Below are 72,089 nucleotides of genomic sequence, written 5' to 3'. Positions count from 1 at the left end.
CAGTTCCCAACTTAGAAGGATGTAAGCTACCTGTTCTGCCACTACAGTGCAGACCACAAACCTTCTTAATGTAAAACAACTGGTCTGAAGTCCAAGTGCTTAAACCAAAAGGCTTAGAATGATAGCTACACTTAATCAGGTTACTACCAAGCAATAATAAATACAATTGAATACTTTTAAGAAGGCCTGGATTAGTGCTCAAGTTATACAAACAAAGCTAGATTCAGCAGGCCTGGATCTAGTCTATGCTACAGCAAACAAGGCGCACCAATTTCAGTAAGAAACAGTTCAAATATGCAGGCACTATAAGCCTTTAACCAGAAATTCCCAGCTCAGAAGGGCAGAGTCCAGCCTCTCCTCCCACAAGAGTGCAGACCACAAACCTTAATGTAAAATAATTGGCCTGAAGCCCAAGTGCTTAAACCAGAACTAATACACTTTTAGAATAACAGACACTGAGCCTTCAATCAGCAGTTCCCAACTTAGAAGGATGTAAGCTACCTGTCCTGCCACAACAGTGCAGATCACAAACCTTCTTAATGTAAAACAACTGGTCTGAACCCCAAGTGCTTAAACCAAAAGGCTTAGATTGATTGTTACACCAAGCAGTAATAAATATAATTGTGTACTTTTAAGATGATGCAAAAGCAAAATAAAGTAATAAAGTAGGAAGAAACACAAATACAGTGAAAGCAGATGAATAAAGTGCAATTTTTTTTTTTTTTTGAGTGAGCAAATGAGATCGGCACAGGAGGAGTATCCAAATGCAAATTTACAAGAGGGGCGGGCAGTTTCAAAGCAACCAAGATTAACACCAAAACAAAAACAGGGAGGGTGTGTGAGAAACTAACTGAAAAAACAGAGCCACAACGTCCAGCTAGATAGTATTCAATACAACACAAATAAATCAATTTAAATGCTGCATTATTTGAAAAAAGTGCAGATAAAGATTTACTTAAATTCACTTATACATCCAGTTGATTGCAGGTAGGTCTTAGCCAGACAAAGCTCAGAGTTTAAGCTGAAAATAATCCAAAATGTACCACTTACATAAGGCAGAAACCGAATATCAATGAAGTGAAACTTCCCCCACTTATCACTAGTGTAGCAGTTAGCATTGTTGCCTCACAGCAAGAGGTTTTCCATTCGATTTTTGGCTGGAGCGCCTTCTGTATGGAGTCTGCATGTCCTCCCCATGGCTGAGTGACGTTAAAGACATGCATGTAGGTGCAAGTGTGAATGGGTGTGCCTTCGTTGAAGGTTGGGCATCGGGCTGGCAACTCAGCACCGTATAAATCCACTGCCAATCATGAGCAGACCAAAGTTCTGCTGTGGCGACCCCTAACCGAGAAAAGCTGGAAGTCTTTTTTTTTAGTTTAGGTGGGGAGAGGAGATATAATATGTTAGTGACTGTAAGCAGTTTGTTATATATAAGAAAAATATATGATACAAAAACAACTCATATTTTGTTATACTTTAATACCAAGTGGTAAGAAGACAGAGCAGAGACTATCTTTTTAAAAGGGAAAGCACTGATCCGCAGTTAGGAAATATTTCTTTATTGAAAGGGCATGGAAGTCTGGAACAGCATGTTTAAATAAATTCAGAAATCCCAAAAAACACCACCAGCAGATGAAAGTCGTATTCTAACAAATATATCACAGCAGGAACCACATGTAAATATCAGAAGTGGAGTTGATTGAAAATAAGACCACATGTAAAAATCAGAAATGGAGTGGTAAATTCCATTTCTGGTTTTTCCATGTAGGTCCTGCTGTGATATATTTGTTGGAATATGACTTTCCATCTGGTGTTGGTGGTGTTTTTTTTGGGGGATTTCTAAATTTTCACTGTTTTTGTTATTGTTGGGAATTCCATTATTTTCTTTAGTTTTTAATGTTAAAATGAGTAATTGATTGCAAACTTGAGGTTGGCTTTAATAAGGCTTGTGATGGGGCAGATGACAGAAGAGTAGAAGGGAGAGGAAAAAAATGAGAGGTGGAAAGAGGGGGTAGTTTTCTAGGGGTAGCTGTCAGCTAGATGTACTTATTGACTGATGGGCTCCTTCCACTGAGAGTTTACATATATTCATATACTGGTATTATGTAGCTACCTGAAAGACACAGTTGCTAACCATGAAGAACTTTTTCTTAAGTCACATGTTCACTGTATCTACAGAAGCCATACATTAACCAACAGCTGCTTAGACTCTCTACAACCAACTTGCCAGTAGTAGTCTTTTTCCTCCATAAAGGTTCTTTTGGACTGCATGTACCATAAAAAAATGTCTTTGCCTGTGCATAGTTTTATATATTGGAAGCCAAGCACACACAGCTGTCTTCCATGGCATCTACAGATACACACAGTTACATAGTAAATTTATATCTTATTTAAACTATTCAAAGTTATACAGCTGAAAGTATCAATGATCTTTATCTATGCTAGTTCAAAATTGTCCCCAGTTCCTTACACCCATTAATGACCATTCTGATCTAGCTAATCATTGGCTTATTGCCTTAGTAAATCTTGATTTGAAGTTGTCTGCTGTAGTTGGTATTATCTGGCCAGTTATACTGCATATAATTTCTGCTTCTCAATCACAGTTTCGTACATTTAGCCAGATTACTGAGCAGACCATCTCTTAACGTTTAGCAGTTACATTTATTGCAAAAAGGGCAAGGCACTATATTTGCCATGGTAACTGATGCATTAAAAGTATGTGATTTGTTTTTTTCTTTTTTCTTATCTGGAAATTACTCAAGCCAGTGTTACCATCTAACTTTATTTCTACTATGTAAAGGTTATATTCTAATTTATCTAAACTTTGTATATTAATGGGTTATATTTGTAAGAAGTAAGTGCCATAAACGGTACCTATCAAAGTGTTCCTTTCTTATTACTTGTTTAACTTGCATGCTGACCTGTCAGTTCAATAACTTCTGACTAAAGCTTGTATCTCTTACCAACAAGCTGCTGGAATCTGTATAATACAACATGCTTTTTACGATAATATTAATATTTATTTTTATTCTACAGCAAAATGATCTATCCAAAAATTAAGAGACTATTTTTGCAAAACAGTCTAATTATTAACTTCATTTGAGTACATTTACTTTGTTGCCACTTCATGATGTTAACACCATAGTTAATTGTTTAGAACTTTTAGGTGCTATAATTATGCATGCCAGACTATTCCTAAGTCCATATTTAAGACAATTTACAACGGAATTAGTAAAATTTATATGTCTTCCTTTATCTATATGTTCTGCCTTTTAGTTGCTCCTACATTTTTCAGGTGTCCTTAAGTTTCCAATTTTATCATTATAATTTTTAGTAGCCAAACCAACCAAACTTTTTTCAAGTATCTAAAAATACTTCTACTAACAAGGAATAGAAATAATCTTGAAACAATTATATGCCATTGCGTTTTTTAAATAAAAAAATAACTGCACTCAAAACACCTAACCTATTTATTGATTTAATGTTAATCTTTCGTAATCTTACTATCCTTTACAATTTCTCTAAACATTTTCTTTTATTCCATTCTTAATGACTTAATTTAGCAGCACACAATTCTAGAGAACTTGAATGTCAGTTTTAATAATGAGAAGCTCATCTTATTATTTGCCTTGGTCAAATTCATTATTACCGCTCTCTTGGTCTACTATGACAGAGATAGCCGGTAGTGTAGCTAGGGTGAGGTGAAAGAGACAGATATCCAAGCATAAAGTGTTATGGGGCCTGATTGGCCAGTCCCAATTGCGCTTCATTATATACAGGCATTTAGAAATAAATGCCGATATTGCCTTTCCTGTCAAAACTGAAGTGATATAGTACTCCTTGTTTGGTGAAGAACTGTCATAAGTGATTAATACAAATGTAATAAGCTGTTGCTACAGTTTTAAAAAGAAAAGAGCATTTTTTTCTCTTCAAGTCTTAGGAAGAGTGTATTTTTTGGAGGAGCACCAATTGCCAAAACAGCTAGCTACACCTCTGTCAGTAATTGTCCTTCAGCATTAGTAAGTATTGAGGGCATATGCATTTTCATTTAGTTTTAAGAAACATGTTTTTTTTCTGAGTGTCAAATGTCTTGCAAACTGTTATTTCAAAGGTATTCAATATAATGATAATCATATGTTGAAGGTGTGTTTTCAAGGTTCCTGTAGTCAGTCTAAAATGGCTTCATTACTTATTTTGAATCTATAATTGCACAATCTTTCACAAAACCAGCGAGCTATATGAAAATACTCTCAGTGTTTGGTCACTCTGTATACGTTATAGTGTCTATCCACTATAGTTTTTCAAGTATTTCCTAGATTTTCTCCAGTGTGAAATGTATATCATCATCTGTATGTTGAAGTGTTTTGCTGCATATGGTCATTAAGCACTGTTGTTGCTTCATTCATTTTTTATTATGAAAAACAAGAAATTGCTTAAAACATACAATATCATGCATAGATTATAAATAGAGAGAGAGAGAGAGAATATTTAATCCATAGTAAATGAGTCTGTCCAAGTGTTGTGTTATATGCAATTAGCCCTCTCCATCCCACTCTGTCTGTCTGTTACAAGTACCTTTATTCCTGTCTATAGCCGTCAAGTACTTTTATTCCTGTCTATAGCCATATCTACCATATCCTCTGGAAATACATTCTACAAATCTATGAGTGGCACTGTTACCTCTGTGAAGCAATAGCTCCTAATGTTACTGTTAACAATTCCCCATCTAGCCTTCATTCAGTCATTACCTTATTCCTGGATGATACATAAAACCACATTGTGAGCATTCCCAATCCTCTGAGTTTTTCCTTATTCTCTATGTCCTTTATTACTTTAAATATATTGGTAACCTTGCACTGTACACTTGCTACCACACAATCACACAGTCTCAGAAACACAGAAGAGTATCAGTTCAAACTGATGTTCCTGAACTGTTGTGGGCCCCGTACCTCTCAACTGTACAAATTTTGGAAGAATGTCCAGATTTTTACCTCATAATTATGGTCTGTTTCTCATAAAATTGTGCTTTTCTGTCAAATCATTGGTAACTCATTGAGGATTGAATTCAGAAAATAATATATATATATATATATATATATATATATATATATATATATATATATATATATATATGAGATTCAGACTTCACACCCTTCAGAAAATTCATCCTAATGCAAAACTTGTTATTCTATCATCTTTTTAACTTTGTTACAGATATATTTAAACATTGTCCACATTTGGAGCCTTTGTCCCCCCATTATTTATGGCTGTGCCCAGATTTCTTGCTCTAAGAGGTTGAAAGGTAATGTGGGTTCTAGACCAGGGTGCATTATTCCCAGAGAGGCCATATCTGAGCTCCATATGAGAAGATGACATTATTAGCTTTAGAGTCTAAGCTCCTGTCAGTGCATAATGGCTTTCTGTTGTCCTTTACCACTGACTTCTATTGTCATACAGCATGATTCAGCTTAGGTGATTAAAACCTCTACACATGTTGTTCCTCCCTTTCCTCTCATGAAACCAGTACATATAAGTATGTATGAACCATGTATAAATCATATCTTTTTTTGCTAGCAAAGTATATAAATTTACACTTTCTTGCATGGAATGCCAACTACTGCCTAACAATCCATCTTGCAATTTATGCTAGGTCACACTGAATACTGTCTCTGTCATCTTTATCTACAGTTTAAATATGGTGTCATCAGCAAAGAGACTGACTGTCATTTGCTAATCCCAGTGTGGTGGCTAATGCAGACAAGCAGCAACCCCCTTGGCATCCAAGTAGTCACAGACCTTCATCAATTGATGTATTATGCTTCCTGTCAGCTAAACAGTTTCTTGCCGTCTTTACCACTGCCTGACTTCTGTCATTCGCACCTTCTTACACAAATATAAAATCCTTCCAGAAGTCCAGATATATTACATACCCTGGGTTCTCCTTATCAATGTTGTCAGTATCAATATCAGTTCAAATTGCTAAGACCTCTGCTGACTGAACCTACACTTCTGCCCTTATATCATTTCTGCTCAGGAATTGCACCAGCCTTCCTAAGTAATTCTTTCAAACATCACAAAGAATCAGATTTTGATGGCAAATAAAGACCTCCCCTGCCCTACCTTGTGTGAATATTTACATAGTAAACTGCAGGTTCTTTTAACTAAAGCAGTATTTGTCACTGGCACCCTTCCCTTTTAATGACCCAAACTCAAAAATGATACCTCAAAGGCATTGCAACCTGCTATATTAAAACATTATATATATATATATATATATATATATATATATATATATGTGTGTGTGTGTGTGTGTGTGTGTGTGTGTGTGTGTGTGTGTGTATGTATATATATATATATATATATATATATATATATATATATATAGCTTCATACAAATATAATCACAATAATATCCACTTTCAAGGCATTGTAGCAGAATTCAGAAGAAAAGACACATACACACACTTATACACATACACACACACAACACACACACACGCACGCACGCACGCATGCACACACACACACACACACACACAAATAAATCAGTAACCAAATGATACAGAAAGTTTAGCAAATGGCTTGCAACCTTGGTTCTGTACCACAGATATCAGACATACATAACAATTTCCCAGTTCCGAAATGCAACTACTGAAAATTAGGTACCTTATAGAAAAATCAATCCAAATTGTATCCAAATAGTAAAAACAACTTTAATAATAATGTGCAACAGCCACAGCTTAGCACTTTCATCCCTGTAAGATCCAGGACTTCATCAGCATGGGCCATGTCCAAGTCACAATTTAAAGGGGCTTCAACCAGTCATCAGCCACCTAATAAAACATTAACACACAAAATACCCTACTTGCATGTGTCAGGCTTATAAAACACCAGAACAGAAATGAAATATCAATGAAACTACGTAGAACTAAAGTATAAAATATGAAAAATATATAAAAGTTTTATTATATAGTACAATTCCAACAGTGAAACCAACTCTGTTAATGTACATAAAGTACTTATAGCATATCTCTTTATAAAAAATAAAATTGTGAATAATAAAAAAATTGTCAACAATAAAACATCAGTCTATTAATCTGTTATGCACCAATAAATATAAATATGAATGTGATTAAAAATGGATTAAAAGAGCTTAGCATTCATACTCAAATAAAGGTGGCAGAAAGAAGGCATAATAGAAACTTTTTTTCATATTTTTATACCCCTCCTAACTTGAGAGGGGTATAAAAGCTGACTATCTACTGCTTTCAGTTCTTATGGCTGTAGACTTTAGCATTCCTGGTACTAGCCCCAGAGCTGGGACCACCTCAACAATATGTGGTTTAAGAAGGGGATGGAGAAATGTGAAGATAAGCTTCCAGGAGCATCATAAAAATCAGTTTTGAATGTGGAGGAGGATTTTTGGGATGCCAAGGCTCAATGAAGCTACTAACATTAATCACATTACTGCATGTAACACCTGTCAACTCCAGCTCCACTCTCTAGTGTTGACTTCTTAATAGCAAACTGTCTTGTAAGCTGACCAAATATATTTTTATGTTTAAGACACTACAACCTTCTATTCTGCCCTCTTTCTGCAACCTTTATTTGAGTATGAATGCTACGCTCTCCTAATCCATTTTTTACAGATCTTGTAAAGCAGGCCTTATTTGAAATGTCATTATCTTGTCGTTTTTTACAAATGATAAGGCCTTATAAATGGGACACATGGATTTAATTTATGCCGCTTTGCTCAGCTGGGAATAATCATCTGTTATTAGCTGAACCCATTTTAATCATGGCATTACTCATTAGAGATCATTGGCTTTTCAGTGGCATCCAGAGCTAAGTTAATCTTGTCAGAAAAGCATGACTGTAGGGGTGTCGTCTGGCTTGTTTCCTGTAAAACACTATTGTTAACATGTTAGTGACAGAGCAGAGGAGGCTGTGAGCTGTTAACAAGCTACTTCATGTGTTATAGGGTTTGAGTCCCTCACCTTTCATTTGCTTACTGTGTGACCTTCAACAAGTCACTAAACCAGACAGTGTTTGAGGCAATTGGAAATTTGGGCTAAGCTTCTTAAAGGTCTCCTGGACTGCATGCCCAAAACTACTTATGAACCTACAACTGAAAATTAATCTTTCCCAGTGTTGATTTTAACATGGTGTGATCATAATAACTTAGATTAGTTATTGTGAGTCCATAGTATTTTTGTCATAACCTTATGATGCCAATAAACAGTTTAAGATATGCCCAGCCCAACGTTCTTATTGTGTCTCCTTGACTTCCTGATGCTCCTTATAAATGAGTCAAGTTGAGAGTTTGTTAGTTTCCACCCTCTGTCTTGTTCTAACTCTGCTGAAAGGTAATGAAACCTTCTGTCTTCCAATCTTCAGCAGCTTTATTTTCATCTTTGTTTTTTTTTTTTTTTTTTTTTTTTTAAAGATTACTTTGGGTTATTACCTCTTCTTTCCATTCCCTAAGAATTCTGGATGAACTTCTGCAGGCACTTCAGTCTCCCCAACCCCCTGTATATTAGACACTTCTATTATATACATTTGGGAAATCTCACTTATATGACTTTTAAAAAGTGGTATTCATTTAGCAGTCCTGTTTGTCACCAGCCATTTTGCCTTACCTCCCATTATTATATTCAGTTTCCTTATTCTTCTCATTGTCCATATTTATTCACTTATGTTTTTGTGGTCTGCTTCTCTTTCTCATTGTTGCTTCTTTCTCAAATCCTTGCCCATAGTCTACACACTGCATAGGTTCATAGGTTCATACTAGGCTATCTGCCCTAGGGCATTTATAAGCCTAGCCAGAGTGTATTTGGCTTTCGCCACCCATTTTAAATTAATTTTGCTATGCCCTTTTTCAAGGTTAGTATACTGTGCCTCTGTCTAACAGTGACAGAGAAGTGATACCCGGGGTAAACCTACGATCTCCCATCCACTCATCAAGATTCCTCTTGAAGAGAGTCAATGAGGGACTCTGCCTAACCTGGACTGGGGTTTTATTCCAGAAAGAAGGGAGCCTCTGGGTTATGAATCTGTCCCTCCAGCATGTCCTATTTATTTCAGTGCTGAGGTTCAAGTCTCTCGGCGTGGCTCGATGGGATTTGGATTTTCTGAGGTGCAGCATGTCCATTAATTCCGGGTTGGACATGGCTTTATACGTCAGGCACAGATCGCCTCTGAGCAGGCGGTATGCCACTGAGTAGCGCTGAAGTTTCTTCAACCGGGCAGCATATGGCATCTGTTTGAGCCCTCTTGATGAGGAACTTTTGGGATCTTTCCAGTTGCTGCAGGTGTCTGGTAAGGTACATCCCAAAAGGGGCATTGTACTCAATTATGGGCCTGATGAGGGATGAGTAAAGAGGCACGATGACCTCCCCTGATCTAGATGTGAATCCCTTCATGATTAGGTGGGCTGCATAAAATGTTTTTCTAACCACTTTGGCCATGTGGTTTTCAAATGAGAGATTGCTATCAACTTGGGTCCCCAGGTCCCTAATTACTTCTTCCATACATAATGGATTACCACCTATGTGGTAATTTGTGGGCACTTTGTTTTTTCCAAAGGGGATGACTATACACTTTTTAATGTTTAGCTTGAGGCCATGGCTCTGGCACCAGTTGTCTGTTTCTATGAGGCCCTTTTGTAGGATGCTTGTGTCAGCTGGAGAGTCGATTATGGCACCTAGTTTGCAGTCATCTGCGAACTTGGTCAGCCACAGTCCTTCCGTGTTGGCCTGTACCTCTGAGAAATATATACCGAACAAGAGAGGTCCCAGGACTGAGCCTTGTGGGACACCACTTTTAACTGGTTTGGAGTCTGACATGGCTCCAGCAATTCTAACCATGTGGGTTCTGTCCTTGAGCCAATTTGCAACCCATCTAGTGACATAGGGGTTTATATTTAAGCTGGTGAGCTTATCTATAATGCCCGAGTGGGGTATTGTATCGAAGGCTTTTGCGAGGTCCAGGTAGGCTGTGTGGATGACCTTCCCCACGTCAATGGCCTTGGTGGCTGTTTCAAAGAAATCAACCAGGTTTAAGAGGCAGGATCTGCCCTTAACAAAGCCAAACTGAGTAGGATCCAGTGTCTGTAGGTCCTCAGTATCTTTATTTATGAGGTCCATGATGATCCTTTCCATAGCTTTGCAGACCAAGCTAGTCAGGCTTATGGGGTGATAGTTTCCAGGATCCGTTGAGGCACCACCTTTGTGGAGAGGGACCACTGTTGCTGTACACCACTCTTTGGGTACATATCCTGTAGTAAGGCTGAGATTGAACAGTAGTTTTATGTTTGGGTTTAGCTCTTCTTGGAGTTCATGTAGGGCAGCCGGGACACCATCTGGTCCCATTGATGCTGTGTTTTTTGCTTTGGAGAGGGCGGCTCTTACCTGAGCATCTGAGATTTCAGTGGGGCAGCACTCTGCTGGGATAGATATTTGCCCTTTTGGTGGGGGCGGGGTTGCACTGAACCTGTCAGCTAGGATGTTGGCAATGTCTGTGGGTTCGGTGTATTTTTTGTCATTTTGGACTAATTCTTAACATATCTGGGAATTCCCACCCAGGTTCCTAACATAACTAAAGAAAGCCTTGTGATTATCCTTAGTGTCCTGTGCAATTTTTCTCTCGAAGCTGGCCTTAGACGATTTTATGAGTGCCCGTAGTTTTTTGATAATACTGATCAGAGATGCCTTCCCTTTTTGGGATTTTGCTCTATCATGTACTAGCTTCCTCCTTCTATTGTATAGTTTGTTTATGGCTGGGGTCCACCAGACAGGACGCCTGCCTTTGGAGGATTGGGTCTTGGTTTTATTTGGGATTGCATGATCCATGCATTCCTGAAGGTGTTCATAGAATGCGTTGATAAAGGATTCTGCGGTCTGGGCCATATTTTCCACAGGCCCGGGGGCTTTGAAGGATTCCACCTCAGTTTTGAGGAGTGTGAAATTTGCTTTAGAGAAGTTTTTCACTGTGGTTTTCTGGGCAGGGGGTGGGGTCGGGATGTGAATATCCAGTGAGATTAGTTTATGGTCTGATCTTACCAGTGAGGGATACACTTCTGGTCTGGAGCATAGAGCCCCCATGTTGGTGATGATCAGGTCCAGTATGTTTTCCCCTCTTGTGGGAGTGGTAACAAGTTGTTCCATAGCATTTGAGTTTATAAATTCTAGGAACCTTTGGGCTAGGGTGTTGGAGCTAGAGTAATGCTCCCAGTCTATGTTTGGGTAGTTGACGTCGCCCAATATAATGGTGTTTGGAGAGGACTTCATATTTTCCAGTGTTCTCTGGAAGGCTGAGTGGGGTTCCTGGGTTTGGGAGGGTGGTCTGTAGCAGGCTATAAACTGGAAGGCAGTTTTACCCACTGTTAGTTGCACATGGATAGTCTCTGATGCTTTGTGCTGTGCCACCAACCTGGAGGTGTGGGTATCTTTGACGAGTATTGATACTCCCCCTCCTTTTGTGGTTTGGTCCAAGTTTTGGGGCCAAAAAGCATGGTATGAGGTATAACCTGGTAGTGCTGGGGTGCTCTCGAGAGCCTTGAACCAGGTTTCTGTTACTGCACAGATATTGATGTTCTCCATGCTAAGGAGAGTTTTGAGTGAGTGCATCTTGAGGTTTAGATGCTACTCAAGGTCAGGGTCATACCGGCCTGAGCTACATGCTCAGAGAGCTCCTCTATGTCTCTTTTCATGTAGTCCAGGGAGGTACGTCTCAGGTCATTCACACCAGCATGGACAATGACTGAGTCATATTTGTACTTGCTCTGGAGTGACCTAAGTGCTTGTTTTATGTGGTGGATCCTAGCGCCCGACAGGCAGCTCACCGTGACCTTCTCCTTCTTCAGCCTGGTGAGCGGGACATCAGTGTGCCTGACGATAGAGTCACCTATTACAAGTGTATCAGGTGTGTTGTTTAGACTTAAGGGCTGTGACTGTTCGGCACACTGGCTTTGTGAGCTATGTGTTGCACGTGTTTTGTTTTGGGGTAGCGGTTGCTTGGGTGTCTGCTTTGGAGGTCTCTGCTGCTTAGGCAGATTTTTATTTAGAACCTCCGAGTATGTTTTTGTGTGTTTATGTGTTTGGTTTGCTGTCATGGTAGGTCTATGTGAGACTGGAATTGTAGTGAGTGTGGTTTCCTTCTCCTCCTGACTGGTTACGCCAGTACTGAGTTGAGAGAGCTTAGCCTCCACTTTGGCTATATGGTTGTATCTCTCACATGTGTTGGAATTTGTTGGGAGGAGGAGAGGGTTGTCTGTGTACATGAGGCAGTTGTAACATTGCCTCAAGATTCCCAGATTCACCAGCTGGACTGGAGAGGAGATTGACAACTGACCTTTGGACATGCTAAAATAGTATTGGGAATTCCTTTATAATTGAAAAAAGGGCCAATGGGGAACAAGGTACTCAAGGGGAGTTTGTGAGGGTGTAGTGCTTTTAATTTTTTAGTGCTAACTTATATAATTGCTTTAGTGAGCAAGTGACAGGCTTTAGAGTAGGAATAGGGTGTTTATTATGAGAACTAGATCAGTTCTAAGGGAAAAAGTGAAGCGCAGACTTTGTGGAGCCAAGAATGGTTTAAACCCAATTAATCGGAGCTGCCCGATGCTGCGCTATGCGCAAAATCATGCAAAGCCGTGCCAAACCGGGTTTTATACAGGGGGAATTGAAAGAGCTAGAAATTGGCCCAAAACGGCCAATAGACTACCAGATTCTTGTGCTGGGAACACTCTTCCAGGGATAGATAGCCTGCTCTAAGCTCCCCACTGCCACTGTGAACAAAGAAGCCTCCCTTTATCCAAGAAAGGAAATGGGCAACACAGGAACTTTCCAAAAGTCCAGAATACAGCAAAGCCTGCATTTGGACTACTCTAGGTCAGGAAAGACGGGAAACAAGGATCATTTTTTTTTTTTTTCTTTTTTGCAACAAACAGCAGGAAAATGCAATAAATATGTAACGCAGGCTAGCGCACTTGAGTGTGTAGCCTCAACAGGTAAATGCAACAAACAGGACAAACTTTAAAAGTACAGGTGCAAAAACAACTTTAAACAGTTTAAAACAGTTCAAGAAGCAGAAATACTTGCAGTTTAGCTAGATTGGACAGTCGCCCAGGTAGTAGCAGGAAAAAAAGCACGTTTATCATGCATGCATGACCAATTGCCAAAGTTTGGCCATCCTCTCATTTTATATCCATTCCTTAAACTCATCTCTAACCTTCCCTTTCTGGTCTCAGCATAGGATACCCCCATGAAATTCCCCAATGCTGTCTCTGCATCTGTTCTTTGGTTTCTTTCCTTTTTCCACACTATGAACCACACAGTAGCATGGCTACTGTTGTTTAATGACAACATCATCTGAAAATCCCTGGCCTTCTTATTATATCCTTTTTTGATACAGCCCACACCAGTTGTCATGATCCAATACTTCAGTTAATTCTGACATCTTCTCTAACCTAATGCTCAGAATCTCAGATTCTCCTCTGAACAAACTCAGAATGCTCCATGAATATAACCCTTCTTCTCCACCATAGCCCTTTATTCTCTCTCCTGCTCTTCCATCATCCTTCTTAATTGATGTGTTAAGGATTGAAAATTTGTATTGCCTAAGAAGCACTTCCTGTGACTTTGTCTCTGTTAACCACCAGGGAGTTTACCCCAAGTTTGAATTATTGTATGCCGTTGCTCCTTTATAAAGCACTCCAAATATGGAGCCTTCCTCCCCAATGAGTGAGGGACTCCCCTGTACATGTTTACTTTAACAGATCCCTGAAGGCCTACTTTTTCACTGGAATGCAATATTTTTATGAATTATTTGTTATTTATTAGCATACAGTATAAAGAACCTTCAGTACATATGTGTATTTATTTATTTATTTATTTGTTGATTTATTTTTGTTGTAATCGTACTTGTAATGGTACTTGGGCTCAAATATCTTAATATACTTGTACTTTAATAAGTATGACTCTGAATTTGAATATGAGCATTAACCCATATGTTACCAGATGGGTAGCTAACTGGCTCACTGACAGAACCCACTCAGTCAAAATAGGAGAAGCCACCTCTAGTAGTAGACCTGTAACAAGCGGCATACACCACGGATCGGTCTTGGGGCCTCTGCTGTTTGGGATGTAGTTTTCTGAGGTGCAAGCTAAAGCCAGTGGTCTGTGGCAGACCAAGTTTGTAGATGACTGCAAGCTCGGCACTGCCATAAATTCCATTAGTGATGTGAACATCCTCCAAGAGATCCTTAACCACATTAATGAGTGGTGCCCGAAACATGGCCTCAAACTGAATGCCAAGAAATGCATCATTATCCCCTTTGGAGAAAATGGTGCCCCCATTAATTATCACATTAATAACAATGTACTAAGTGCGCAATCAGTCGTGATGGACTTGGGCACCCAGGTTGATAGCAACCTGACTTTTGACCACCATATTTCCTTTGTTGTATGAATGGCTTTCTACATGGCCCACCTCATAAGTAAGGGTATTTTATCCAGGAACAAGGAGGTCATAACATCCCTGTACTTCACCCTTATCAGACCCATTATTGAGTACAATGCCACCTTCAGCATGTACCTTGCCAAGCACATGCAGCAGTTGGAGGTTCCTGAGAAGGAAAATCCAGGGTCTCAAACACCTGACCTATACAGATAGGCTAAAAGTCCTGTCCCTCTACTCAGTCTCTTACAGACTGTTTAGATGTGACCTGTGTCTGGCATACAAGGCCGTCTCAGACTCAGCCTTTATGGAGTTGCTGCATATCCATAAATCAAACCCCACTCACTCAACCCTCATGCAAGGTCTCAACCTGGTCTGTGACATTAATAGAACTTATTGGCAGGATAGATTTGTGTTCCAACAACTCCCCCATCTGTAGAATAGACTTCCTCTACATATCAAGCAGAGTCCTCACTAGCCCTCTTTAAGAGGAACCTGGACGACTGAGTGGGAAACAGAAAATATAACTGTGGGATCCCACCTGTGTCCCTGCTGGACAGGGAAAACAGGTGCTGACTTTGTGAGAACATGGGTGAAATTCTTGGCTGGGCTTATAAGGGCCTCTGGGCCAATAGCCTAGTATTGTCCTATGAAGCTATGAATCTATAAAAGCTCCCTTCATGTTGTAGTTTTTGCCTTCTGTCTGACTTCACATTTGATGCCTGTCCTTACAAAGATCCATTCTTCCCCTCTTTGTCATTCATAAACTTATATTTTGGCACATCCCTAACTCCTCCCCTTCTTTTCAGAGGTTAATGTTTCTGTAATTCTCACTGTGTCTTAGTTCTCCTCTTGCATTGCTGCTTGTAGCTCTCCCAGTTTTCTTGTCACATTCCTTGCATTGCATAGTAGTACCACGCAGCCATAGTCCAAGTCACTCTTGTTTGATTCTCTGAGTTCTGTGTCTGTTTTTGCCCCATCAACTTTTCTTAGTACCCACTACCTTCTTTCCATTGCTGGTTTTTTGAACACACCTCTCTGTTCTAGGCTAAGATGAAGCCTGTTCTTGACACTAAACTGCCATCTCTGCCAGGCCTTCTTCTGTCCCATAGCTGTCAAACTCTTAGCACAAAAAATCTGGACAAAGCCAAAAATAATGGGAGAAAGTCCCAAAAATAGGGACAAGTTTTAAATATTGCTCTTATAAACTTAGAAAGCTGCTAGAATAAAAGGTCGTGTTGCCATGCATTTTCTGAAGGGTATGAAGTCTGAAACTCAAATGCCTGTCATTATTTACTGAATTCAGTCCTCACTGATTTGCCACAAAAGTCCAGAAAATCACAAATTCTATAAGGAACAGACCAAAAGTAAGTGGCAAAAATATGGACATTCTGCAAAAACCTGGACAGTTGAGAGGTATTATCTATCATCTTAACAGTCTCAATCCATTCTTCTTTGCACACCTCCACAACCATATGCTGAGACCTTTACTACCGTATGCTTTGCCTGGAATAATCTATTTGTGGGACTGCAGTGATTTATATCCAGAATATCAAACTGTAGTTCATTGGGATATCCTTGCCCATCTACTGTGGCAGGCTGTGTCCTGTTTAAGTCTGATTTTTTCCACTTCATTGTGGTCCTGGACTGTAAGTGTTTTGCTTTTTTGTAAATTCATCTTTATCAGAAGAGTTGTAAAACAAAATGCAGAAAACACTGTTAAGATATAATGGAATAAATGTGCATTCATTCTTTTTTAGTTGTAGCAAAATAGGCCATGGCAAATAATAATTAATCTGGGTATCTTGAGACAATGCTACAATTGTCTCATGTACACAGACAACCCTCTCCTACTCCCAACAAACACAAATACATGTGAGAGATGCAACTATATAGCCAAACTGGAGGCTGAACTCTCTCAACTCAGGGCTGGCATGACCAGACAGGAGGAGATGGTAACCACACACACAACAAACCCAGTCCCACATAGACCTACCACAACTGCAAACCAAACACATAAAAACACAAAGACATACTCGGAGGCTCTAATAAAAAACTTACCAAAACAACAGAGGCTCCCAAAGCAGACATCCAAAAATCCACCACCTCAAAACAAAACACATGCAACACATACTTCAATAAATCAGTGTGTCAATCAATCACAGCCCTTAAGGCCAAACACCATGCCTGATACACTAGTAATAGGTGACTCTATAGTCAGACACACTGATGTCCTGCTTACCAGGCTGAACAAGGAGAGGGTGACTGTGAGCTGCCTATCGGGAACTAGGATCCGCCACATAACACACGCACTCAGGTCACTCCAAAGCAAGTACAAATATGACTCCGTCATTGCCCATGCTGGCGTGAATGACCTGAGACGTACCTCCCTGGACTACATGAAAAGAGACATAGAGGAGCTCTCTGATTATGTAGCCCAGGCTGGTATGACCATGACCCTGAGCAGCATCTTGCCCTCACCAAGAATGATGCCACAATACAAAGACAAGATGATCAGCCTTAATAATTGGCTCAAGTACTGGTGTCATTCTAAGGGGATCCAATGTCTGTCTGCCTGGGATGACATGTTGGACAAGCCACGCTGCTTCGCAAGGGACGGCTTGCACCTGTCACCACTGGGCTTCCGGATATTGGCTAAGGCTCTTGCCACCCCATAGTGCCTTTTTTAGGCAAGGCTCAAAAGACAAACCCACCTCCTTAGAAAACAAAAATGGAAAAAAACTAAGGGTAATGCTGCTCAGTGCCAGAAGTCTAAATCTCAAGATGCAGGCACTCGATGCACTCCTCAGTATGGAGAACATCGACGTCTGTGCAGTAACTGAAACCTGGTTCAAGGCTCCTGAGAGCACCCCAGTGCTACCAGGCTATACCTCGTATCATGCTTTTCGGCCCCAAAACCCAGGCCGAACCACAAAGGGAGGGGGAGTGTCCATATTCATCAAGGACACCCACACCTCCAGGTTAGTAGCAACACGTGAAGCATCAGAGACCATACAGGTGCAACTAACCATAGGCAAAACTGCTATACAACTGGTAGCATATTACAGACCACCCTCCCAATCTCAGGAACCCCACTCAGCCTTCCTGAAGACGTTGGAGGATATGAATGTATCACAAAATACCATCATACTGGGAGACTTCAACTACCCAAACATAGACTGGGTACATTATTCTAGCCCTAACACCCTAGCCCAAAGGTTCCTGGAATTCATAAATTCAAATTCACTGGAACAACTAGTCACCTCTCCCACTAGGGGAGATAATATACTAGACCTGATCATCACAAACATGGGGACAAAATGCTCCACACCGGAGGTATACCCCTCACTAGGGAGATCTGACCACAAACTAATCACCCTGGATATACATATCCCACCTCCACCCCCAGCACAAAAGACCACAGTGAAAAACTTCTCAAAAGCAGACTTCTCTCTTCTTAAGACTGAGATGGTATCCTTTAAGCCCACTAGGCCAGTGGATACCACATCCCACAATGCCGTATCCTTCACAAATGCTTTCTATGGACATCTCCAAAAATGCATGGATCATGCAATCCCAAATAAATCCAAGTCCCTCTCCACCAAAGGCAAGCATCCTGTCTGGTGGACCTCAGCCATTAACAAATTGTATAACAAAAGAAGGAAGCTACTGCATGACAGAGCAAAATCCCATAAAGGGAAGACATCTCTGATCAACACTAGCAGAAAACTACGTTCTCTCATAAAAACATCCAAGGCCAACTTTGAGAGAAAAATCGCTAAGGACACTAAAGATAACCACAAAGCCTTCTTCAGCTATGTTAGAAACCTGGGCGGAAACCCTCAGATATGCTCAGAGTTAGTTCACAACAACAAAAAATACACTGAACCCACAGATATTGCCAACATTCTGGCTGACAGTTTCAGTGCAAATTTCTCCCCTCTCTCACCCCCAAAAGAAGAAATACTTATCCCAGCCGAATGTAATCTCCCTGTCATCTCAGATGTCCAAGTGAGAACCGCCCTCAACAAAGCTAAAAACACAGCATCAATGGGACCTGACGGTATCCCGAGTTGCGTGCTACGTGAACTCCAAGAGGAGCTAAACCTGCACATAAAAATGCTATTTAACCTTAGCCTTACTACAGGATATGTACCTGAACACTGGCGTACAGCAACAGTGGTCCCACTCCACAAAGGGGGTACCTCTACAGACCCTGGGAACTACCGCCCCATAAGCTTAACCAGCCTGGTCTGCAAAGCTATGGAAAGAATCATTATGGAACTCATAAACAGAGACATTGGGGACCTACAGACACTTGACCCCACCCATTTCGGCTTTGTAAAGGGCAGATCCTGCCTTTTGAACCTGGTTGACTTTTTCGAAACAGTCACTAGAGCCATTGATGAGGGCAAAGCAGTCCATACAGCCTACCTGGACTTGGCTAAGGCCTTCGACACAATACCCCACTCAGGAATCATAGATAAGCTCAACAGCTTAAACGTAAACCCTTATGTCACTAGATGGGTTGCAAACTGGCTAAAGGACAGAACCCATAAAGTTAAAATCACTGGAGCAATGTCAGACTCAAAGCCAGTCACAAGTGGTGTCCCACAGGATCAGTCCTGGGACCCCTCTTGTTCGGCATTTATTTCTCAGATGTTAAAGCAAACATGGAAGGGTTGTGGCTGACAAAGTTCGCAGATGACTGCAAACTAGGCGCCATAGTCGATACACCAGCGGACACATACATCCTACAAAAAGGCCTCACAGAAATGGACAACTGGTGCCGGAGTCATGGCCTTAAACTAAATGCCAAAAAATGTATAGTCATCCCCTTTGGGAAAACAAAGTACCCACAAATTATCACATAGACAGCAACCCACTGAGTACGGAAAAAGTAATCAGAGACCTAGGTACCCAAGTCGACAGTGACCTCTCATTTGACACCCACGTTGCCAATGTGGTTAGAAAAACATTCTACCTTGCACACCTTATCATGAAGGGATTCACATCCAGATCCAAGGAGGTCATTGTACCCCTATACTCCTCCCTCATCAGACCCATGATTGAGTACAATGCCCCATTTGGTATGTACCTCACCCGGCATTTGCAATAGCTGGAGAGACCACAAAAGTACCTCACCAAGAGGATCAAGGGTCTCCAACATATGTCTTATTCTGCCAGACTAAAGAAACTCCAGCTCTATTCAGCAGCATACCGCCTGCTCAGAGGTGATCTCTGCCTGACGTACAAGGCCATGTCCAATCAGGAACTGATGCACACGCTCCACCTCAAAAATCCAAATCCATCAGGACCACGAGAGCTAAAGACTTAAACCTTGGCACAAGTATGAATAGGACATGCTGGAGGGATAGATTCATAACCCAGAGGCTTCCCATGCTCTGGAACAAGATCCCAGTTCATGTTAGGCAGAGCCCCTCACTGACTCTCTTCAAGAGAAATCTTGATGAGTGGATGGGAGATCGTAAGTTTACCCCAGGGGTCACATCTGTGTCACTACTAGACAGGGGCACAGCAAACTAATTCTATTATATAAGGGGACCTTCACTGTGTCACTACTAGACAGAGGCACAGTATTCTAAATCTATTCTGTGCATTTTTGTACCATTTCATGGGGTGGCGAAAGCCACATCACTATGGCTAGGCTTACAAATGCCCCAGGGCAGATAGCCTAGTACTAAACTATGAAACTATAAAACAAAGGATCTCTATCTGTAGTATTAAAAAAACAGAAGCAAATGTGATGTTGTGGATATTTAGGAATGGTCTTGAGTTTTATGAGGTCTGGTCAGAAGCAATGATATGAATGCAATAAGAACCATTGTCCCTCCATGGGGATGACATAGGTGAGGTGGACTATAGTTTTGTGCATCATGTAGGTAACTGTTCTTCTTTGTGTTAGATAGGAGACTAGAAAGGAAAGAAAGAAAAATAAATGTCATCATAGTTATCCGGAGTGGGGTCATTTAAGCCAGAATGAGTATCAGATTCAGCATCCCATCATATTGTAATCTGGGTAGTGCCCTTGAACATTTGTCAAGCATTCAGAAACAATGACCTATCACACTGTTATTCTTGTACATCACCCCCCCCCAGATCAGACAAGATATAACTAGTGACCCACCATCACCATAATTCTTAGATCCAGTATGAATTTACTTTTACCTTAGCCTTCCACCAGAATGATGGCTAACTCTGTCACTGTCAATGAATAATGCTCTGGTGGTGGTGGTAGTTGGAGGACAATGGCAGAGAAGGGCTTTCTTCCCCATACCTCAGTAGCATACCTGTCAAATGTCCAGATTTTCAGAGAATGTCCAGGTTTTTGTCTCTTTTTTTTTTTCCAGTCCTCTTAAAATTTGTGGAATAAAGTAACTAAATAGCAACAAAACAAAAGTGTTTCAGGCTTCATACCCATCAGAAAATGCATGCTAATGCAAAACATATTATTCTATCAACTTTCTAAGTTTATAAGTGCAATGTTTAACATTTTTCTCTATTTTGGGGCCTTTGCCCCCCCCCCCATTATTTTTGACTTTGTCCAGAATTCTTGTGTCAAGAAGTTGAGAGCATACAAGCTAAAGATCGTTTTTTATGTGCCTCAGAATAAAGCTAATTTCATCTCTGTATTACAGAGGGATAAAACCATGATTATGACTCCCATAACATAGAACTGAATAACAATCTGGAGACTGGTAAGGGAAATGGGAAAGAAGAGTCAATGTCAGTTCAACCATATTGGTGGTGGGTGGGTGGTAAGGAAGTGGAATGTCATATTGCAATATTTGCTTCAAGAATCAGCAGAGGTCAAGTGCAGTAGCAGTATGGGACACCATGCATTCCTGGATGCATAAAGCAGGAAATGGCACTGTAGATATGGGTCAAATGTGAAGAAACCTGTATGCATCACAGGCCTGTATCATGTCCCTCCCACTTTGGATGCATACGGGTCTATATTAGATCACCGACCGCTTAAAAAAGCAAACGGTGATTAATCGACCCTATGTAAGTGAAAGCTTACAATCTCAAACTGTCAGAACAGTGATTTTTTTCCTAGGGAAAAAAATCATTGTTCCAAAACACACAACACAAGCACACCAAACAAACAGCAATCCACACACATACACCTAAAATCTTAAACCTAACCCTACACTAAACTATACACACACCACTAACTATCCACTTACCTTAACCCAAACCCTAACCCTAAGGTCTGTCACTGTCGCACACTCACCTCACCCGCTTCCTAACCCTAACTCACCTAACTCGCCCTAACCCTCACATCCACACAATCACACACTTACCTGAACCCGACCTGTAACTTTCCACCACAGCGCTGAAAATACTGAAGCAACAGAAACAGAAAACCAAATTATTTCCCTAGGAAAAAATTTGGTTTTCTGTTGCTTTGATATTTTAAGCTCTCTCTGCACAGGGTTCAATATTAGAACATTCAAAGGTTTGAAACCTCGATGTTCTAATATAGACCCATGCATACATATCAGATTCATGAGGAACAAGGTTTAGAGTTTTAAGAAAAAAACAAAAAAAGACTTCTGCTTACCAAAGTCATGTCAACTGCTTTAATAAATAACACACAGAAAAAAGTTTTGGTCTGAAGTGAGTCCCTCCAGTGGAGTAGTCCTCTCTTCAGGAACTACAAGATGACAATCCTCCTAGCTTTTGCTACAGTTTATTTTCCTGCGATTCTTCATTGAACAGTTTTCACCTCTTGCCAATTGGACTAAAAACAGTGTGGACATTATATATCCACACTCTCATTCATGCGCAAATCTTCCAAATGACTAACTTGTGTAATTGTGTAATTGTCAGATATGAAAACATCAGGTTTACTCCATCTTGAGGATATCGAATATAATCATGTTATTAATCTTGTTCTTGGTTTGCCTGTCAGTTTGATTATTTAAGTGAAACTAAAATGATAAACCTCATAGATAAATAGACACACAGCTTCTCTGAACTGGAATAAATCTGTACTCTCACAGCTCCATTGATAGTTTGTGAGCAGGTTTGCTACTATCTGTTCTTTATGGTTCTGTTGAGGTGGTACATGTAGATAGCACAACATTCTATTTGAATGGACATCTCTGACTTAAACATATTATCACTTGCTGTTTCCTTTCGGATACTACATCTACATGTGTCTTACGTAACCTTTCAAGCACTTGTTTTCTTGACTAATTTGGGAGCTGTTATTTTGTCAGCTTTGCACAGAAAACTCTAGGCAGAGCTTATTTTTTTTCTCTGAATGAAAAGTAATGCTGAATTAATTTCCATAATGATGATTTTTGTTCAGGGTATCCTTTCACTGTAATACTGTTTATAAGTTAGCATCACACCTCTGAAATTCTTTTACTTTTTTCTTCTGTCATTGTCAACTGGGCTATTATCCAAAAATCTCTAGTTATACTTCTAGCAGATTTTCATGGTTTTCAGATCACCTGTTTCCTTGCTTAGTCTGTATGTTACTTTCAAATCATACTTCTGAAGATTAAGTAACAACTTCTATAATCTTGGAGATGCCTTGAGCAAGGACTACCTGAATATGCTTTACATGAATAAGTTGTCTGTTTTCATCTGAATTTCTTTACCAAAGACACACAAAATAAGAAAAAAATAAAGAAAAAAAGAAACAGGGAACATTGTATCAAATCAACGGATAAACGAAAGGAAGCATAGTGAAGCAGAAATGCAAATCCAATACCTTATTCGAAATTAAACAAAGAAATAGTTATGCATTTATATCTCTTTCCAAATTTAAATACTTCCTCAAGGTCATCAACTTAACTCCAAGTACAGGACCAACTTTTTACTGATCCATGCTTTTTATAAGAAAGCTTTATTGTTTCTAAGCAGTAATTTAAATATGTAAATTTTCTAATTTTCTGCTGGTTTATACTTTTGATCGTGTGTTCCTTTAAATAGATTTAAATAGTCAATTTCCTTTAATAATTTCTCTGAAGAATTCTTATTTAATTTGGGAGGAAATTACATCAATTACCCCTTTTTATGTCACAATAAAGTCCCTGAAAACTTAACTTTCCTTTTCAGTGTGTTATTTTTAATTATTCTAGACTTATTTGTAGAGTATTTCCATTTGAGTGTATCTATATAAAAATAGTTCTGACCCATGGGAAACTGTTTTTTCTTTTATGATCACAGCTCCTGCACCATTCTGAATGGTATCCATCTGCAGCACATCTGTAATTACTTTATTAAGCATGTCAAAATAGTTATCTTGCTCATAGGTTCATTCCAGTCTGCATCTTTCTCTTAAAAAAGGCATAGTTATTTCAGACATATTAGGTAAAAACCTTGCAAGATACTGATTAATTTCTAGAAACCTATATTATACTTGCTTGTCTTCAGAAGTATCACTCCAGTACTACAATGGATCTTCTACATCTTGAAATTAAGTTAATTTATTATATTCAGCATCTTTATCGGTCTGTTGTCGTGTTGTTCTTGTGTCTGACTCCACACTTACAGATTGCCAGTTATGTTTAACATACCTTCCAGTTCTTGAGTTACCTGTGCAATAGTGACCTGGTACATCTCTGGAGCTGTCAAGCTATCAGACATGAGTCTAAGGAATCTGTGTCTTCCCAGTGCTGAGCTAAACATACACATATTGATGCTTGCTGCATCTATTTTTATCTGCCTGAAATCTTGGTTTACATTCGAGAAAAGTGCATTTGGCATTCTTGACACCACTTCTACAACAGTAAGCAATAAGTAATTTCCTTTCTTAATTATTTTATTCAGATTCCATTGATCAATACAGACCAGGTCAGGAACCTATCCCTCCAGCATGTTTTGTCATCACAATGAACAAAACATGCTAGAGGGATAGGTTCCTGATCCAGAGACTCCCCATACTCTGGAATAGACTGCCCATACATTTCAAGCAGAGCGCCTCCTTGGCCCTCTTCAAAAGGAACCTTGACGATTGGATGGGAGATAGGAAATTCACCCCGGGGATCATGTCAGTCGCCCTGCTAGACAGGGGTCCAGGGAAGTAAATATTGTGGGAAGAAATATCCAGGGAATTGTTATGGCTAGGCTTGTATAGGCCCTAGGGCCAATAGCCTAGTACCAACCTATGAACCTATTTAAATATTACCTTTCTTTACAACAGTTGCCATACCGTTCATGCATTCTGTTGACTCCAGTTGTTTCTTAATGACACTTCCATTTTCCATTCTCATTTGTTCCTGTTCCATTTTACTTCTAAGTTCTGCATGTAACATCTGTCTCTGCCATGCAGTAATGTTTTATGTTTTAGGTGTATATGATATTATTCTAGCAAGCTTCTTATGTCTTTAAAAAATATCATAATAATTAAGGACATAATTGCTATGGTTGTACAGAGGATCTGAAATGTCTCTGTGACAGTGTGAGTTATTCTGTACACATGATATCTGTGACTGATTTTGAATACTTGCAGCCTTTATTTCTGCAATGTGAATTATTTTTAGCCTTTATAGCTTCTCAAATGCCACATGATCCAAATGTTACTAAAATTCACTTCTTCAAATAAACGTCTGAAAAACAATACGGACCATTTTATTTTTGCATTGGCACTTTTACGGTTTTATAACTTGGTACTATCTGGTAGCAACAGTAGATGAGCAATGTGCATGTAGCTTTTCCTTGAGAACCAAATGGACGAAAAACTTTACAAATATTTCAAACAAGATATTGCAGTCTGCACCAGTATACATTTAATTCTGCATTCTGTCCATTAATTCTGAGCATTTCTTTTCAACAGTCTGCTTTGCACACTTGGTTCACAGTTAGTTTGCAGTATCAAGTGTTTTAAATTCTAAAATACAAGCAGTTATTTGTCATATTTCTGTTTAACAAAATGCATATTCTTTGGAACATACTAGTTTTGCTTTTACACATCTTTGCAAAATGTAATTTTCTACCACATACCATGTAAGCTTGATTAAGAGCTGGGTAATGTCTGTCATGCTTATAGCCGCGCATACTTTAAGCCTAAAAGTTAGAGATACACTGTTTTCTCTGGCCTCCATCTTGCATTTTTTGTTATACTACATTGCATTAAGGCTCTGTTTTTCATAACCATTAGATTTACACTAGCACTTACCTTCATTCTTATATTTGCTTTATTATTATTTGATTTTGCATACACTTCCTTTTCATGATGTCATTCTTTCATCTGTGCACTAGTAATTTCACTTCCTCTGTGCATATATACATCTTTTGATAAGGTTATATCTATTTCTCTTTAAAACCTTCCCCTTCTTTTATTATTTTGTATATCACAAAATATTCTTTATCATATTAGATAACCATGCAGGTTACCAAATTTATAGTATTTGACCAGTTCCATGACTTAGGGAGTTAAAGTTCTATCTTTGACCAAGATGCTGTAAGATTTTCTTGCATATTGGACATTGGAGAAGCTGACAGGAGTTGAGAATGACATTACAAATGTTTGCTCTCCCATTTTTTTGGGAAAGATCATAGGCTCATAGGAGGTTACTATGTTAATGACCCAAGGGCCCTTACAAGTCTAGTCAAGTTTTGCACTTATTTCCACTATCAGCACCTATTAGATGCTGTTGGTTGAGGGGGAGGACTATGACTCATGCCTCCAGTAGTGGCATGTAGTACTGCAACCAGAAAATGCATGTTTGTGCGTGTGTGTGTGTGTGTGTGTGTGTGTGTGTGTGTGTGTGTGTGTGTGTGTGTGTGTGTGTGTGTGTGTGTGTGTGTGTGTGTGTGTGTATGTGCATGTGTGTGTGCGTGTGTGTGTGTGTGTGTGTGTGTGTGTGTGTGTGTGTGTGTGTGTGTGTGTGTGTGTGTGTGTGTGTGTGTGTGTGTGTGTGTGTGTGTGTGTGTGTGTGTGTGTGTGTGTGTGTGTGTGTGTGTGTGTGTGTGTGTGTGTGTGTGTGTGTGTGTGTGTGTGTGTGTGTGTGTGTGTGTGTGTGTGTGTGTGTGTGTGTGTGTGTGTGTGTGAGTGTGTGTGTGTGTGTGTATGCATGTGTGTGCGTGTATGAATACACATGCATCTTCTTGTGCAAGAGTACACTATATTACAGATACCATAGGATATGAAAGGGATTAAGCATGAAAATGATGAATTACTCCAAATGTGACACACCTCTTGTAGTTCCTAACTCTCAGCTTAAGGGGAAATGGGTCAGAGAGCTTTATTCCCCCTCAGAGAATGAATGAGTGAGAATGCAGTTTGAGGAAGGCTAAATAGTCACTTATGGGGCAATGGCGAAAAATCAGTCTTTGGCTGTACTCTTCAGTTCAGTGACATAATGCATCTCTAGTCCTCTGTAGGCTTTTATACTCCTTTAAGAGCAATTGTGTAATTTCAACTTGCTTCTGCATTAGCAGTTATTACTGACTTTATCTCTAACTACTGATATTTTGTTTTTCTGTTTCTCAATTAAAGTAAAAGAGGTAAATATGTTTAAGGATTCTCCCCTAGCAGCATGTTAGAATGCTGTACAATGAACAAATCCAGATTTTTCAGGTAATCCACTTCCAGCGAAGACAAATTCACATATCTAGATCCAGCGTTTGCAGTTTGATCGTAATGTTTCTTATAATGAAATAAATACTGATGGTTGCAGGTGTCACTATTGTCTCTGTGTATTGTGCTTTTTGTAGAATTCTACATAGCTTGTTATCATTTAAAGTGACAAGCTCCATATTTTACAACCACAGTATGCATGTGTTAGAATAAAGTGTTGGGCTGCCATGTATTTACCTACCCGGGGGGTGTTTATGGTCATGCTTGAAACAAGAAGGGAGCCTTTGAGTGAGGGTGTAAAGCTAGACTCTCAGGCCACGGATATGTGAATTGTCCTAACAAAAGAATGGCATATGGTGAGGAATGATGGAACATATTTTTTTAACAGTTGCTTGTGGTAGACTCCATTGGTTGGATTTTGCCTCATCCAGTACACAGTTTACAGTCAATGCAAAATAAATGGGCTCAAGACCCATGGGAAGGGCTTCTGTTTGGGAGACAGGAGGGAAAAAAAGAAAAACATCCATCTACACACACACACACACATATATATATATATATATATATATATATATATATATATATTGGGAAATTCTATATATATTAGTTAATTGGGAAATTCTGCCTGTGCATATGGGCCCAATAAAGATTTCTACAGTACATATCAGTACTGAAGTATGTGCAGTCAAATATAATGATCATACATTATATAATACAAAGTAGTGTTGCAAAACACAATCTAATGATGAAGCAGAGTGCAGACCACAGAGAAAGGGCAACAAAAAAAGTTGTACAACCAACTATAGAATATAACTTGACTGCTTATTAGTTTTTTTTTTTCTTTTCTTTATTGAACGTTTTCAGTGGATAGAGATTGATAATATAAGTGCTGATATTAACTGCTAAATCTGAGGTTAGTACATGGCATTTACTTGTAAGTAAAATAAGGCAAGAAGGTAGTAGTAGTAGTTATTCTGATAAGAACAAAGTAATCGGGCAAATCAGGCAGAGCAGAAGAGATATATGGACATGAAAAGATTAAGGAACCCCTGTGTTACAGCTGGAAGGTCAGATATATTACAGGCAGTTGAAAAGGTAGCTGAAGAGGGTTTTTAAAGGGTTGCTTATGTTTAGATAATGATTTATGAGTTTTGAGCAATTTATTGTTTAGAGACCATAACTGCAAAATTAATATTTAAAATGGTTGTTTGGAAATAGAGTTTAGATGGACTTACATTTGCTGAATGCAGACTTAGGTCTGGTGTACATCATTCAGAAAACGTAAGCTGTTGACAGGTACTTGGGAAATGATGTATAGAGTAAACAGTTTTGAAATGGGTCATGTTTAGACAGGTCTTTAATTCAAGCCAGAGCTACAAGTACTTCAAGTTAAAGACAGTCATCTGTTATAGTTGGACCAATGATAATTACCTCCGTTTTGTAACTTTGTTCTAATTTGGAAACCAAAGGTGTGTTCAGGTTTTGATAGACATGCTGTATAATAAAAGACTGGGACATAATACATCTCTGCAATAACTACCTTTGTATCATCAGTCATGCATTTCCAAGCTCCATATAGAAGTCCAGATTTTGTTCAGTGTTATGACTAATTTTGTATTACCAGTTGGATTTCTTCTTCTATACAGAGTAATAGGTTTAGATTCATAGGTGATTACTAGGCTAACAATATTTTTAATCCTAGCCATACTTTCCAGAAGCAACTAGCATGTTTTAATACTCTAGTGTTTTTTTAAATGCTATATATATATATATATATATATATATATATATATATATATATATATATATATGGATTTAAATCACTTCGCCGAAAACTCATTTGGTAGAATTTCATTTCACCAAGACCAAATTGCCGAAAGTTCAAATTACCAAAACTCATCTGACTGAAAGCTTACAATACTGCATTTTGACATTTATATTTATATATATAAATATATATATAAATATATATATATATATATATATATATATATATATATATATATATATATATATATAGACTTGGGCATGGGTGATCAAGCATATACAGGTTGCCACCTTACTAATAGAGACATAGGAGCTAGATGGGTTTAAATTTATGTTTCCCTATCCATTTCATCAATTAAAATTGAATTGGGTTAGGGAAGAACTCTACTTCACATGGATCAGAAGTATTTTCCAGTGAAGTGGAATTCTCTTGAGATATACACCTGTCCCTCCAACATGTCCTGTTTATGTTGAAGTTGAGGTTTAGGTCTCTAGATCAGGTAGTTCTGATGCTATTTGTTTTGCGAATGTGCATCAGGTCCATCAGAGTGGCATTAGAGGATACTCCACAGACTAAGCATAGATCACCTCTCAACAGTCTGTATGAGACTGAGTACAGGGATTTAGCTTCGAAGCAGTCTGAGTATAACATGTTGTTTATGCCCTGTATTGTTTTTGTGAGGAACCTCTGTGGACATTCCAGTTGTTAAATATGCCTGGTCAGGTACATATCAAAGGGACATTGTACTCAGTGACTGGTCTGATAAGGACAGCGTATAAAAGAATAATGATATTCTTGGACCTAAATGCCATACATTTGTTTATAAGTTTCACAGAACACTATGATTTGTACAACATGGAACAATGTCCTTACTACTGTAGACACATGATGGTCAAAGGTCAGGTAACTCTCTACATGTTGTTTGTCTTTCGGCTTTTTCCCAGTAAGGGGTCACCACAGCAGAACTCCGGTCCGCTAGTGATTGGCAGTAGATTTTTATGAAACGCCAAGGTGCCAGCTCAATGCCCAACCTTCAACGAAGGCACGCCCATTTACGCACGCATATCTTTCAAATGCTACCCAACCGTGGGGAGGACATGCAGACTCCACACAGAAGGCACTCGCAAGCCAAGCCGAGAATCGAATGGGAGAACCTCTTGCTGTGAGGTAACAACGCTACCACCGTACCACCGCAGTCTGTGTCAGGTTATCAGTGTGGTAGATTTTTCTGATAGCTATCTTCCCAAATGATACTATTATGCATTTCTTGACATTGAGTTTTAGGGCATGGTTTAGGCACCAGGTATTGGTCTTTGTCTTCTTGAAGGGTATTTGTGTCTTTGTGGGATTCTATGACTGTACCTAGTTTGCAATCATCTGCAGCCTAGATCAGCCAGAGGCCCTTGTTGTCAGCCTTCACTTCAGAGAAGTTGATGCCAAAAAAGAAGGGCCCCAGAACCAAGCCTTGAGGGACTCCATTCGTCAGTCTCCATTTTGGTGGGTTCAAAGAGTAACCGGTTTGTTATGCTCAATAATCATTAGGTCATAAACAGTGATGATCTCTAGTGAGTTAATCATTTTTATGTAACATTGTATTTGCTTCGAATTTGCATGCGTTGTTAGCTATAACTTGATTCTTTGTTGCAAAAAGCATAGTTTGTTTTTAGTTGAATTTAATAAGACCATGCTGATTTTTATTCAGGTTTAAATTTGGTCAAATTAGGCTAAAAGGTTGATTTTGCCTTCATCTATAAACGGAGAGTATTAGAATATAATAAAACCATCAGCTTTAACATTATTGAAGTACTTAAAATGTTAAGTGCTATTACAAAGCTAAAATATAAACTTAAAACATGCAAGGAAAAAGAAAATTAAATACAGACAATGGCTGAATGAAAAAAATAATGCAATCCATCATTAAAACCGTGATCAAAAATCTAACGAGATACTTCAAAGCAAGTCACAGTTGAGCATTCTGTATGTCACAATTGCAGAAGACTCCAGAGCAGTAGTCCCTGGTATGCAAGTGACCAGACGCATGATGTTTCAAATAATACCTTAGCAATCCCATGATGGCTTGCATGGTATAGATGTGGTCACAGCCATTTGAAATATTAAAGTCAAGAAATATCCTTTCATTTGAGGTACAGTGGAAATAATCTGAGCATCACTTAGGAAATCTGCGAATGCTTTCAAGACCTTTTCAGTATTTTTAGTGGTACATTTTTTTTTAATTTTTGGCATTAGAGCTGTGTGAAATGTGAATATGAATTATGTATGTTCCTTCCCTGCTCATAGTTTATTCAACAGTTCTGGGCTTTCTGCCTGGAATGTTATGAATCTGTGAATTAAATTTAAAACAAATATCTTCACCATCTGGATTGTCTTACTTTATGCAGTGAATCTAGAAAATGTTTAAAAAAACTGCTGCTACCAAGTGTGGAGAGTTACAGATCTTATTAGATTTTATTGATGAAAGCAGAACAACCCTAATGAACAATTCTGTCATAAGTCTGTTTATCTGTTTATTGCACACAGTGACTCTTTCAACCCCATCACATTCGAACTGGAAAGCATTCCCTCACATCATCTGATGCATGCTACCTTAATAGGTATAGAAGCAATTGACATTACACTACTTCTTAGGAAAAATAAACTGTACATAAATTAAAACAGTCATTTTTACAGGAGTGAAAATCCTCTGTACTGCACAGCCCATGTGCAGAGCTTCACCCCTCCCACTTTATTACTTTCACCCCGTGGATATGTCATTTGGAGAAAGAATCTGATTAAATAATAAAAAAATGACTTGCTCTTTTCTGACATGAGATGTTCTTAAAATAAGAATAGCTATCAACTTAGATCTTTGTTCTAACCAGTGGTAAAACAAAAATTAACAGAAATGACCCTGTCCATCTAAGCTTCAGGTGACATAAAATAAGCAAACATTTTGAGTTCATAAAGGGCAACTGTGTCATATAACCCTCTAGTAACAAGTCAGAGGATTACAGTAAATCATTTACTTGCATATCACCAAATCCTTGAGACAGGCACAAAGTTACATCCTGTCCCATGTCATTTTTGACCCTGGCAATATCTATGTACACAGTACTTCAATCATGTGATCATGTGCACACTATCAGTTTCCTCTTCAGTGGCGACTTCACCCCACCTCCTACCTGGCATCCAACAAATGGTAAACAATCAACATAAAAGAATGAGATAAACAGAGGGGACCATGCCTCTTTTGCTGAGAATCAAACAAGTGAAAACTACTCTTTTTCAAAATCTGGTCCAAACTATCTATGTTAACAGCCACAGGTGCAAAAATAACTAGTCATTCCCTACAGCGGTTCATGCAGTAACATTATCTCATATAATATAATATAATATAATATAATATAATATAATATAATATAATATAATATAATATAATATAATATAATACTATAGCTAGTATAGTGTAATAAAGTAAAACAGTATATAGGATTGCTTTAATGTTCTTTCTGCTTCTAACGTTGTGATTGTTGCTGCGTTAGCTCGAACCTTGCTGGTTTCCATTTGACGGCATTCTTTTCTTCACTTTTATAGCCGACTATCTGTTTTGTATGTAGATGGGCATTCCTAGGAACTACATGGCTTGGTTATGACTGTTAGTCTTTTCTGAGACTAAAAGAGACACAGCTGATTAATCCAGGCAATGTTATTTCTGGCCTTGCTTTAGCAAGGTTGATCAGTAATAATTTTGATAATTTGAAAAAAATGGTATTTGATTAACAAGTAATACTGATTCAGAACAATTGCTATTTTCGGAGTGTGCATCATTTGTGTTAGACCTTGTGAATATTAAACTGGTATGAGCTTTTAAATCCATTAAAATGTGATTTTTGATGTGTATAAGATTGTGCTAGATACTTGGCTATTTAATGGCATAACTCGCTATACACAAAAACAAAAGTGTTGATACAGGCAGTAACCACAGCTTACTAGTTTCATTTAGCTGCATGTATTTTAATGTCAATGTTTAATAATGTGGTGTACACTTCATCCCTCCTATTTTCTTGTTGAACTGATAGTCTTTATAGCTATGTACTATATATTCAAAATAATAAGAAAGACCAGAAAACCAGAGACTCAAAATGCAGAATACTTTAACAAATAAAACCATGGTTAAGTGTTGTTGTCGTACATAGACATCATCAGAACCATTAAATAATATAATGCGCATGGAACCCAATTAAAAATTATTTCAAAGGCGGACCCCCCAGAAATATTCACCTATCCAGAAAGTAAGGCAAATACTGAAACACCAATCTGAAAACATCCCAAGTAATAGGAAGTTGTGTATCATTTAAAATATGCCCCTAACCAATAAAAAATGTCTACCTTTGCAAAATCATGCAATCATGAAGCAAATCTTCATCACCAATAGGAGAATGCATCCAAATTGAGCCCCTAAAAGATCAAACCAATCACTGTCCATAAATAACGGGCCAATCAGATGTCTAAAACTTAAAAAAACACCAGTAAAAATACAAAAAAAAATGTAGTGTAAATAGTATCCATGCAAACACTGTAAAAAGCCTGTGAAATCATGTTATAATTTTGAAGCTCTGTTCTTTAATTCACTAACTATGGATATTGAAACATTAAGTCCAGGCTGGATGGTGGCATTCAAATGGATTTTCCAAAGCATTTTGCTGTGCAGTAAATAATTTTTCCATTTCCCTATAGAGGCATTGCCACCAAGTTGTTCAAGGACACAAAAGTTAAACTTAATAAAATCATCACAGATAAAATATGTTTTGCCAGTGCACTCTTGCTGTCCTTTTTGGAAATGCTATAGTTGTATTGGTAGATCCTCTTATTAAAGACATTGTTTTTTTTGCTGATGTAGAATGAAGGACAAGAAGTGCACCATGCTAAATACACCACTTTAAAGGAACATCAGTGCACTAACCTCATTAAACCTAAAATTCTCCATACCTCCTAAAACGTTTCAAAGGCACTATCACCAGCTTATTCCATAAGTACTTAAACAACACATGTATATAATAATTCCCCATCAGTCCATTCTCAGAACAGTAAGAACCAAGAAGAACTTTCATTTTGCCAAATTCCATGCTGAACTTAAAGCATGTAACTGGTCAGTCCTAAAACAGTTACCCCTAGACAAAGCTGTAGCCTACTTTAATAATAAATTCCATGAGATCCTGGGATTTCCACCCTCCCATGCGGTCCACTAGAATAAAATCAAAAGTTGCATTGTGGCTTACCAAAGATATCAAATCTAAAATTGCCCTCAGAAACAAAGCCTGGGCCCTATGGTGCACCACAAACCCCTCCCCAAGACAAATTAGGTATCGGCAGCTAAGCAATGAAACCACAAAATCTGTCTTACTTGATAAAAAAAGACTACTACCATTTACAACAGAAAAATCAAAGCAATCCCCAAAAATTCTGGGCAAGTATAAATAAATGAATGCACCCAAGCCAAACCTCCACCCCATCCCCTGCAGCCACCATTGATAAATCACCCGAGGATGTCACAAACATCTTCAACCGCTTTTTCACTGAGACTATCCAAACTCTAGCTAGTCAACTACCTCCCAGCTGCCCCAGCACAAATCACCCTATTCCTGATACCCAACTCTGCTTTAGCTTCCAACCAGTTGCTACTTCATTTATTCAAGCTCTACTCAAAAAATTAAAACCTACTACCTTGTCAGATGATTGTTTCCCTGCTGAGTATCTTCAAAAAGCTGCTGATGCTATAGCATACCCTGTTTCCATTCTTGTCAACCGCACCATAGCAGAAGCCTCTATCCCCTCCATCTGGAAAATATCATATGTGATACCACTCCATAAAGGTGGTAGTTCCACTGAACTATCTAACTTTTGACCAATAGCTATATTGTCACCACTTGCCAAAATTATGGAAAAATGCATCCATACACAGTTGATGCACCATCTTATCCAAAACAATTTACTGGCAAACTCTCAGCATGGTTTCAGGCCTCATCATAGCACCACCTCAGCCCTCCTTGCCTTCTCTAATACCATTAACCATAACCGTAATAATAACAAATTATCCTCAGCCCTCTTCTTTGACCTCTCAAAGGCATTTGATATGATCAATCACCAGCTACTAATCCAGACCCTAAAAACTACCTACTTAGATAAGATTGTTGTCCAATGGTTCCAATCTTATTTGAATGGCAGAGAGCAGGCCGTCCTATGGCAGAATAAACTATCTGCCCTCATACCTAATACTCTGGCAGTCCTCCAGGGATCAATACTGGGACCTCTTCTGTTTTCTATTTTTATTAATGATCCTACAATGTCATCCCAGATGCAACTTGCCAAGTCAGCTAACCTCACTATCCTCTGTTAACCTATTTAAAAGCAAGCTCAAACCCTACCTCAAATCACACTGGCTATGCCCCTGTGATAACCCAGACTAACAACCATACTCCTTTTCAAGACTCCCATGATTCCTAGCCTCTTTTGAATGTTATCTTGTGTTAACTCTCTGATAGCAGTGAGCTTGACCATTCTGAGGATTCTTTCCTCTTGTAAATATGTATATACTGTTGAATTTCCAACTGTGTTCATATCACACCTCAACTCTTATGAGACTAAACACTATTATTGTATCCTATTTGCTTTTGTATACTCTATCCATTCAACACTAGTGTTTATCCTCTGATTTCCTGTGTGACCATAGTATCTACAATATCTTAGTTATAATTTCCATTATTAATTCATACTACTATTGTATCAAGCTTATTTTTACATCAGGCTTCTGTTCCTACTGGTATACAGAATATAAAATCCTAGTTATGTAATATAACATAAAGTTTTGTAATGTACCAATGTCTACTTGATATATTTTGTTTGTCCTATTTGGTTATTGTATTGTGGAGCTTTTCTCCCCGGGCCTCCACTGAAAATGGACATATATCCAGCTGGACTAGCCCGGTCAACAAATGTAAAATAAAATAAATAAAAATAATAAATAAACTTGCATTCAATATGCGGATGATGCCACTCTGATATGTTCGGCTTCCTCTCAGTCAGATCTGTGTACAAACTCACAGTCAACTTTTAACACAGTTGAAAAATGGTTGTCTGATCGTCATTTGATCTTAAACCCTAATAAAACAATGTTGCTACGTTTCTCCCCCACTAACAGGTCTAACCCCCTATCCTTTTCTATATACTCTAATAATGGTACCACAGCCTCTCCAGACTCCCATACAAAACTATTAGGAGTCATGTTGATGGAGAACTACAGAGAATGTCAGAAGGAGTTACATTGTGTTTTTGTAGACTTAGAAAAAGCATATGATAGGGTGCCTAGAGAGGAGTTGTGGTATTGTATGTGGAAGTCAGGAGTGTCAGATAAGTATATAAGAGTGGTACAGGATATGTACGAGGGTAATGTGACAGCAGTGAGGTCTGCGGTGGGAGTGATGGATGTGTTTAAGGTGGAGGTGGGGTTGCATCAAGGATCAGCTCTGAGCCCTTTCTTATTTGCAATGGTGATGGACAGGTTGACAGACGAGATCAGACAGGAGTCCCCATGGACTATGATGTTTGCAGATGACATTGTGATCTGTAGTGAGAGTAGGGAACAGGTGGAGGAGACCCTGGAAAGATGGAGATATGCTCTAGAGACAAGAGGAATGAAGGTCAGCAGGCCTAAGACAGAATATATTTGTGTGAATGAGAGGGAGGATAGAGGAATGGTGAGGATGCAAGGAGTAGAGGTAGCGAAGGTGGATGAGTTTAAATACTTGGGGTCAATTGTTCAGAGTAACGGTGAGTATGGAAGAGAGGTGAAGAAGGGAGTACAGGCAGGATGGAGTGGGTGGAGAAGAGTGTCAGGAGTGATTTGTGACAGACGAGTACCTGTAAGAGTGAAAGGGAAGGTCTACAAGAGGTTAGTGAGACCAGCTATGGTATATGGGTTGGACACAGTGGCATTGACAAAAAGGCAGGAGTTTGAGCTTGATGTGGCAGAGGTAAAGATGTTAAGATTTGCACTGGATGTGACGAGGGTGGACAGGATTAGGAATAAGTATATTAGAGGGTCAGTCCAGGTTGGAAGGTTTAGACAAAGCCAGAGAGGCAAGATTACATTGATGGGAAAAAGATGCTGGTAAAACGCCTAAAAAAATTAGACAAAGCCCTAGATTAAGTTTATAATGATATTAAGTTGCGTGATACAGCAAGATTAAACAATATACACATTTACCACAAGGTGATGACATCCAAGGTAGAATTTTGATTTATAACTTAGGCCAGGCCTCTGGCAATGCTACTCACACCCAGAATGGCTTTCTTACTGAAACATTCAATGATCAGCTGAAAACAGAAAATAATAATGAATTTTAATTGAAATTGGTGACAATCATCTCATTATATATATAAGAATATTAATTATATATAACTTTTTCAAATAATTTAAGTTAAATTTTTAAAATATTTTAACCTTTTTTAAACATATATTAGTTAATACACTTAAGAATAATTAATTTTATGCACACCTTCATACATATATAACCATTTTTATACATATGTATATTAATTTTACATATTATACTTTCACATATTTTTATAATTTTTGTTACTTTTTTTTTTTACTACATTAATTTTTTTTTTACATAAGAAACCAATGAAATATATTTATTTTGAAGTATGGTTTCTCAAATTTAAGGTCATAAGTTTTAAACCATAAAAATAAATTAAGAAGTAAATAATAATTAGTATTAGTATAGTATGTTTTGTAACTGAAGTCATTATACTTAAACAGTAAAACCTGTTATTGGTGATTCGTCACTGCTTGGATTTTGAGATTGTTTTATGATTTTGGAATAATAAAAAACCTGTTAACATCTTGTTTTTATTTAAACCCACCCATTCAGATATTGGGGATTGAACACCAGCTATAATCACATTGCCAGATTTGCCACTGGTATGCCCTACAAGACACACCACTGTACTAACCTAAGATCTCTTGGGTGGTTAGAACTATCTTGCCTAATCCAGCTCAACCAGCTGATAGTTGCATTTAAAGTACTAAACCAACCTGAAAAAAACACCAGGACTCAAACCCATAATCTACCCCTACAGCAACCTCAGTTCACTTCGATCATCAAACAAACTGCTTGTCAAACTATCAAAGCTAATAATTCAGCCGGCAACTCTCTGTTTGCTAACTATGTTGGTAAAATTTGGAACTCCCTTCCTACAGATATTACTCTAGAACCCTCCATAAGTCAATTCAAAAATAGTCTAAAACACTGGTCTTGCCCCTGTTCTAAACCTGATTAACACATTCACTATTATTCCAAAGTAATTACTCCAGTATTTCTCAACTATCTTGAGACTTCTAGTTCCTTAGCTTACATAATTCTGTTGATTACTAAATGCAACACTTATTTTTTCTGAAATAATCTGTAAATAATGTTTCTGTATACTTTATATTTTTGTTTTATGTATTATGCAATGTATTTTTGTTTGCACCTTGGAGCTTTTTTCCGTGGGCATCCGCTGAAAATGGATAAATATCCAGTTGAACTATCCTGCTCAACAAATGTAAAATAAATAAATATAAGCATACTAGTGAATCAACAGTTGGCAGGTGGCATTCACCCCAAACCTGGACTCTTTCAAGCAGAGAAAATAGAAGGAAAATCAGGTATATCATGCAAAACTAAAGAAACGTACCTGTTTTTCAATGTATTTCTGCCCTGTCTCTCTCTCTCTCTCTCTAATACCTCTGAACTGTCTGGATTTTAATTTTAATTTTTTTTTTAAAAGAAAAGAAGCAATGGAGATCTTCCTTTCTCTATTGCTTCCTTTCCAAAGAACTGATGTACTACATAAGCATGAGAACGTAAGTCCCGTATGCATGCACAGTACATCAAAACAGCAAAAGGATGTGGAAAGAAAGCAGAAGAACATCACGGCACCATTATACAAAGACATTATTTAACAAAAGTAAGTCATTTTATTTCTTAAATAATGTCATTCTATAATAGCATTAACCAACTCTTGGGTGTGATATATTGAAGATTTACTCAAGGTTGCCTTTGTTTAGTCACTCAGGCTTTGCCCTTGTAATTAAACCACACCAACCAAGGGTAAAATCGTCAATATACCACACCCAGTTATTGGTTATTGCTATACTGTAGAATGTTTTTATATATGTTTTTGTGCAGCCTTTCTCCTCAACCCATTGTAAAATATTTAATCCGTTGTAGGATTTTCTCCCCTTGTATATAATTACTCATCAACTACTATTTAAATGGTTTGAATCTGTTGTGGAGCTTTTCTCCCCAGGGCTCCACTGAAAATGGACCATTGGCTCAGTCAGACTTTCCCAATTATCAAAGGAAAAATAAATAAATAAACAACTAAATAACTATAAATATGGTGCCAAAAGTCATATATAGTATAAGTAACTGAGTATTTTTTTCACTGTGGAGGTGCTACCAGGAATGATCAGTTTTAACTTCTTTGTGGCTGGAAATGCACAGAAGTCCTGTGAGCATTTGCTCAGTTATGCTTTTCTTTTGCTGTAGCAGATAAGTGTAAAGTGGGGAAAGGGTTGAAATCCAAATTAGTTTTCACTGACGAACTTTTGGAAAGTATTCTGCTTTAACGTTATAAAGAGAAGAGTAAAAACTGTAGTCAGACAGACTTTGTGTGATCATGTGACATTTAAGTGGATTCCAGCCACTTGTTGTGGCAGTAGTGCTATTAGCAGATTGGATCACTTTAAATAGTGAGGTATTATAGTCCCCCCCACACACACACACACACTTTTTTCACAATTATTTCAGAAGATTAAAGGCTGCAATGTTAATTGAAGACATTACAGCACTTCAAAGTTGAAAATAAAGATTTTACTTTTCATTTTGAGCTGAGCTACTGTGACCAATGGCACTCAGGCAGGTCAGTTTTGTAAAGTTCTCTGATATATTCCTTTGCTTATTGTGAGACTTTTTTTGCAAGTACATTCCCCATGTACTTTGGTTGGGTAATGGATTGATTGTTTATTGATAACATTATAACCTTCATAATTTTCCCTTTCAACTTTCTGTTGTAGTTAGAGAATACCTTATTATTGCTTTCAACCATAGCTCTCAACCCCCTAGCAGAAAAATTTGAACAAAGACAAAATTCATGGGGGACAAAGCCCTAAAAATATGGGCAAATGTTAAATATTTCTCTTATAAACTTAAAAAGTTGTTAGAATAAACGTTCTTGTGTTAAAAGCATTTTCTGAATGATATGAATTCTGAAACTCAAATGTCTGCCATTACTTAGTGAATTTATTCCTTACTGATTTGTCATAAAAATCCAGAAAACCACAAATGTCATGGAACAGACCAAAAAATGTAAGGCAAAAATCTGGACATTCTGTGAAATTCTGGACAGTTGAAAGGTATGCTTTCAACCTTAAACACCAAACTGAGTTCATAGTTAAACCTGAATGAATTGGTAAAAAAGGAGCTTTGTTTTATGACTTGGGAAAGGTTTGATAGCTAAGTAGTACCTCTTTGTTTCTGTCCTATATCCTATTAAATTTGCTGTTTCACCAAAGGTTTTTTGACGAATTTTCCTGACTGTTGATGTTATCAATAAACAATCAATCCATTTTTATTGATGAAGCACATACGCTACTCTTACTAAAAGCCTTTTATTTGATAATTAGTACAATATCAACTAGCTGCTACTTTGAAAACAAACTTCTTTCTTAACTCATTTTTACCCTTTCTTATTTCGTTCCAGTTTTCAAAGATGGGAGAGTTACTGTCCCAGAGCTGAGCAAATTGGTTGTACCCTCTCCAGAAAAAATAAGTTTCACATTTCTCTTAATATGGGGAGGGGGTGTTGGACCTTACTAGTGTTAAATTGCTTGGAAAATTTGGGTATCTGGTCACTATTACAGCTGCAGCTCCCATGGCTGACATCTGAAATTGGAACATACTTACTGTAATTATTACCATTTATGCCAAGCAGAAATACTGGACTCTGAAGTCAAGACTAGGAGAGTAAACCAACAGCCTGTAAATATAGGCTTTATTAAGACATATGGTATATTAAATACAACAATGTCATAATGACTTTTAACAAGGGAAGAAAATTGGATTTCGGTAATCATACAATCTCCTGATTTTAAAACTACCTAGCTGATAGACTTGTCTGTGTGTTGTCAAGATATTTAGCCCCCCATTTCAATCAGTCTCAGCCAGGCTTCTACAGTGATCCATTCTAGGATCGTTGCTATTTACAGTAGAGAGTTGATAATCTAAATTAATTGGAACCTAGGGTAATTTGGATAATTAAACTGTTCGGATAATCAAACATACATTGAACTGGATAAAAAATTTCTAAAACCTTTTTTTTTTCTGCATTCAGGGAATATACATTCCAACCATTCAGCAAGTCCAGTGGATAATAAAGAATATTTTTCACACACAAGTGGGCTTACAAGTTCAAAAACATGCACAAGCTAATACGTATAATGTTTAAATATTCAGACTTTATGATTTTCCCTACCCAAAAACTTTGGAAGGCTGGGTTTGGATAATTGAAGTTCAGCTAATCGATTGTCTACTGTAATATATTAATCAGCTATGTATAAACTAGTTAAAAAATACTTTACTTATATAATACTGACACAGCCATCCTTATCTCTGCAGTGAAATTTACAAAATCAGCTGCAAAAATATACACAAAAAAACGTTAGGTACTATTGAACAATAGATAATAAAAGACACAAACCCTTTGTTAAATGCCAAAAAGGCTAAACTACTTTTTTTGGCCATGACTATTGTCACTCAAAACCCACTGATTTCACATTACATCATAAAAACAGATTATACTACAAAAGGTATCAGGCATTATCTATTAGGTGTAGAGATGATAAATTAAAATTTGACCTACATGTGCAGGATACAATCTCAAAAATCATTAAGAAGCTAAAAATGTTATACAAGTCTAAATATTTCCTAACTGAAGAAAGTAGACTTGCAACCACTAGACTCTCCTATCTGCAAGTCTCCTATACTAATATACTTAAAAAAATCCCACTTGTACAAACTTGAAAATATCTTACAATAAAAGCTAAATTTGCCACCCATCACCTAACACATCACATCATTGCCTGGCTTTGCAGGCTAATAATTGGATAGAACTCCAAAATAACATCACCTGCTCTCAACTCAAAATAGTTCATACAATCATATATAATCCAAATAAGTGCCCTGCAATAAACGGTCTAACATGTAAGCATCACACAAACTATTAACATCTCTTAACAATAACACTCTTAACAGCTCTAGATCTAATCATTATTTCAGTGTCTTTTCTTAGCCAGTAGAAATATCTAAACTATGGAACTCACTCTCCATTAATTTTAGATTTACTTCTAATACTTAAATAATTTCTAACAGTACTGAAAAAACATCTGACAACTTTTCATATCTGGGCATGAGATAACCAGTGACCTGTTATTAGGCACCTTAATAACTTATTTAATTCACTCAGCTTATTTTTGTGAAACTTGTTTGATAAATATTTGTACGTATATATATATATATATATATATATATATATATATATATTATTAGCACACCGTATTTTGACATTGACTATGTTTATTATAATGTTAATCTTTTATTTCTGTAGCACTGTGCACTCAGTATTGTGGAACATTTCTCCATGAGATTGTGTGAGAAAGGAGTTCTTTTAATCTTAGTCATACTATCTTAGTTAAACAGAAATAAGTAAAATAATCAACTTATTGATAGCTAAGACTAGAGCTAAATTTGTTTTTACATTTATTTAAAAAACAGGTAAATGGACTTGTCTATTAGAATATATTCAGCTACAAAATGTGCCAGTGGCAGATAGAAATACAGTTATGCAGTATTACATGAGGTTAACCTTATTAACAATCTACTGAAGCTTTAGAATAAATACAGCCATACAGGACTAAGACAACAAACCAAGGTTCCCATATTAACTACATACTGAACACATTCAGTAATGTAAGGCGCCATCAATTTTAGAACAGGCTTCAGTTAGGAAGGGTGGTCACAGATTAACAGCTGGTGTGATCTTCAGACATAATCCCTAAAGCATTCTCAGGCACCAGAGGCCATAGATAATTTCTCAGACATACACACACATAGACACACACACACACACAAACACACATACATATGTACACACACCAACACATGTGCACACGCACACACACACATACACACACAAATACATGCATACACACCCATACACATGCACACATTGACACACATGCATACACTCACACACATGCACACACACACACACACACACACACACACACACATTGCTAAACTCATACATAAGCATACAAACATGCACATACACATACCTACACTCTCACACACACACACACACACACTCACATGCACGCACACACAATGTCACAGATACATACATATACACACACACACATACATGCACACGAGCGCACACATACACATACTCACTACACACTTTAGTGTGATTCTTTATGTTGTGCACACCGTCTCCTTGTTCAACATCACGTTACTTCTGAGTACTATTTCCTAACCTTAAAGTTAACACAATTATAGCCAGGCACTTTAAAAGGGCATGCTGTGTGTGTGTGCCCACAGTTCCTGATGTTCAAGTACCAAGGCACTTCTTGGTTACTACCATACAGAATGATTCTAGCTCCTTTCCTGGTCTCTTTTGACTGCCTGTGTTTGTTTAAAACTATTCAGTATGGCTCCAGCACAGGGGCATCACAGGTGCCATAATTTGGGAAGAGAAAATATGATTGCAGTACAGCTTGACCAGTCAAAAATACTTATTAGCGAAGGTGTGGTAGAAATTTGAAAAAGGCAGTTATGGGGGGGATATGCATACCAGTGTAGATTTCTAGCCAGTAAAGGATGAAACTTCTGTTCTTCTAGTCTGAATGCACTGTCAGAGCTGGCAGTTGTTGGTCCTAGCTTGACAGACAAGTTTGCCTGCCATCCCATCATTTACTGTACCCCATGTGTATTTCACTTATGCTTTAACCATAGCAGTGAACCTGAGATTTAAAGCTCCCTGTTCACCACCCTGTGTGTGAAGACATACTTTGTTGTAGCGTCCCTTAGTCTACCGCCTTCTACTAAAATGCTTTGTTCTGATTTCCATTTTAAAAATACTAGATGTCTTTTGCTGACACACAATTAAAACTCTTATTCTGTTTATAGAAGCTTCCATCATGTGGTTCCTCCCTGTTTAGTTATTTTCCATGAGGTACATATTAAGTTATTTAAATCTATTTTCATGATAGTTGTTAAAGATCCTCTGTATCAATTGTCCCAATACCACAGCTTCCTGAACTGTGCATCCTACTCCAAGATCAGGATGAGGAACATCATTTTTAAAAACATTATTTGAAGTGTTGTATAAAACCAGCAAATAATGTCTGTACGCTCATACTGTGAGCAGCTGTTTTGATTAGTTCTGTCAATGGTTGTACAGGGATTGTGTAGAAATGACCCTTTGCTCACATTCTCCTTGATGCTCTATTTCTAGTCGGTGCTAGTTCATATTTCAGTCTGATTTTATATGCTGTTTCTTCTCCTCACTTATGCATACAAATGCAATGGGGAAATAAATAGTGAGTCTTATAGCACCATTCCCATTCTTGGTATAATAGATCTTTCTCACTGAAAAAAATAAACATGATTTTCTTTTTGCATAAAGGACCACACTGTGTAATATTAGACGTTGTTTTTAAATATGAAATACCACTGCTACTGCTGTTACCGATGCTATTAGTGAAGAGATCAAGGTTTGATCCGTGGGGTGGTGTCTAAGTATCTGGATACACTGGCCTGAAAATTCCACTGAAACTCCAAATGTAGTGGGTTCAGGAACCTCAGGAGTGGGTAGTTTTAAAATGTCCTGTGAGTCAAAGCAGATTAACGACACTTAGTAGCCCCTAAAGTTGATAAGTTAAATGGATGGCTGGCTTTGTACTTATTCTGAGGTAGACTAACAACATATCTCTGCAGAGGAATGCACTCTGAGATGGGGTTTGCATCTGACAACTCTGCTGGCACAGTAACGATGATCGTTGCTAGTTTCCAGGTTTTATTCTTACCTGTGGAACAAAATGTTTATCTCTAAACAAACTGTATCTGGCAAAAAGTGAAAAATGTACTGCAGGTTACTGGTGAGCTGCAGGCAGAGTGATATTATTTTATGAAGTTACAACATCATGGGAGTTTTTATGTCACAGTTGTTCTTTTTCATGTTGGCGATATGGAGTTCCTGTATTACTGGGAAGGCTTCTGCTGCTATTTGCAGTACCTGGAGCTGTAGTTCTGAACCACAAAGGCAGGGAGGGTATCCCCATATCTTTTCTGTATTAGCATGTAATAATATATTACCGTTTAGATGTGTATGCATATGTGAGTGCACACGTGTGTGTGTGTGTGTGTGTGTGTGTGTGTGTGTGTGTGTGTGTGTGTGTGTGTGTGTGTGTGTGTGTGTGTATAGATTCATTTGTGTGTGTTTGCATTAACAGATCAAAAATGCATTTTTGTCTGATAGCAGATGTGAGAGTGTGCTGTGTGCTACATTGTAGTATCATTCTAATATTTTATAATGTCTGTGAATTGTGTGTGTGTGTGTGTGTGTGTGTGTGTGTGTGTGTGTGTGTGTGTGTGTGTGTGTGTGTGTGTTTGCACTGATATGCCACTGCTGCTATTTTTGTTTGTTAGCAGATGTGAGACAGTGCTGTGAGCTACATTGCAGTATCACTCTAACATTTTATAATGATTGTGTACGTGTGTGTGTTTTTGTTTAGTACTTCAGCATGCAATTGCATAGGAAATGTATGTGCAATGTTTATTGCAAGTGGATGGGTTATTTATATTCAAGTTCCACATCAAGTCTGAGTGTCTGAACCCAGGCACTGCACTACCTAAAACAGAGACAAATAAATAAATAAGTTAACAAGATGCATTAAATAAGCAAAAACTTAATAGCTAAACAATAAAATAAACTTGAAGAAAAAACAAGCAGATACCCGTCCGACACAAGTACTGTAAACCACCTCTTCAAATTCTAATATTTAATATATTATCTAAAATGAACTGTGAGAAGGCTAATTCTGACAGGTAGACTTTTACAGACTACATTAAGCTACTCAGAGTTAGAGGTGCCCTGTGCCACCCATGTAGTACATTCCAAAGTTATGTACTTTGACATATAAATGAATGAATCCCAGAGTTTTCAAGCCATACTGTTAGAACCACTGAACACTCCTGGCAGACAAAGAGTGATGACCAATATCAGCTATAAATGTCTCATAGATAGGGGATTCAAGCCAGGTGGAGCAAGAGAGGACAGAACCAGTACTTTATAGATGATACACTGCCTACTCAATAACCAGTACAATTTGCATGCAACTGGAATAATATGATGATATTTGGGAACCCTCTTAAGTAGCTGAAATTGTGAATTTTTGCTCAAGTTGCAGGTGGTCCATTTCTGGGTCAGAAAGCCACAGTTACAGGGCATTATAGTAGTCCAAATGGGAGGAAGCAAAAGACATGTACCAGTACAAGGAGAAGACGCTACTGGAATTTGATGTTTGAGGAGGAAAATTTTACTCAGGGGGAACATGAGGACTTGACAGTAGCAAAAATCAGGTCCTTCATGATGAGATGGTTGTTAGTTGTTTTCCTCATACATACCTCTCAACCTGCAGACATTGAAAATGGGTACAAAGGCCCTTGAAAGGCAGGAGCATTCAGCTAAAAATCTGGACACCTAATTACCATATTATTTGAATACCAACAAGCACATAACCCTTCCCGCTTCCAGTATGAATATGAGATACTACTCTGAAACACATGTTTAAAAAGCAGACAGAGTGACAAAAATTATGGGAAAAATATGTGTGTTATCAAAGAGACAGTATACAAGCTGTAGTCTTTAACGCTATTGCAAAATTCTAAGACACAAGGTCATTTATTTTTGCTTCAGTAAAAGGAAGGTGTAAGATGTGTGTCTCCTTTCTTTTAATTATTGCTGTCTGTAATATGCTGGTCATGCAATGTGGTCTTCTGTGTACTAGGCAGGTTCAAAAATCATGTGTGATGAGAGGCATTCAGAAAACTGGGTGAAGGGGTAAACGAAGTCTGAAAATAGGGACATACGTCCAATAATAGGGGCATCATGTGCATGGGTAAATCAGGCCTGAAAGTAAGAATGTGCCTTCAACATTGGGGCACTTGAGAGGTCTGTCCTCATATCATGCAACTTTGGCATGAATCGAAGGCTATTCCCACAATGAGTAATCTTTGATATCAAACCTGGCACTTAAGAGTCCCTGAGAATAACTTGATTGACCATAGCTAGCATTACATACTAGATGTAACATTATTATTGGATGATCAAGGAAGATTTATTACATGGGTCCCTAAAAAGGACTGTTGGAAGAACCACCTTCTGCATAGGACAAGTATGCACTCTGCGCATGTTGTTGTTTTTCTTTCGGCTTTTCCCGATTAGGGGTTGCCACAGCAGAACTCCGGTCTGCTAATGATTGGCAGTAGATTTATACGGTGCCGAGGTGCCAGCTCGATGCCCAACCTTCAATGAAGGCACGCCCATTCACGCATGTCTTTCGAAAGCTACTCGACCACGGGGAGGACATGCAGACTCCACACAGAAGGCGCTCCAGAAGAGAATCAAATGGGAGAATCTCTTGCTGTGAGGTGACAATGCTACCGCTGCACCACCACGGCTGTGTATACCCACATATTATCAAGGCACAGTTACTTCGCACCTCTAGATTATGCACTCATGAAGAAGTATATATGAAGGAAACTGAACAGTTAGTGAAATTATGCACTCATGAAGAAGTATATATGAAGGAAACTGAACAGTTAGTGAAATGTCTTCATGCTTGTCTCGTGGTTACAGACAACAAGAGGTCCACCAGAGACTCACAACCACTAGGAATATGAGAAGAACAAGAGGACATCCTAACGTTTCAGAGAATACTACATCAGAACTAACCTGTCCCATACCACAGCAAAATAACAGTAATAACAGTGGCTTAAGATGCCTGCTTACATATGGCAGTGATGTCTTACAGGTTTGTGAGATTATTAAGAAGAATTGGTGCATACTAACAATGGATAACAAAATAAAAGACATAGTGGGTGAAATTCCAAGGTTTTGTTTTAAAAATAAGATGAATTTGAAGAGACGTTTCTGTTATACGGATGTGGTTACATCAAAGAAAACAGCCTTGAATAATGGGATTTTTTCCTGCAGGAAATGCCAGGCATGTGCTTCAATTAACAGTAAAAACTGTATTACACATCCTGTTACTAAATGGTTATATCAGCTAAAAACCTATGCAGATTGTAACACCAAAAACACTATTTATGAAGCTACTTGCCCCCTCTGTAATGTATTTTATGTTGGTAAGGCTAATTGGCAGTTCAAAGACTGAATTCTATGTCACCTCGATGACATTAGACTAGGAAAGGACACCAGTACTTTGTCTAAACATATCCAAGGCAATGTACAATACAAGTTTATATTTATGGCATTAGAATTAGTGCATGATAATCTTTGGGGGGTGATTTATATAATAAAACACAAATTTTGGAGAGCTGATGAATTGCTGATTTGCAGGCCAATTGGCTCCCTGGATTGAATGGGATTCCCTTGAAGACAGGGTTGAAAGGGAGGAAACTTCCTAGATACAATTTAAATTTTAATTGGTTGTTTTTTGCTTCAAAGGGGAGGAGCATTTGCAGTAATGCAGTATTTGATGAAAAGGAGGAGACTTTCTAGATGAATTTTAATTGGTTGCTCTTTGCTTTAAAGGGGAGGAGAACTGACAGTAATACAGGATCTGATGAAGGCTGTATGAGTTGAAAGTGCTTATCCCTGTTTCTATGCCTGTGCTGTTTTTATGCTGTTTTATTAGTTAATAAATGTTTCTCTGTGGTGGCCTATCTCTGCTTGTTTTCTAAACAGCTAGTATATAAGTGCTGCTGTGATTAAGCTAGTGTTCAACCATCCATAAAGGAATGAATTTGAATTCCTTTGATAGTTGGTTAGGAGCTGACACAGAATCCTGCAGGAATGGTTGGTCCAATTGCCTGTCATTAACACAGCAATGGTAAGGAAAACCTTTCAAATGTATAACATCTCCTAATGGAAGCATGCAGATAGTGAGCATTAAAACAAGAAGGATAGAGCCCTGTACAGCAACACAATCAAGAGGGTAGGTTATAGAGAAATTAATCTTAGAAATAAGAACTGAGTGCATTCCGACATGTAGGAGGCAAGCTAATCTATCACAATATAAGAGATTCCACAGTAATGATCCAATAACATAGAAAAGTTCTACTTTGTCAAATTTTAACAAGAGATCTGAAAGAACCAAGACTGACTAATGATGTTATTTTCTTGACAAGAAGAGATCATTAAGTACTCTGGACACAGACATCCTATAGCTGTTTCTGACGTGAAACTTAGGAATGGATCACTGATGTCATTATCTCTTCGTATGCTTCTAGCTGACAATACAGTACTTTCTCTAGAACCTTTCTTACAAAGTGAAGGTTCAAGATGAGCCTGTAGTTATTCAGGTCAGTGTGTTCTAGACCTACTTTTTTGAAGACAGGAGTGATCAATTCTTCCTTCAAAGATGATGGAAATATCCAATCCTCTCAAGAAATGAAATTAAGACCTAAAGACTTCACACAAGCTGACACAAATCTGATAAGACAAGGATCAATTCCACAAGCATACTGGAAACCATATACATAAAGTAATTTGTTTTGGGAATAAAAAACTCAGTCCATCTTCAAACTAGTCTAGCCTCCAAGGGACTACCTAGACAACACTAATAAGCACTTGGCATATGCCCTAGTCTGATCTGGGCAAGTTTGGCAGGAAAGTAATTAGGAATAAAATTATGTTCTTCATTGCTTAAAGCCTTCATGGTGGTGAGACATCCTGAACTGCACAACCTTCCCAACTCCTGGGAAAGTACTGTCTGTTATATATCGGGAAATTTGCCATTTTCCCCACTGTAGTTCATCCCCGGAGTTAGTATATATAATTAACTGGGGGTGTGGTGGGCTTTCGTTTGCATTGTGTGCAGATGTCATTTGGTTTCTTTTAGATGATCGATGAATTTAATTGTTGACCATATCGTCTTGACCATATGGGTTTTGACAATCTAGGTCATGAAGCAAATGAAATAGAGCCATATCTCTCTTGCTGTCTCTCTGTGTATACACACACACACACACACACACACACACACACACACACACACACACATACAAACATATATATATATATATATATATATATATATATATATATATATATATATATATATATATATACATATGCCACTACTACTGTGTTAATAAATAAAAATGTTACTATGCTGTAGAGCATGCAACCACATTAATTTATTTATTTTACATTTGTTGACCGGAAAAGCCCAACTGGGTATATGCCCATTTTCAGCGAAGGCCCGGGGAGAAAAGCTCTATATATTCAGACATATGAGATTTAAATAATATAAGAGTACAATCTAGCATATCAGATGAAAAAAGAAACAGTATAATTATAGTAAAGACACAGTTCAACAGGAGAAATGACCTATATGTCAGAGTATAATATCACAAGGAAGGCTCCATATATTCAAACAAGCAAAGTTTCACATAATATAAGAGTATAATCTTTATGACTTTAAGATTTGTATTTAACACTGTAGTGTAACCACGCAGGTACTGCAAGTTTTGCTGTTGTGAACAATTATGAAATTCACAGATGCTGCTATCTTTTGATAGAAGTGTTAGCGTCAAGTGTTGGCTCCCAGTGAAATAAGCCTATCTTCTTAAGAAGAAAATAAAAGGACAAAATCCTGATTTGTTGAAACATGTTTTCAAGTATAAATATATTACCCTGCCTGGAAGTCTGTATGCAGTTTGCATGCTTTATTCATGATTTCCTGTATTTTCTGTGAGTATTCCAGTTTCCTCCCACCTTCTAAACATCCTATTTGATTTGCTACACTAAAACTGACAAAAATATTGTATTTATCATTGTCTTGTTTCCATCACCAATGCTGAAATGGATCCATAGGCCAACAAACTTACCTTGTTAACAAATGGCATATTAAAAATATTGACTCTGAGACGAAGAAAAGAATATTGGCCAGAAATATCCATGAACAATTAAATTTTAATGACATGAAACTCTGTTCATTAAAGGGTCAAATCTGAATTTGAGTTTGTAATATAAATCTAAAGTTCAAACATGACAATTTAGTGTTTATTTTCCAGGAACGCTCAGCTAGTCCAGTAGGTTTCAGCCTCTAGTTAACTGCCATGTATGAATGACTTTTACTTTACCAAGAGCCCATGCTGTGTGCCATCTTCCTATGAACTGGGAAATGTATTAGCAAACGTGTATATGTTCTATATATGGATCTTACAGGTCAGCGTGAAAACCACACCATTTTTCCTGTCAAAGATTTGGAGCAGTTTTTCCAGTGCAGTACATTGACTCATTACAAATTAAAGTCACTTTATGAATATGCAGATTCACAGCTGTCAATCAACCCTCAGTAGAGATAAGACATTGCTCTACTGCATGAATTTGTAGAAGCACAGCACTCTATCCACCAGGAAGTGATTAATGTGCTGGGACTAGGGGATACCTGCAGAGGGAGGTGCTGTGTGTTTGTATAAAATGAACGCACATTACATAGATCTGTATGAAAACAATATAAATGCATACACATGCATACACAGATTTAATTGTATACATTCATGTGTACGTGTCTGTCTGTGTGAGATTCAGTTTTCAGGTGGTGTTCTCCTTCAAATGTGCACCTCATTAGAAAAAAAAAACATATGCTTGCATTTGAGACTAAATTGGTGCAATGCTAAAAGCAAATCCTGCTTAATACTCAGGTGATTGCTGAGTTACTGAAGCTCCCAGATTCCTATGCAAGCAATTATCACAGCTATAGGCAGCAGTGGGAGGTTCACCAGCTATCTGTATTTAGTAAAACATCTTCATGTTTTACATTTTGCTTGCTTGAATGATTGTCCTATTTTTTTACTTTAAAATGTGTTCATATTGGTCTACACTTAGACTGAGAAGAAAAACAGAGGGATGAACATCTAACCAGAACTATAGGATTATGTGGGAGGTTTAATACCATATTTCTTGCAGACTGCTACTGTTATTGTGTCTTATCAGATGTTTCCAGGTTCATGTTTACTCCAAGTAACCATATGTAATTGTGTACATGTGAGATGGACAGGAACGTCAGCAGGCAGAATAGAAAAGTCAATATAGGTACAATGACATGCAGCCTCAAAGCTTATGCAGTCACTTATGTTATTGCTCCCTGTGGCTTTGTGTCAGCTTCACGTTATTTGACAGTATGCACTTACAGTGAAGGCTTGTACAGATCAAAGCTAAAATGCCTGTTTAGAGTGAACCAAAATAAATGTATAAAACTAGATAGAATATTACAAAAACAGTAACTAAGCCATGTTTTGTGCATTGGTGAGCCAAAGCCTTTGAAGCCAAGCATTCTTCTTTAAGAGAGAAAAAGTTGACAGAAGCAGATATATTGCCATTTCCTACTACTAATACAGAACTACAGCAACCACAGTTGGACATACATTCTGAATACACTCCAATTTGTCCTGTAGTCACTTCTGGTTATATTAAATCCAATGAATGACAAATATTGAACCAGGCAATCAGAACCTGATTAGCAGCACAGCTTGCTGGTTATAATTTGGACCAAGCAAGGTGTACATGTGACCCAAGTGATTCTTACACAAAGTACAGTGCAGGATTTTTTCATAAAATGCAGATGATATTAATGATAATGAAATCTCTGTCCTACTTGCTTTGCTTATAAGTTCTCAGTCTATTCATTCTCTGTAGATATTAACTGATTTTCAGTGGCTGTGGCCCTTTCTCTGCCCTACGTTGAACTTCTGTTTGTTTAATTTGTATATTTAGTGCTCAATAAACCATAACATTTTGCCATTTTCTACTAAACTGAAATTGTACCAGTGACATAGTTTTTACTTGAATCATACAGTTGGCACATAATATATTTCTGTAAATGTTTTGATAATTATTATATCTAGTTTATCTAAGCCACCAGATAATTGTGATGCAGTTCCTGATCAGAATAATTTTTTATGTCTCTGGCAAATGGATTTTAAGATATTTTCTTGAAATGTTAATATCAGTGAGGAAATCATATTTTTGTGGAAACTAGCACTTGAAATTAAACTAGGCTGTTTATAAACTAAACTGTTAGCATATTAGTATTATCATGTGCCCTATTGTCTTTGCTACCAGAACAAGTTTAGTCATGCCATAAAGATGTAGCACTACACTGGAGGGTAGATGTATTAGTTCCATGGAGTGTAGTTTTTAAGTTATTTGGGTAGTGCAGACCTGTGGGTTGAAATGTTTGAAAACAAATGTGCCATTGCTTTCTGAGTTAGACTGTCTGAGCTGCATGTAAAACTTATCAAATCTGTAATTAAAAATCGAAAATATGCAATTGTATCTGAAGTGTCTGTTTTTCAGTAGCATGAACAGAGTTGAGAAAAATGTGACCGTCTTTTCATTTAATGTTTAAAATGTATATGGTGTGTGTCACTGGAGTTAGTAAGTGTCGTAAGCTGGAAATAGAAAAAACAGCAGTTATGCATATGTTTTGAAATATACAGACTTGTGAAAAAGAAACCATTGTTATTCTGCCTTGTGATTGCAAGGTTACAAGATCTGTAACTATTTCTACCCAAGACGTTAAAAGTTGCAAAACCAAAAATTAGAAAATTATGTAAGGAGATAATTAGCCAGTAGCAGGAAAATAGAGATTAGTAGGTAAATGTCAAACCCTGCTTAGTTATATCTGTTGTTTCTGTATGGAAAAGATACAAGTCAACTACTTGAATGAACAGCATAGTCAAAAGACCTACCATAGAGCTTGTAGTGTACACATCTGAGTTTGTTTTTTGCATGTGTGTTTCTGCCTGAGATGACTTCTTGAAATTTAACTAGAGTAGCTTAGGGTTTTGGTAAGCTTAGTGTTCAGTAATTCTTTTTGATGAGAGATATCTAAGAGAAGTTGTAGTTGTATAGGGATGTTTTTCTTTCATATACTCTATATGGTCCATAGGTAGTTACTAGACATGCAGTCCAGCAGACCATTTATTTATTTAATTTTATTTTGTTTTACTTTATTTTATTTAACATTTGTTTGCAAAGTAGAAGGTGTGCAGCCCAAATTCCCATTTGCCCCGAAGCACTGTCTACTTAAATGACTTGCTCAAGGTTACATGGTAAGCAAATGGTGGCTCAGGGAATTAAACCTTGTACCATAAGAAGTAATGTTTTAATAGTTTCACCTTAATTCTCTGTGCTGACAGACTTGAAAATGATTGCTTTCTGTTTTCTCTGTACAAGTTTATATTGCTCTACATACTTAAATGTTAACTGCACTGCTTATCTTGTTCTTTTTTAATTAAAGTATTTTACTTATTCACTTTTGAAAAGATTGGGGCAGATTTTCTGTTTACTTATTTATTAATTGATAATAGGCATTTACTGGAAAATGGGAAGATGCTGCTGGAATCTACCTGGAAATAGCCAGACTGATCTGCTACACACTACCTTTTGTGTTTATAATAACTAGAAATGTTCAAGATAGGTAATCTAGGGAAGTGACAGTTTACTATTGTCAGTCAGGATAGAAGGTTGCAGAATGTTGGAGAATATCACCAGTCATCTCTGTGAATTAATATGTGTGTGTGTGTGTGTGTGTGTGTGTGTGTGTGTGTGTGTGTGTGTGTGTGTGTGTGTGTGTGTGTGTGAGAGAGAGAGAGAGAGAGAGAGAGAGACACAGAGACATTGAAAGGATGTAAAAGTTTATTCAATTACTGTGAACAAGTAAATAATGTGTGGTGAGAAAGGGGTTTGGGAAGTTAGGAAATATACTCCGCTTAGTGAGTTGCTTGGCATAAAACCTTTTCTTGGGTGTGGATGGTATTGGCTATCACACCCTCACCTCAGGCTTCATGCCCACTGAGTGGCGCACAGCTACAGTTATCCCACTCCACAAGGGGGGATCCACCTTGGATCCAGGAACTACTGCCCCATCAGTCTGACGAGCCTGATCTGCAAGGCCATGGAACGTATTATCATGAAACTTATAAAAAAAGACATTGGCAACCTTAAAACACTGGACCCCACCCAGTTTGGGTTTGTGAAGGGTCGATCTTGTCTCCTGAACCTGATTGACTTCTTCGAATAAGTTTCAGAGTCATGGACGAGGGTAAGGCGATCCACACAGCCTATATGAACCTCGCCAAGGCCTTTGACACCATCCCCCACTCTGGAATCATAGATAAACTTACTAAGCTGGGCATTAATCCCTATGTCACTCGATGGGTTGCCAACTGGCTTACTGACAGAACCCACACTGTAAAAATAGCTGACTCCAAATCCAGCTCCAGACAAGTGACAAGTGGAGTACCACAGGGTTCAGTCCTGGGACCTATCTTGTATAGCATCTACTTCTCTGAAGTACAAGCCAACACTAAAGGACTCTGGCTAACAATGTTCGCAGATGACTGCAAACTGGGAGCCATTATTGAATCCCCAAATGATGCCGATATTCTACAAAATGGCCTTACAGAAACAGATACTTGGTGCCAGAGCCATGGGTTTAAGCTCAATGCCAAGAAATGTATAGTTATCCCCTTTGGGAAAAAACATGTACCCGTGAATTACCACATAGGTGGCAGTACACTAAACACCGAAAGTGTGATAAGAGACTTAGGGACACAGGTGGACAGTGGTCTCACCTTCAATAACTACATTGCCACAACAGTTAGGAAATCCTTCTATGTGGCACACCTCATCACTAAGGGCTTTTCATCCAGAAAAAAGGAGGCCATTGTCCCACTGTACTCATCTCTCATTAGACCCATTATAGAATACAATGCCCCATTTGGTATGTACCTCTCAAGACATCTGCAACAACTGGAAAGGCCGCAGAAATACCTCACAAAGAGGATTACCAGCCTCAAACAGATGCCTAATGCAGACAGTCTCAAAAAATTCCAGCTTTACTCTGTTGCATATCTCCTACTTAGAGGCGATCTCTGCCTAACATACAAAGCTATGTCAAACCCAGAGCTGTTGGACATGCTCAACTTAAAGAAATCCCAATCCCTCCGAGTTACATGCTCTAGGGACCTAAACCTTGTCACCCCAATAAACAGAACGTGCTGGAGGGCTAGATTCCTGTCCCAGAGACTTCCCACACTCTGGAACAAGCTACCTATCTATATCAAACAAAGCTCCTCATTAGCACTCTTCAAGAAAAATCTTGATAATTGGATGGGAAATAGGAAATTTACCCCGGGGATCACTTCTGTGGCTCTGCTCGACAGGGGCACAGGAATATAATTTTCTTGGGTGGCGAAAGCCAGGGTACCTTTTTGGCTAGGCTTATATAGGCCCTAGGGCCAATAGGTTAGTACCTACCTATGAACCTATGATCCTATGAACAAGTTTTATCTTTAAAGACTTCAGCAACAGGAGTTCATCAGAACTAATTCACAGCTATTATTACTCAGATTTTATAAATTCCCTAACATGTTCCATGATGAAATTTAACCAATGAAAAAAGACTCAGTTATTAAAACATAAAAGCCCATTTAAATGACATTTAAATAAGCAGTCCACTTTTTAAAAATACATTCAAATGAATAAAGTGGCATGATAAAATGATGCAGCCATTCACAACAGTGATACTAACAACTTTAAAACATTTAAAATTTTAATAAAAATATTTATGGATTTCATGTTGTGAAAATATTCTAAAATGTAAGTAAAATGCTTGTTAAATACTAAATAATTCTTAAACACAAAATTTACCCACTAAATGATTATTAAGTTACAATACATGTAAATACACAGGTAAATAAATAATGCTGGAAGTTTGTCAGTAAACAGCACCAGGGGATGTTATGTAGAGCTTTGCAGAACAAAGTTTTAAAACATATACTGTAGAGGTACTGTCATTTAGTCCAGGACAAATATTGTGGCATTGACTCTAAACTGACACAGTAATTCTTATATTCAATCCTATTCTTCCATGTCCTCCCAGGTCTAAAGGAATAACCACCAAAAGAATAAAATGAAACAATAGAAAGCAGCGGCATGTGATGGAATATCTAAAAAGAGCATTATTGATGTTCCTGTTATTTCTTTCTTTTTTTTTCTTTATCCTTAGTTGAATATGTTACTCCCACTAGGTTAGTAGCCTCTTTTCAGGAAAAACCCATGGTGGCATTTATACTACCAGAAGAAATTTGGCCAGGGCATTGGGAAACTTCCCATACTCATCATTGTTGTGAGCTGGACCCATTTTGCAGGAGTACTTCCTGTTTCTGTTCCAGGAGCAGAGGCAGCACATAAAAACAGGAAGGCAGATGGAAAGAGAAGGATATAATGGAGTGGTGAGAGAAACTGAGGAGAATACAAATATCGAGACCGGAGAATGTGTGCAGGATTCCAGGGAGATTTTTCAAAGAAATCTGTTTGATAGAGATGAGTCAGCAGATGACGGATGTATAATTTTAACCCTCCAGTTGCTAAGGTTATGAGATAATAAAGAAATGGTGATGCAAAGTGATCCAAAAAATGAAGAAGATGTTTCCTGGGGGGACAATATGGAGAAAATACTGAAGGAGGATGCAGACACAATCGTGAGGAATAGTGGTGAGATGGAAAAGTAAACATATGCACAAAAAGGAAAAGAAGGCAGAAGAACATGAAAAATGGAAGTACATGTTAAGGATTCAAAGTAAAGAAGACAAATAAATGGACAGGTATGAAGCATGGGACAATTTAATAGCTCATTTGGGTATAAAAGCACATGAGGTAAAAGCATTTATTCTTGTTAACAAAGATGCATTTTCTGACATTATAGTTGAGTCTAATTTTTCAATGAAAGTTTTTCTTGGAGAATTTGAAAAAAAGAAAGACTATAACCCATGGAATCTTTATATAATAAAAGCATTTAACAGTAAAACAAAAAAGAAAATGTATATACAATTTGAAACAGAGATAGAAAGACAGACTTTGAAAGGGCATTTGGAAACTTTGTGTAAAGAAGTACTGGACATTGCAAAAGTTTATGATAAGTGAGGTTTATGGACTGGTAGATGGGATTATAATATTGTGTGAAAATAAAAAGAGAAAAAATTATACATATAGCAAGCATGATAAATGTGGAGGATAATAGAGGTGTTGTAAAATACTAGGGACAACCCAGAACATGTTTTTTTATTGTGGAAAATAAAGACATTTATTAAGTAACTATGATAAAAGAAACAATTATATTGGTTGGGAAATTGGGCCATGATGTAAAAAATGTGAATTAAAATGTTATAAATGTAACAAAAATTGGACATTTATGGATTGAAAAATGAAAATAAGACTAAGAAAAAATAAAAAAGAAAGAAAAGAAAATGAACAAAGAGGAAAAATGTTAAAAGTACTAGAAAGAAGAAAAAAATAGACGAGAAAAGAAAATAATAAGGACATAGAAGAAGGTTCTGAAATAAGTGATAAAGAGACAGAAATTAGGAGGTAGTAAGAGAAAATGAATTCTGTTGGTAAAAGGGTAAAAAACAGAAAAAGAAAATTTAAAGAGATAAGAACATAAGAAAAAATAAAGGAAATGGTTGAAAAAGAATATATACAGGGAATGATTGGGAGTTGGTATAACTATTAAGGTGTTTGACTCACAGATACAATGTAGAGCATTTGATTCTCACCATTGGGTGGGAAATTGGATAGGCTTAGAATGACCTATTGAAAAAGCTAGCCTATTAATTAGCTATTAACTTATGAAACCATGAATCTAAGAAAAAGAAAGAATTACAATTTTAGAGTGCTTTCTATAAATGTGATTAGTATTAAGAATATAGTAAGAAGAGTAGGGATTTTGGAATGGTGTAATACATGTAATATAGATGTAATGACATTGGAAGACACATGATTTTTAACAATTGAAGAAAGATTACAAAGATAGACATGATGGCGAGGAAAGATAATCTGGAATTTGCGAAATAAAATATGTTCTGGAATAGCCATATTCTGTAGAAATATAGTAAAGATAATGGGTGTTACTTTAGCAAAAATGAGAAGATTAAACATTGTAGATTTAAAATGGAAAGAACAAGTATATAGAATTATGACATTATATGCTTATACTAACTATAAAAAAGAGAAAACTTATTTCATTAGATTTCAGACTATGCAGTGATAAATATGAATATTATAATAACAAAGAACTAATTGTGATTTAAGAGGCTAGTGAAAAAGAAAGGAAAGATATAAGAAACATATTAGGTACAGCAGTAGCATTGTTGCTCACAGCAAGAGGTTCTCCTGTTCGATTCTCAGATGGAGTGTCTTCTGTGTGGAGTCTGCATATCCTCCCCGTGGTTGAGTGGCCTCCAAAAGACATGCGTGAATAGGTGTGCCTTCGCTGAAGGTTGGGCATCGGGCTGGCAACTCGGCACCATAAAAATCAACTGCCAATCATTAGCGGACCGGTGTTCTGCTGTGGTGACCCCTAACTGGGAAAAGCCGAAAAGACAAACAAACAATTAGAAGTTATACAATGTGGTAAGTTAAAACGTTGGGACAAAGTTAATGGACTTACAAAAGGAGTATGTACAGAACTGAAATATATTATGTTTTAGTAGCAGAAAGTTCAGTTAGAGCATTAATGGATTACAAAAGGAGTATGTACAGAAGTGAAATAGATTATTTTATAGCAGCAGAAAGTTTAGTTAGAGGATAAGGGGAAGCACATGAAACAGGATTTTCTGATCATCTTGAAATATGGCTAGAGATAAAGAAAACAAGGAATATATAGAAAGAGATAAAGGAATAAAAAGGATACATAAGAAAGCATGGAATGAGGAAGGAAAGAGATTAGTAATACAGTAAAGGAAAGATCATATTACTATGAAAACATTTTATAAAAGTTGGTCTGAATGGTGGATGATATTTAAAAAATATAAAAACTGTTTTTGAAGTGACAATATGATGCAATTAATGTAAAGAAAGAAAACTATAAAAGAACATATAACTGCATTGGACAATTTAGCACATAATGAAAGAAAGTGCTTTTGACAAAGATAAAGAATCATATAAAAGAAAGCAAGAAAAAATAAAAGAATTGTTAGATGAGCAAAATATTTTTAAAAAGAAAAAGAGAGGAAGTATCAAGTTACTTAAGCAGATTAGTAAAGGAAGATGGTAGCATGATGAGAGATAAAAAATGTAAAAGGAGAACTAGAAAGAACTCAGGAAAAGATTATGAATAGAGAAGCACAATATGTACAAGACATAAAGAAAAAAAAAGGTAATAAAAAACATGAAAAGTAAAAAAAAAACTAACAGGAAAAAAAGAATAATGCGTTGGAAAAGGAGATTTATCTAAATGAGCTAGATAAAGTATTAGGACAAGTAAATATAGATTTGACTGTAGGACCAGATAGAATACAGTATGAAATTGAAATGTATAAAAATTTAAGGGACTTCCAAAACATATTTTTCAATGATTTTGAATGAATGGTTAAATGAAGTTTTTATGCATAACGAATTATGCAGTAGAATATTTAAATTCATATGGCTAAAGGAAGATAAAAGACAAATAAAAAATGGAGACTGATATTATTGTATAATAATGATTATAAGATTTTTATAAAAATAAAAAATAGATTTGAAACTGAAATGGAAAATGTTATGGAAGATAGCATACATATTAAAAAGAGGAATGGTTGTCAGTAATTATTAATGATAGAGAAATTGTGGATGATATTAAGAATAGAAAAGAAGAAGCAAAAATCATGATAGGAGAGCTTAATAAGGCATTTGGTAGAACTGGATATGAAATTTTATGGGTAATGATGAAAGACTATAATGTAGGTGATGAAGTTAGGAAATTATATATGTCAACGTATAGCAATAATAGAGTAAAAGTGCTTGTAAATGGCTAGTTAAGCCAGGAGGTACATATGAAGAGTTTTATAAGACAGGGATGCCCAGTGTATTATATACTCTTTGCATTAGTTACGAATGTGATAGTATGTGAAATAAATTACAAAATGATGGAGGTGGGGTATATAACACCTGAAGGTTTAAGAATTCCAGTTCTGTTAACATATGCAGATGACATTATAATAACTGCAAAAATCTAAATTTGGATAAAAGAAGTAATAATTTCCACAAAGTAGTGCCTAGATTATAGGTTCGTAGGTGTTTATTAGGCTAACAACCACAAGGGCCTTTTTAAGCCTTGCCATGGATCCCAAATCTTTGACAAGTTCTGATACCTTTGATAAGTATAAACAGGGGTTTAGGAGATGAAACATTTACAAGCAGGGGCCTGGGAAATGAAACACTTACAGGTTGCCTGTGCCCATTAAGTACATTGGTGCCAAACCGGGGATGAATTTCCCTATTCCCCATCCAATTGTCCAAGTTGCACTTGAATGGGGTTAGGGAGGAATTCTGCTTCACATGATTGGGGAGCCTGTTCCAGAGAAGGGTAGTCTCAGGGATACGTTCTTGTCTCTCCAGCACATCCTAGTTATATCACAGGCAAAGTTTAAGTCTTTAGAATGGGTAATTATGGTGCTATATGCTTTGTAGACAGGCAGGAGGTCCATCAGAATGGGTTCTGACAATGCCCTGTATGCCAGGCATAGATCTCCCCTCAAAGGCCTGTAGGAGACAGAATACAGGGATAAGGCCTTGAGGCAGTCTGCATAGGACATTTTACTTATGCCATCTGCTCTTTTAGTGAGGAACCTCTATAGACATTCCAATTTTTGGATATGCCTGGTTAGGTACATACCAAAGGAGGCATTGTACTCAATAATAGCACTGATGACTGCTGAATACAGTGTAACAATGACTTCCTTGGACTTAGATACCATACCTTTGTTTATAAGTTGTACAACATAGAATGATTTCTTCACTAGTATAGAAATGTGATGGATAAAGGCTGGATTACTATCTATGTGTGTCCCTAGGACCCTGACTACTGGGTTAACTCTAAGGGCTGTGTTGTCAATATGATAGTTACCAGGGGTGGATGACTTCTGAAAGGATACTATTATGCATTTCTTGGCATTTAGTTATAGTCCATGGATCTGACAGTAGTTGTTTGTCTGTGTGAGCCCCTCTTTTGAGAACATTTGTGTGTGTGAGATTCAGTGACAACTCCTAATTTGCAATCATCTGCAAATTTAGTCAGCCAGAAACCACTGACATTGGCCTTGACTTGATAGAAGTAAATTCCAAAAAGGAATGGTCAAAGGACTGATCCCTGAAGGACTCCACTTTTGACTGGCCTCTTTTTAGAGGTGGACTCCCCAGTTCTACCTTCCTAGGTCCTGCCTGTGAGCCAGTTGGCTATCCACTGGGTGACATACAAGTTTGTACCTAACCTCTTGAGTTTGTCGACAATGCCCGAGTGCAGTATTGTGTCAAATGCCTTGGTCTCTAATTTTTTTTAAATGACTTATGCATCTACTTTACTCAGTCATTTCTAATAGTTTATCACTCTCCAATAAAAAGTATAAAAATCAAAATCCATTCTAGTCACCCAGACAAGTTGTCCTTTAACCAAACTTTTCTTAAAAAACTAAATGGTGGCAACTGTTAAAATGTAAATAGCAGTTAGAATAGGTGACATTCAATTAGATTGCAGATGAAAAATAATTCTTCTGTTTAATAATAAAAACATCCCAAAAAATGAATAGAATCACTATTATGGTGAAAAGTAACTTTTAAAAAAATTATTCAATTTACGTATGTAATACACAAAGTGATGTTACTCGCATTTGTATCCTGTCATAAAAATCTTGTGATCCAAGTAACTGACATACATTTTCCAATATTTCAGATACTCCGAAGACCATGTAAATTCATTTTCCCGAGACCAATAACAAAGTTAGCAAAGATGGATGCACAAGTGGCCCTCATAGCTATCCCCTTAATCTGTTTAAAAACATTCCTGTTTAAAAATATAAATATCTATCATATATATGAATATATATATATATATATATATATATATATATATATGTGTGTGTGTGTGTGTGTGTGTGTGTGTGTGTGTGTGTGTGTGTGTGTATGTTGTTCAATGCTAACTCCATTAAATCAGTAAGGAATGTAATATCCAGAGTAGACAGGAAGAAAATGTTTAATACTGCCTTATTAAATACATTTATACCTTCATCTTTCAGAATGTAGGACCCAGACCACACACTTTTGGGAGACTGACTGTGCCTTGTTTAAGCCACTGACAAACACCTATTTCACAATATTATTTGCCTGTCTAATACCTTTCAAGCTGTTTAACCTCATGACACAACAAGGGACAGGAAGGGTTGAGCCTGCCAGTATAGTCATTAGTTTCACTACCATCAAATGCAGAAAAAATAATTAAGCAGCGTTTCAAATAGAGATACACATATTAGAATACATTACTTGCACTATCATAAAAGTAAAATGCTATTACAAGTTAGCAAGCAGATTAAAAAGAAGTGGTCAGGGAAGAAGAAAGCTTCAGCACTGTGCATAGTGTTATCACACTTGAGTAAGTTCCTTTCTTTCAAGGGGGATTTTCTCCCTGTAGAAAAATCAGTCCACTCTCCTCCTGGCAACACCTTGTTATCAAAATACACAAGTAAAATAAAAAAATAAATATATTTACTAAATTTTAGTTAACATTGCACTAGCTTAAAAATTAAAATTCTGTGTCAAAGCTTCATTGCATTTTGACAGCTTTGGCTAAGTCTGTCTGATAAAACTCCTTTAGATTCTGTAAAGAAATTCCCACTGAGCAGTCTTTTTCAGCAGATGACAGTGTGACAGTTTAAATCTCCAACTGCCTCTCTTTCTCTTTTTCTTTCTCAGCAAAAAGTTGCAATCAAAATGTAAGGTTCTTTTCTTTTCTGCTACTTATGTCTCTTTCCTTATATTTACGAAATTAACCAGAAGTATATTATAATTGCTAAACATCATAATAAAATAATCTTTTGTTACTGGAGGATCTATGAACTCAAGACTCTATCAGATATTTTTGAGTTTCTGCTCTTAACAGATTATCTAAGTTGTTTTACATCATAAAAATGCTTCTGAGGCTTCAGAGCAGCCAGTCCTTTATATTTTCTGTCTGCATCAGTGACTGTCATACTCTGGTTAGCCATCAAAGCCAGTTCCCAAGAGGAAGAGAGAGAGAGAGAGAGAGCATGCTTTCCCTCCTTCAAAGCACTGTCAAACCTGTCCCACATCATGCTAAAAGATAGACACTCCCTCAAAACAGAGCATTATGGAATAGTTCAGGAATACGACATATTTTAAAATTTATTATTTACTATTTGCACTCTTCATGAGAGCTAGCATAGTTTCCATCTTTTCCAGATTTGATGTGCAGCCCCTTTGTAAGCAGAAAGTTCTGAAAGTAGCACAGAAGCAGCAACTCTCTTGGAGCAAAGGTTACAGGTTTACTTTCAAAACCTATATTGTTAGGGAAGTGTTGGAATTTCTGTTTTAGATTTACTCAGAGTTGAATGAAATTAAAATATATTTCCAATACCAAACTCTATAAGGAGACAGAAAGTAATGTCTTTTGACATCCACTTTATAAAAGTTGTGATGATCTGGGCAAATGCCAGGATGACCAGCTGGAGTTTTGTGGGGAATGATATGTCCTTTGAATATCAGACTGATTTGTACAGGATGCTTTGAGTTACAAATGTATTAGAACTGTATGTTATTTGTATATCAAACTGATTTTGTACAGATGTTTGTGCTGAAAATGTACTTGTGAGCTTTGCTTGTTTAATTTGTGTTGAAATATATCAACAGTGCACATCACTGAAATGAAGAGAAATGTACATGTATTATGGTATCTGAAATAAATGTATAAGTTTTAATAGAGGACATTGGCACAACAGTGTTTAACCAGCTGGCTTATTTTAAGAAAAATAAGGGAAATGTAAATGAGCTGTTAAATCATTGAAAGGCACACCACAGTGCTGAGTTGACCCAGATATGGTAGGCCTGGGAGCAGCCATTATCTGTTAGCTTTTGTAAAGAAGAGGGGAAGTGTAAATGTTTCTGGCTCCTAAGCATTGCCATAAAAGCTCTAAATGTGTATTGTAGCAGTCTGCTAAAGTCCTGTCTCAAACTTCAAAAGGAGATACTGTGGGAACCTAGAGTCAGGTGACCAGATGAGATCATTCTGCAAGTCATCTTTGCTATTATATTTTACAGGGAGTAATCTCGGAGCATGAAGTATTCTGTTTTGAAGCCCGACTAGGAAGACTGCTCACATATTTCATCTTGCCTTACCCAAGTAAGTTATTAGGGATCCGTAACTTCTCTTAGATTCAGTCATGAATATAGTTGATCTTAGTTTAGAGACTGTTTTTCTTTATTTGTATGAGTCTGTCCATCAATGTTGTTTTTAATATTTTCTGTGATTTATTCAGTATTTTCATGTTCTTTTATTATTTATTATTAAATACATTTAAAACTTCTATTGTGGCCGATTCTTGTAGAGAATATCCAACCCTTGAGAGCACTTATATTTATTTGGTGACACTGTGTGGGACACTCCAGAAGGCCAGCCTAGCCATCTTGGTGAACTACTACCCTTTGTATTAGTATTAATATTGCACAGTATAATTGGACACCCATTGTGAAAGTCCTTACAGTAGCTGATTGTGAAGTGTCTGGTGGCACAGCAGGTAAACCTGAGTCAGCCTTTTCCAGGTGTGTGTGTGTTTGTGTATGTGCGTGTGTGTGTGTGTGTGTGTGTGTGTGTGTGTGTGTGTGTGTGTGTGTGTGTGTGTGTGTGTGTTTGTGTGAAAAATCAAATCTCTCAGTGTGTGTATGTGTCAGCTACTTGGGGCAGGGACACGAAGCATTGGATTTACAGAGAGGGTGCTGGAGGACTTGGCTTACACACTCAGCTGAGGACCTAACCCTACAGCTGTATCAGTGTGGATTGTTATTGGGTATCTGGTAGGAGACAGATATAGAGACATCTTGACCCCAGGATGAGTGGGTTCCCTGTATGCTCTTAAGGAAAATTATACTTGATTTAGAGAGGTCTGTATCTGGAAGTATTGAGTCTACCATTTGTATTGCAAGTGAACATCCCTCTCCAATGTCAGTGGTAAGGATTCAGGCTCCTTGATTACTGGCCCAATGTGGGGATGATACATAGTGGTGCCTATCTCATATTGGCAGCAGTGGTGGGCATCACAAAGGTTATCACGTACCTGGGTATTACACCACAAGTACAGTGATAAAGGCATCTCTTTGGCTGGCTTACTAACTGTCAAGCTAGGCTGCCTCCTCTGCAGCAGCTGCATGTTCTCTGTGATTTTAGTTGTCTTTTCTCTTGGAACTCTGGTTTTCTCTAACATCCAAAAGTCATGCGATAGGTACGAGGAGTTGCTGAAAAGTTCTAAGCCCTACCAACTTTCTAAATTCTGAATGTTATTTTGCCTCTGTGGATGAAAAGAGGGTTAGTTCATGTTTTAGAGTAGCAATGTGCAGAATCATAACTCTATGCTTTGACATTGTTTCAGATCATTGATTGAACCATGTCAACAAAAACTGTGGAATTTTCAAGTGTGAAACTCCGAGCTGACATGAAGTTCCTATTCCTGCAGAAGAAAACCAGATGCAAACATTGAGTGACAAGTGTCATTCTTAGTCAACTGTGAAGAAGTAGTATGCAAACGTTCAGCTTGGAGATTTTGAGACCAAAGTTGCAGCAAGGTCTGGAAGGCCTAAAACGGTGTCAACTCCTGAAATTGTTGACCATGTCCATGACCTGATTTTGGCAGGTTGGTGAATATTATCTAAAACAATTGCTGAGACACTACAGATATCTACAGAACATGTTGTGCTTATGCTCCATGAGCAGTTGGCTATGTCCAAATGTTTGAATGCCGATGAGAAAAGGCGTCAAATGGACACTTCCAAGTTGATTTTACAGCATTTTCATCGAGCTGGTGCCAACATTTTGGAATGACTAGTTACTGTTGGTGAAACACTTTTACACCACTATGATCCTGAGACAAAACAACAGTCCATGCAATGGTGGCACTTGGGCTCACCAAGTCCAAAGAAATTCAAGACCCAAAAGTCAGCAGTAATGGTCATGGGCACAGTGGTTTGGCATCAGATAGGTGTTGTAATGACTGACTATCTTCTAGGGGGCCATACAGTTAATGCAGAATACTACTGTCAGTTGTTGTGCCAATTAAAGGAGACATTGAAAGAAAAAATGATAGTGAAGCTGTGGAAAGTTCTCTTTTTACAAGAAAGTGCACCTGTTCACCAGACTGGAAAAGATGGATTTTTTTGACAAAATTGGAGGTTTGAGTATATAGACCATCCACCCTACTCACCAGATATTGCTCCATCTGACTATTTCCTGTTTCCAAACCTTAAAAAGTGTTTGAAATGACAGCCATTTTTGAGTGATTCGGAGGTGACTGCAGCAGTAGAGCAGTATGTCTCTGACCAGACTTCAAACTTTTTTTGGCAGGGTTACAGAAACTTCAGACATGATATGCCAAGTATGTTGAACTTTGGGGAGAATATGTTGAATAACTTGTATGTTTTATGGCTCCACGTCATTTACTTCTTGGTCTGACTTAGAACTTTTCAGCTAATGACAACTAAATTTTCCCTATTGGTGTGTGTGTGTGTGTGTGTGTGTGTGTGTGTGTGTGTGTGTGTGTGTGTGTGTGTGTGTGTGTGTGTGTGTGTGTGTGTGTGTGTGTCTGTGTGTCTGTGTGTGCCTGTGTGTGTGTGTGTGTGTCTGTGTGTGTACATACATGTGTGCTGATGTGTAATACAGGAGAAAAGAACGGCCCGCAATCTACTTCCATACCCTAACTTGCCTGGTACATTCTGTGGATGGCAGCTGTTATTTATTGGGTTGCTGCTAGAGCATGTGAGAGCAGAGTGTAGTTCAAATACTTATGTACTGCCACTAGTCACAGTGGAATCAGAGAGAGTAAATCCATGTTGTGATCTTGCAAGGAAAGTTCCTTCTTCTTTCAATCAAATCCACTGTAGGGGATCTCTTTTTTCTGAGGATGAAAATGCTTGTTTTATCATAAAGGCATTAATTACAGGGGCAGGAATATAATACTTCGATCACTGGGATAATACTCTATTTCCAGATCAGCTATAAATGATGTTTGTCAGTTTAGAATGGATGGAGCATTCCTCTGAGTACACTAGAATCCACTGTGAGAGGTGAAACAAGTCTTTATCCCCAGTGGAATCAGTCACCAAAAAAGTTAGAATTTGAAACTGAAAAAACAAGGAAGTAAATTCATTGTTTATTTCTAGAATATACATTTAAATACTAGCTTTTCTTTTTATTTCTAAACTTTTGGTGTGTCAGATATATACTGATATAATAAATTTACAATGTCAAATTAGTTAATGTAAAATGCATGCCAGGGCTGTCTGTAGTTCCAAAGTATAGTGAATATGACATCACACCTGGTCACATAACATAGTCCATTATTAATAAAGGCTTCTTTAAACTATACCATTTTAATTGATGTGACATTCCTTGTTTACTGAAGAATAATACATAACATGCAACTAACTAATTACTTAAGAACTACCTGCATAGCTGGAAATGCTATAACATCCTATCTCTAGGTGTCTCATGGAAAATGCATGAATCAAACACTTTAACACATTTTAATATTTCACTGTATACAGTCTTGATATCTGCATTCTGTTGAGAAGACTGTGGTTCATGCTAACAAAATGTAGATTCAGTAGTAGATTCTGAACTGGACATCTACACCAAATTGCCCACAGATAATTTCAACAAGTCTTTCCAAAATTCTGGTCTGACACTGGTATGTCCAGATGTAACTGAACATCTTGTAACTTCTGAAGATTCATTTTGCTTCTGTGGTTGAACTGCTTACACTGCCCTGAGCAGTGTATGGTCTTAGAAGAAAACACCAAGGAATACATTCTTAAAGTTTAACAGTTCATCCATTTTTTGAAGAACAACCAGGTTTAGCACTTTCCTTCTGAAACAGATGTTTTCAGAACCTAAAATCAAACATGTTCCCTGCTTAAAACTTAAACCACCCATCAATCAAGTGACAAAAGATTCTTTCTCAAAGAAACCAACATATTACAGATGTGCACGCTGTAATTATAATAAAAACATATTCAAATGATATAAAATTAATATTAATACTTAGACATAAAATCCTTGGTGTGGAAACTTCATACTAAAATCGTATGCATTATTGTATCCTTTGCAAAGTCATCTACCTTGGGAAACTACCACATTGGCAATACACCTCCAAGATTTGACCTATTTGTTTGGGATTTGGGAACTTATTATGTTCAGTGTCATAAAAAGTCTTTGTAGATTGTACTGCTAATAAGCAAAGAGATTATACCTCGATAGTCTTTGTAGATTCTACTGCTAATAAGCAAAGAGATTATACCTCGATCTAGGGATGTCATTGTTCCCCTTCACTCAGGCCTCATTAGGCCAGTCATTAAGTACAATGCCCCTGTTGGCATGCATCTGTCCAGACACATATAACAAGTGCAATGCACATAGAGATACCTTACTAATGCTAAACAATATATCCTATGTGGACAGACTCAAAGTCCTGTCACTATACTTGGTATTCTACAGACTGCTAAGAGGTGACCTACATTGGGCAAACCAGGCATCCTCCAGCCAAATACTGATGGACCTACTGCACATCAGCAAGTTAAATGTCATTAGAAATACTTAGTCTAAGGATCTTAACCTCTTCTGCAACATCTCAAAAACGAGCGCCAGCAACCAAATCCAAGGCAAACAAAGTTTAATAGATAATGCAAGCACCAAAAATGGTATGGTAAGGATGAGGAACAGAGTATGGCAATACTGACTTATTTACTCATTGTGGAAGTAAGCTAGTTTTATATGCTTACCATTGATTTAATATATTTAATTAAAATTGCTTGATTGCTTAATTAATTGATGTTAAATGGTATAAATGTGATTGTAAGCTGTTTTTAAATTTGTCTGAGGAAGGAGGGACACTGAGCTCTCCGAAAGCGTTTTTGGTGCTTACATTATCTATTAAACTTTGTTTGCCTTGGATTTGGTTGCTGGCGCTCGTTTTTGTGGTTTTCAGTCTGTGAAGGTGTTTATTTGCTTTTTGGCAGTGAAGTTTCTTCTGCAACATCAACAGAACAGTTTGGAGGGACAGGCACATCTCAGAAATGACACCACAGCTTTGGAACAGACTCCTTGTCAATGTAAAATAAAGGTCATCCCTGTCCATATTCAATCGCAACTTGGATCTGTGGATGGATAATAGAAAATTTATCCCAGGACTTTCCCCCATTCCAGTAATGAACAGAGACAGATAACAAACTCTTTATCTCAGGCATGGGTTCCCTCAAATTATGTAAGGTATGATCCCAGTTATTTTCACTAGGAGTGATATATAACTATTGACCATGGCACGGATAAAGCCACTCTAACACCAAATGGGATAAGTTAATTCAAGCACCAAAGGGGAAACTGTCTAGGCTTAAAATACCCCACAATTGCAATTAGCCTACTACTTACCTGTGAATCTATGAACCTATAACAGATTTCTTTAGTGGAATAAGTCTATTCCAACGTATAATCAAGACAACGAAATCGAATCATGTTATGTCAATTCTTCCTTTTGGTTGTGATTTTTAAATGTGCCACACATCTCACAGTTTTATATTAGCTACTTTGTTTGTACAGTCATATTTATGCAATATATTACATTGCATTCTCTTTCCTCGCATTTTGGTATGCTACGGAGTGCTTCATATACTTGTGATACTATATCTTCACAGATTTCAATTGGATAACTGTTTTACACCTTTGAATATCAGTCCTTGAAGATAAGACAGCTTATCTTGAATTGGGAAATATGATTTCAAAATAGGATTTAGTGGCTCATCGTAACAAACCTTCCTATTATAATGGCATTTCCAAAAAACTGTAGCTGTACATCATCTTTAATACAAGCTTTCATGTCTTGTAGTTTCTCATTTGTTATAGTTAATTGCAACACAATCCACAGTGCTTCCAAATCTTCCTCCAAAGAATCCTCTTTGCACTCATATAGCTATGTGTTGCTTAAATAAATGGCCTGAAACATACCAAGCTCTTGAAATATGTGTTCCAGGCTGGTATGAGCTTAGCACTGAGCAGCATTTTACCTTCTTCAAGGATGATGCCACAATACAAACAAAAGACGGATGACTTTAATAATTGGCTTAGTTTCTGATGTCTTTCTAAGGGGGTGCAATATTTGTCAGCATGGAAGGATATGGTCAACAGACCACACTGCTTTGCCAGGGATGGTCTGCACCTCTCCCCTACAGGCTTTTGAATATTAGCTAAAACATTGTCTTCCCTATAGTGCCTTTTTTAAGGCAATGCCAAACTGAAAAGTACTTCCGACATAGGAAAGCAAAACCAAGAAAATCTAAAGGTATTACTGCTTAATGCTAGGAGTCTGAACAAAAAACTCCATTCCCTAGAAGCTCTCTCTTCCCTAGAGAATGCTGACATCTGTGCAGTCACTGAGACATGGTTTAAAGCCATGGAGAGTACGCCGACAGTGCAAGGTTATAATACCTTCCAGACATTTAGACCAGCTACTACACAGACAGGGACCAAAGGTGGAGGTCTTTTGTTTACTCACACACACATATATATATATATATATATATATATATATATATATATATATATATATATATCATGGCTGGTCAAACAGGACAATGCACTTCAGCTACTCCATGTTCAACTCATCATAGGCAAAATCCAGTATCACTTCCTTGCTAGCTTTAAGTCCCCCTCTATGACCCAGGAAACCCATACCATGTATTTAAACTTACTGGAAACACTCACCATCCAACCCAATACCATATTCATGGATGACTTTAATTACCCCACTGTTAACTAGGAATCCTGTACGACACCAAACGTACAGGCACAGAGAT

The sequence above is a fragment of the Protopterus annectens genome, chromosome 13.part0 (genome assembly GCF_019279795.1).
Source record: "Protopterus annectens isolate FY-2018-M chromosome 13.part0, PAN1.0, whole genome shotgun sequence".
In the NCBI taxonomy this organism is placed as follows: Eukaryota; Metazoa; Chordata; order Ceratodontiformes; family Protopteridae; genus Protopterus; species Protopterus annectens.
This window is presented reverse-complemented; position numbering follows the sequence as displayed.